At 38.2% G+C, this 72,089-nt stretch overlaps 2 protein-coding genes across 2 annotated transcripts in view; one reads left to right on the top strand and one right to left on the bottom strand.

The window, feature by feature from the left end:
- Window positions 1–14,772: 14,772 nt before the first annotated feature.
- LOC139728449 (phospholipid phosphatase 1-like) lies at window positions 14,773–50,552 on the top strand. Its single transcript, XM_071639390.1, has 5 exons — window positions 14,773–14,946; window positions 16,645–16,976; window positions 45,775–45,832; window positions 48,288–48,470; window positions 49,696–50,552. Exons 1-5 carry the CDS (start codon window positions 14,914–14,916, stop codon window positions 49,909–49,911), a joined length of 822 nt encoding a protein of 273 aa, XP_071495491.1. The 5' UTR covers window positions 14,773–14,913; the 3' UTR covers window positions 49,912–50,552.
- A 19,001-nt stretch (window positions 50,553–69,553) lies between these two features.
- LOC139728448 (intraflagellar transport protein 20 homolog) overlaps window positions 69,554–72,089 on the bottom strand; it is a 4,453-nt gene continuing 1,917 nt past the window's right edge. Inside the window, exons 3-4 of the mRNA XM_071639389.1 lie at window positions 71,865–71,968; window positions 69,554–69,705 (exon numbers count right to left, since the gene is read on the bottom strand). Coding sequence (XP_071495490.1) covers window positions 69,624–69,705; window positions 71,865–71,968 — 186 coding nt within the window. The 3' untranslated portion in view covers window positions 69,554–69,623. The remainder of the gene's footprint in view (window positions 69,706–71,864; window positions 71,969–72,089) is intronic.

Below are 72,089 nucleotides of genomic sequence, written 5' to 3'. Positions count from 1 at the left end.
TGCTATTTCATTTCCTATTCACATGAGCCCGAAAAAAATTAGCCCCAATTTTTTTCAAGCTAATTCGATAGCTGAACATGTGCAAACAGTGTAGGTTGAGCGTGTGCCTTCAAAAAATTACCTGCAATTTGTGTGCAGGTTGCCTCAATCAATTGGGTCACACACATAAGGCATGATGGAATGAATTGCGCTATTATATTGCAGAAATTTCCATAATTTTTGGTTGAGACATTTCTTCGAGCTTGGCTTTCAAATTAGCACACTAATGTGAATTCACATTATCAAATAGCGTGCTTTATAGGCATTGGGGTATGAAAATCAAAGCTGGAGATTCTGAAAATAGCACACTACTTCAAAAGATTGGGCTGAAAATGTGAAAATGCCCTGAAGTATGATGCTGAGGATTTTCTCAATTGCTAAAGAATTTGTCTGTAATAATGTTTTGATACAACACATTGTTGAATGTGTGAGGAGAACATTGGCAAAACATGGAGATGATGAAGGAAGTATCGCCAATAGCTCATTCTTCAAACGACATTCCATGCAGTATTACGATTCATTCCACATTCTGTCAATCAAACACGTACCTCTCAATATGCCTACAATTGAAAGAGTTCGTATCTACAATGTATGTATATGCACCCACTATTATGGCGGAAGTGAAAACAGCATCCAGCTGAGGTTCACCTTGTCAATCACATCTTTGTGGTCAAAGTATTCTGACTGCAAATGGCACAAAATTTGATTGGAAAAACAACTTCGGAACACTGATTGCGAGATATGGCCTAGAAAAAAATTTGGGAGACTTAGTTAAAGTTAAGTCTGTCTCAAACTAAAAAAAAAGAAAAGATTCAGATAGTATGAAATATAAATGCAAACATGTTTATAAATGAGTCCAATGCCAAACTAACAGCCCAAAGTGACTCTAAAGATTAGCATGAAACACATTTTTAAACATTTATCATATAAAATGAGTTGTTTGCCAATATGAAAGGGCTCTCTGTAACTTTTAGTCTGCTATGATGATGCTAATGTACAATGTTTGGTTTATATTTCATTAGATTTTTTGAAGGCATACAAATAGAAAATGCCATGAAAATGTACAAGCAGTACTATGTTGCTCTTTTTCTAAATAGTGTAATTACTCTGCGAGTTTGATAAGATGAGTTTGCAAAGTTTTGTTTGTATCTTTCCTGTTTGTAAATTTTGATAATGCTAGAATGAAAACAAACATTTTGCCCTTTGAAATTTCAGCCTCATTTACCAGCAAATGGATGGACTCGTGTAAGAAAAGTTCTGAAGTGCACATTCTTTGTTGATCGACATCACAGGGGGGTAGATTTATCACTCATTTCAAGAATCTCGTGTGTGGGGGGAAGTTGGCTTTTTGACAAAGGAATTGGTCTGTTATTCGCAGCTTGAAAGAGGGGGCGAATCACAATGGAGCAGACGGTGTTATGTGCAGCGCAATGAAAGGAAGATGAATGGGAGCCGTGAACTCTAAAATGGCACCATTATCCAGGCAGAGATTTTGATGGATGAAATCGAGCGGAGTGCTCTGTTACCCTGGGAGATTGAATTTGCCCACGTAATTGAGTCATTTGCCGAACTTGCCGATTAGGCCGTTGATCATTGTCACAAGTTCTTTGACTAGCTGCGGGAGACTAAACTTTGTTGGACAGGAAAAACAACAAACATGTAGTTTAAGTCTCTTGTTACCACTTGGCAACCTGCTCATGCGCTATAGCTGCAGTCACTCTGGCAAAAGATCGTGAAGTTTAAGATCGCTAAGTCTTCGCGATCTTTTTGTCATCCTTCCATACTGGCAGCCAAACTTCTCGATTTATAAGTTCTTAAAGTTTGGGTCTCTGGTGCATGTGCGCAAGCAAGGAGAAAGAGTACTCCATCTGATCATGGCTAGTGATTGTGACGTAACAGTGAACACCTGTACTTCACAATAGCCGCATGCTTCAGAGACACTGCCAGCAAACAAGTGGTGGACTGGTCTTGTGACAAACTTTGCGAAGTTTCAGTTGCTAGCATTCACACTGCCCAAAAATCAAGAAGATTGGCAGGTTCTGGGAAATATCCCTATTAAATTTTCACGAGAAGTTTTGCAGGAAGTTTGCAGTCACACTGACAAAAGTTTGAAATCTTAAAGACTGCGACCTTAAACTTTGTTATCTTTTGCCTGTGTGACCACAGCTTATAAATGTTTATGACATGTTGATATGTTGGCCTTGTGAGGGTTAGACATTATTATAAAAATGATGCACATCAGAGAGGACATTAGTAAGAGTTATCTACACAAAGTACCATCAAACAGTCTAACATGCCAGAAGCAATTGGAGTATTTGGACTGTTTCAAAGGTCCCAAGTGTGGGTAATTATACTAATAACCAAACAAAATGTGTTATTTGTTTCATAAAGCAGATCCTTGTTGTTTGATCAGTTCCATGTATTGTAAGAGCTCTTGCTTTTCTTCAATCAAAAAAAAAAAATTCAAATGTATGCATTTTAACTTCCGTGGCAGCCACATTTGTGAGTAAATAAAACCATGAAATCTCACCCAGTCACCATCGCGCCGTGAACATGTTATTGACCAGTCATTAGCAGAATTGCTTGTCTGGAAAAGTAAATGCCTGGTCATGTGAATGCTCTTCCAACCCATCATTTGATTAGGATCTGCTTCATCATCTTATAAATTTATCAGACATGTTATATCCCTTCAAGAAATACATTAAGGGTGGATCAGATTCACTTGGCAAGAATCTTTGTATGTGTGTGTGTGTTGTTGTTTTTTTCAAGGGAAACAGAAATTTTGCCATATTCTTTCGCTCTCCTGAACATTTGACATTTTTTAGATATTGAAGAGGTTTTATCGACCCAACAATGACATCACTGTCCTTACTGATGTACAGGAGGACCTACATTGGTGAACATTCTTCCTTTAAAGCATCTTTTGGAAATCTCTTGTTATATAAAGTTGAATTTATGGGTGCAAACAGCACGTTTGGCCCTGGAATCAAAAGTTGTGATATTTGATTGTCACCATTACAAGTTAACACAGACAAGATTCCCTCAAGACTGCTGGAATGCAGTGGAATGTTTTATTACTGTGTTTGGTTGTTTAGCAATGGCTTCCCACCTTTGTGTCACCTTTTAAGTGTCAAGTTCTACATTTCTATACTTTCATAGGTGGGTCATTATGTGTGATTTTTTTTTCCCCTCCAGAAGTTGATTGCCTCGAATATATGGCAGTGAAGATTAAGTATTTCGTTTATTCTGTCAAACATGACATTCATGACATCTCTCTGATCAGGAGTGGTGAATAATGGCAGGTCATTACACACAGCATTTACCTCGCATTGGAATGAATGAAAAGCTTGCATGTTGATACCTCATCAGCTATTAGTCATGTTGTCCCAGAATAAAGCACGGTGCCTGGGGCACATCTCCCTATGATGAGCTCCATCTTATGGCGAAATGTAGTTCCCGTAGCGTGACATTGTCGAGAAATGTTCGTGATTCACGATGCCATTTGTCAATCGGGAGCATGCCCGGATTAGGGCAGCGGGAGTGGTCTCGAGAAGTCGCCATCAATAAAAGGAGATGAGTGACAGTGATTGTGATGAAATTCTGGTTTTATTTGAACCATTACACACCGTAAGTTAATATCGCATGAGATTTCTTTGCAGGGGAAGACTTGTTAACATTGGCACGAATGTTCTTCAATACAATTATATGATTACACTCATTTCCATTATGCAGTATTCCATACAATAAAAAAGAAATGTGTTCTGTAGGTCAGTTCTGGTAAACCTAATTTTAGACATTTTTTCTGTTCAAATTTTGAGAAATTTTGTTTCAATATGGTCAACCATGGTCATATAGTATCATTTATTAAGCACAAATTTAGTTTACTTCAAAGAGGGCAACTGCCTCTATGACCCTCATGGTTGCTGTGGGTTGCAAACAATCAAATTTGAGAGAAAAAACAAACAAAACAAATAGAACTACAGGCTGTAATTGGCATGCATTCACAAAGAGTGAAGAGCTATTAAAGGATGCTGTCGTGGTTGATGCATAGTTTCACCAAAGGTTTCACTAACCCAATAGCACTTGTACATTGTACTCTTACTTGATGCTTATTCTGCAGATATAGATTGGATAGAGAGCTAGTGAGGGTACATGAAAAGATGGACCTCAGAGCGGAACGGCAGCAGAAACAGACTTGGGCTTGTAAATTCCTATGATGTAAAGCAAACTACTTATACCTCCGAATTTTTTAGAGCATCAAACTAATTCTTTTCACCCTGGCCAACTCTTTGCTGTATTATTTCCTTCCCCTATAATTGACTTCTCAAAAAAGAAAAAGTGTCAAGCGTGGTTGCAGTTTCACTGGTTCAACTCCACTTCCCTTTAATTCCCAGTCTCAATCTAAATCCACTCAGACTTAATCCCTCTTTTCAATGGGGAAAGGAAAACACAGTGTTCACTCTTGTCACCTTTGTGTGTGGTATATATTGAAGGTGCAGCTTTCACAATAGTAATGAAAGCTGCTTCATTTTTAAAAGTCTTGGAAGTGAACAAGAGAGAAAAATGCATTTGGCCCAGCCATCCGGGCGCGGAAGAGCCCCTGGACCGCTGAGGCAGAGTAAACCGGGCCAATCATACGGGTCAATTTCCATCTCACCTCGCTGAATTGTGTCGCAGCTCGGTCGGGCCTCGGAGATTTCTGCCAGACAATGGGCGACTCTCTAATGCATTATCGTCCCCTTAATAAGACTTCAACAAAAATCCCTTGGCCTTGAATGGGGGTGAAAGTGTCACAGGTGTGAGGTGGAGAAGAAGGAGGATTGGAAGTCTGCCCAATGACACGGTCTCACAGTCACTACCCAGTAGACCCAAAAACCGTCATGAGGCCTAGCTCTTAGCACTAAGTTTGTTCATAAGTACAGTATTGGTTGAGATGAGAATTGGGCTTTTAACTCTTTGTGAGATACCAAGAAACTACTTATGAAATAAGTACAGAGCATACCATTCTAAGAGGAATTCAAAGTTTATTTGATGAAAATCAGTTTTAGAATGGCTGAGACATCCAAAAACAAAGTAAATCAAAGCCATCATAATAAAATGTGGGTCCCACATTTTATTCGTATCGCTCTGTTTTGGGTATCTCAGCCATTTCAAAACAAATTTTCATCAAATAAACTTTGAATTCCTCATGGAATTACAGGCTCTTTCATACATGTATTTCAGGAGAGGTTTCTTATTATCTCACCAAAAATGTTAGAAACCTGAAGTTACAGTAGGTCTCAACCAAAACTATACGATCCCTTTAATCCCTTAAAAGTCACAGAGTATAGAACACAGAGTAAAACACAGAGTGGAATTTCATTGAAGTTTGGGATTGACTTTAGCTAAAAAAGTTCAATTACTGCTTTGTTTTGTTTGATTGGTTGGTTTTTTTTTTCTTAGCACGACCCACACATACAAAAAATGTGTCAGGAAGCCTCAAAGAAGTAGGCCTAAATGAAAAAAAAAAAATCCATTCAAATTGGCAAACGGGAGTTGGTTCAGCACAGTTAGTTGTTGCAATAAGCATGGCCATATGTAAATATTGCAAACAGATTCTATTGAATCATTTTCCATATTTTAATGTAGTATCCAGCAACTTTTGGTTTTCATTCTATCCATGGTCACCAAGGGAAGCCAAGAGATGATTTCTATTTTTATTACCTCCGCCAAGGGAGGAGGTTATGTTTTCGTTACCGTTGGTTTGTTCGTTAGTTAGTTCGTTAGTTAGTTTGTCCGTGTGCAAAATAACTCAAAAAGTAGGGAAAGGATTGGGTCGAAACTTGCAGGAAAAGTTTGGAATGACACAAGTAACCAACGATTAACTTTTGGCAGTGATCCGAGAAATTTTGGGGGATTTATGAAGGATTTTTGATATTTTGGCAGGTAGGGTCAATGAACTTGGGAGTTCAGGCTGCGCGCATTTGAGGTTTGCATGCGCGCACGAAAGTGCGTGCTGCTGCTCTAGTTTCTGCAAGGGTGAGGCGCGCCGTGCAGCTGAGGGTTTATGACGTAACAAAGGCTTCTATATTGGTAAATCAGGCAGTGTTTCAGCATGTAGACCTATGGGTGGAAATCACTGATCTCAGTGGAAGAGCCCAATGAGCTTTTTCCCAGTTGTAGAGAGGAGAAAAAAATTTCTTTGGGAAGAGCAAGATCATGGGTGGAAAGTAACTACTTGGCGGAGGTCTGCGCTCTTAGAGTGCTTTTCTAGTTTTCGTTTGCTAGAGTGTTAATGATTTATCTCTTAGTTATATCTTGGGTTTCCCTAAATTCCTATCATACCCATGAAGGAAGTAAACCATCATGTAATACAAACTGTGAAAATATTTCTTCAAACTTTGGACTTTGGATTTTATTTTTTTAGAACCGCAGAATACTTCCTGGAGGTCACTGTGTGGCAAACCACATAGATATTAATCATTACAGGACATCCTTATGACTGGCACACACTTAAGTCTCTATTACGTATGATCAAAACCCTTTTCAAAGGATCTATTGCTTTCGTTACCAATGACAATTGCGCAAGAAGTGAACGGAACAGCTGATATTGAGCACGTCAGTGCATGTAAATGAGTCTTGTAAATGAGATCTGCAAAGGCATGTGACGATTACTCATGAGCCGGGAGAAGACTTTAAACTCAGCAAGCATCCATGTCATCATTTTGCATTAAATGCATTAACTTCTTCTATTGATATTGGCAAATGAACACTCTGTTGCTCTCAGTTACAAATATAGATGTGCTGGCAAGCACCATTTACAAGAAATACAGGAATAATCATTGCATCAGAACTGTTTATATCAATGAATAAAGAACCAACATACCTGTTAGTGCAGTTACAAATGTAGATGTGCTGGCAAGCACCATTTACAAGAAATTCAGGAATAATCATTGCATCACAGATGCTTATCAGTGAATAAAAAACATGCTTGTTTTAATAGTACAAATGGCTTTTTTCTGCTCATGTACAAAGTGCGACTCCGACCAGGTTTATTACTAGAGTGAGAAGGCCTTTGACAAGGGGCTAGCACTCAAACACAAATCTTGCAATAATAAAATACTGAGACTGTCTATGATAATGACATAGACACCAACAGGTATGTGTGGAATGTCACAATGCATGAATTGGGAACACAATTAATTTTTCCAGCATGACTGATGCCATTGATAAATCGAAGTCAAATGAAGGTGTGTTTGTGGTTATTTAGGTATGACTTGACAAATATCATTGAAGGCTATTGTTGTTGTAATAGAGGATGTCGTTCTGAACTTTTCAAAGAATAAAGGGACCATGCCTACCTATTTTGCCATTTTATGCGCGTGCCATATTTGTCAATGTTTTTTTTTTCTCTCTCTCTGTCTCTCTCTAGCTGTGTTGATTGGGGAATGTGAATTTGGAAGTTGAAAATAAGATTTTTTCTTTTATTGAAGGAAGCCTTGAGGTTTATTTTATGTTTTCTCATAAAACCAAGATTTGATTAAAAATACACTACAATTATCATTATCAAAATGTAACCAGAGAGCAGGTAAATACTCTCTTATAAATCTGTGAGGGATCATGTACATAAGCAAGCCTTGAATAATCCATTGCTCCCAAAATTTATACGCACAAACTAAAGTACAGCTGTACATTCACATGTGATATGCTGCATATTTGCAGATTGTCAGCACTTGTGAAAGTCATAAAAACATTGTCTTTACTAATGAATGCTGAGAGTGCTTTCTGTTTATTCTTAACCTCACAAGTCATGCTGTGTTCTCAAAAAAAAAAATTCTGTATACAAGATGAGGCTGGGATTATTCGGAGTCCTTGATCTGTTTTCTGATATGTCGTCATGAAAAAAAAAAAATGGTGCTATTCCATGCATACAAATCAGTACTCCTCAGAAAATGGTGATAGCTATTTCTTGCTAAAGTTGGTGAACTTCACATGTTTTGTGTGGGGTGTTTCTGAGTATTGATTTTAATTATCAATTTACATATAAAGAGAAGAGTACGCAAGTGGTTTAAGGAGTAGTGAATATTTCAATATTGCTTAGAGTGAAATTAAATGATCTTTTTTTCATTAAAAAACCCATTGTATTTAATGTGTTTAGGAACCATGACAGTGGTAGTATTTTGTGCCCATGTTGTCAGTATACATACACACACACAAAAGTATGCTGCTCTTTCTTGAAACGTCATGAACATTTGAACTGTCTGAGTTTCAAGAAATATCATTGCTACATCTCCTGTCTGACACATTGAATGGTATCCCTCAGGATCACATGACTATAATATGTGGACAGCAAGGACAGATAAACAATAAACACTTACCATAAGTTGAATTGTGTTTGAAATATTTTGTGCATGTTCTGTCCTACCTGTCGTATTGCTGCTGGGTGATAGATTTCACTTCATTCATTCCTATTCCTAACTCATCCTCTCATTTCTGGCAAACATTAGCTATTCATACGGTGATCCTTAACCCGTTGAGGACGAGTCGCGAGTATACGCGGGCTGGGTCTATTGGAAATGTGTGTTGTAGCAAACTTAGCCCATCCTCAGCGGGTTAACCTCGAGGATAAGCTGTCTTGAAGGATAAGCTCTGGCCCATTAAAGATGTGCTTTCACGTGACAAAGCTTATCCTCGAAGGTAGCGTGTCCTCAAGGTATAAGCTCCTCCCCCCCCCCCCCCCCCGCCCCCAAACTATGAGCAAGTCCCACTCGATAAAACCTCCTAGAACTGAAACTTCACAATGCTCCAGTATGAGGGACACAGTTTCTAGACATTGTGCATGGAGGCTTCAGAACCCCCTTTTTGCTTAGTATAAATGGGGTACAAAGTCATGGAATGAAACTCACAGGGGAAAATTTTTTTTTTTTTAATCATAGGAGCTTCTATTAGGAAGCACTTAGGCCTACATGAATACCAGATACCGGAAATACAAGTGTCAAAGCATTATTATTTATGACCTGAAACTTGAGGGAGCCAGCATAGTTGAGGAAGCTCTGTAGGATCCTACATCCTTTATAGTTCCTATTATAATGAGATATTTTGATTAGACCAAAAATATTAAACCCACCCATGTCCTCCAATCTACGACCTCTGCACTTCATTCCTTGGTATGAAGTGTCCGTGAACATCCTGTTTAGACTGAAACTGGATTCACGCTGCATCCAGGATGGGATGGCATGCCTTAATACTTGCTGGCATTATGCTTTTCATTATGTGGCTTTTACTATACATCTATTTCCTGCGACATAATGAACTCTGAGCTCCGTACACTAAATCTGTGTTGCACAGAATAAACTCGATCACATACGGGCATCATTGACGTCTGTCTTCCGGCGGAATATGAAAGATGTTGACATTGGTCGGTTCCGCCAGCTTTTTTTGACACAAGGTGAAGTCGTGATACCAGCAAAAAATATGATATTCCAGGAAACAATTCATTTTTTGACATGTCCCAGAACCAAGGAGACTAGAGGTATCACGTTTTGCATGTCACTCCGTTTGTCTGTCTGTCTGGATGTCCATCTGTCCTGATCTCAGTTTTGTTTCTTTTTTTTTAAACGATATTTTCAGTAGATAAGGTGTACAGGAGCGCAGTATGAAAGGGCAGTTTGCTTCGTAGATTTTGGCATCAATCCAACTTATGTCAAATTTGTGATGAGTCTGTGGATCAAAGGTCAGGCTGTGCAATTCAGGAAATTTCAAACATTTTCATTGAAGTGATGCAAGGGTGTAGCACAAACAAGCAACTTACTGACGATATCTGTGGCAAAATAACAAGTTCAGTGAAAGGACATCAGTATTCTGTATTTTAGCTCCATCCTCTAACTTCATCCTGTTTAAGCAATGAGGAGAAATATATGTATTTAAAACAGAGAACAAAACCTGATATTTGAATATACATGAAGACACTCCCTCAATTAATTCCAGGTTAAATCCAGTGAAGATGACAGAATATCACAGAAAATATTTCCATTCAATTCTTTCTCATCCGTATTTCCACTTGTCATCTCTTCTTGCTCCCAATGAAATCATTTTCATGGAGCAACTTTGTTACACTTAATAGTTGGATGGCTTTTCCCTGAACTATGTGTGGATTGTACTTGTTCTTGCATGCTTACCATCCACCTTGGTTTTGAATGTTTTTGTACCCTCTTTTCTTTAGAAAGGAATATTTTCAACAGGTTTTCAACATTTCTGAGATACAGTTACACTTGCTTCCCCCTCTGCATTCTTAGTCCCTTCTCTTTACTTCGATGTCCTCAGTTCTCCCACAATCCCAAGATATTACCTGCCCCTTTCTTGGTTGCACAACAAAACAAGAAAAAGAAGACATTTTTTTTGCCATGGTATATCAAGTTCCATTCAGGCATGTAGCAGACAGGTCTGAAACCTAATCACCATGGGAACGCTTGAGCGGTGTTCTGCTGTTACGTCTCGAGAATGCAGTGCAGGGTGGATGGAGACACCGTGCACTTGTGGTGACTGATAGTTGGTCTTTGCATGGAATTAGACAACCCCTGTCACACCTGTCGAGCACTCCCTGTCTCAGTGAGATCCTAGCGGCCGACCGGAGGAAGATGCTCAGCATGTGTTCTCAACGACCATCCATCAGCCGATGTTTATTTCCTCAATTTGGTCCCAAGATTCTACAGACTCTTCCTATGGATATTTGAACTGTCATGTTGTTGATGTTGACATCGTAATCCTGTTGACAGTAGTTATAGAGAAACGCAGGTCATGACCTCACACGTGACTTGAAATGCTTCCATTTGATTCCATATGTGGCATCATAACGATACAAAGTGTTCTAAAATCATGTGTAAATGTAGAGTAGGAGACAAAGTTGGCATGGCCGCAGCAATAGCTGTCATAATCTTTGGCTGTTTTGTCCAGGAGCAGCTCTTTTTTTTTTCCTTTCTTTTTTGCATTGTATGAAATCATCATAACAAGAGAGCCGTAAAATGCTCAATGATGCTTCTTGGTGCTTATGGGAAGATGGAATAAAAAAACATAGAGAGGGAAAATTATGGCTTCCTTGATCTCCAGGTTACAATAAACTGCCCGTACATCTGCGCTGCATCGATTGTTACTGCAGTTGTCAGGACAGCGTGCCTATCTGAAGTGTTGCTCTCTCTCTCTCTTGGCCTTTCAACTTTGACCTCTGACATTTGCCTCTTAAGTTGCCAAAAACAGCCCTGCTCTCGGGCAGCCTTAGCACGCAGCTTCCATTAGTCAGTATTACCTGTAAATAAGGGGGACCCAGTGAAGTGTAACAGGTTAATTCGGCTGGCAGGGAATCTCAAAATTGAATCAACTCGGACTGTTTTGGATACACAATTTCGGATAGTCTGCAGAGCTATCGCGATCATCATTTTGAAGACATTCTGTGAATTGCTGCACCTATTCTCAAGGCGTCCATCTAATGGATAGAAACTTTTCCCGTGTTATCTTGAAATTGGGATGAGTTTAGTAAACACTGAACTTCATTGAAGTGATGACCACAAATTCTGCCATGCACACTAGAAATGAGAGGACGTGTTTGATGTGGGAAATTTTAGTTTGTTTGTTTCTTTTTTTTGTCAGTAACATTTCCCACGAACATCATGGATGGCATTTCAATTTATTGTAGAGTGTTACCTCTCCTCTCTATCTACACAAGTTTTAACATAGAAATCCATTTTGTTGTTCCATTTTGTGCATAGACCTATGTTCTATAGGTATTTTGTCTTTTCATATTTCATTTTGAATCGTAATTACAAATGCAGGCTTAGTAGACTTTAGCAAATCATTTTGAAACTATATCATATCTTGTTCCTGATGATGTCAAATGCCCTCCCACTGTAGTGATTGTAGTGATTTCAATAGAAGCAAAATTTTTGTCATGTGAGATGCATAGTCGACCTACCAGCAACTGGAAAGTACCCCAGCAAAAGGAGCTGTGGAGGCCATGCAGAATTTTTTATTTTGAGCCTGCTATTTATTTTTAACCAAATTTTACTGCCAGTGTTTGTGTGTGACAGTCATGACCAATCAGAAGAACCCTGTTCACAGATGCTAATGAATTGGCATTTTTCCACTGATGGCCAATGGACAAATCTAGGGACTTCGTTGGTCAAACTGCATTTACTGAATTATTCAGTAGGGATACAGTAGCACATAATGTGGGCTCCCCCCCCCCCCCCCCCCCCCCCCCCGCCAGCTCATGAATAATAGTTAAATTATGTTGAGATTCCTAGGCCTTTGCACTTTGCACTCAGCTCTAGCTGTCTTCAGTCACAACTGACAGTGCTAACAAAGGAGTGAGGACCTTTGAAAAATAAATAAACAAATATGTGTAACTTGAATGCAGAGAGCAAAGTCAGAAAGCCTTGGGCAAAGGCTAATGTTTGTTATTCTGCCCCCTTCTACCAGTGCACTGTGTAAGCACAGGTGAGCGTTCTACTCACACATGACAGATATCAGAACTGCCTGGGAGGTTCAAAAAGTACAATAACACCTGTGCATAGAATCATAAGTACCAACTCGAGAGGAATAGAGGGCGGCACATCTGGGTGCATGGAAGTGGAAACATTGAGGAAGTGCTACTGTGTTTGTGCCTCCTTTTCTGCTGTTGAAGTACCGGTCTAGAAATCTAAAATGCTTGAATATCTATGATTGTGTTTGTGTGGCACGTATCATCATCACACACATGGTGTGTGTTCTCTTTATTTGTTTGTGTGTGGGGGTGTGTGTTTGTGTGGATGTGTCTTTATATTTATGAGGAGGTTGTTATGACGATGAATGTACTTTTAATTATTTGTTCCTTCTTTGCATCCCCAGTTTTGTGCAGTCTTTAAAAGTGAGTGTGATTCATGTTACTGGTATGGCTCTCCATGTACATATTTTTAGAGGCGTGGAATTGTCATCTATGGCCAGAGCAGGTGCCATATGAAAAGTGTATCATCAACAGCACTTGGATAAAAGACAATAATGTTAAAAGGAAAAATTATCACAGGGGTACATATCTACTGTACTGTCAAAGTGGATATTTTCATGCGACTAATTTTTTGCACTCGGCCACGTAAGAAAAGTTTCACATGTTTTTAATCCCGCTGAGTCAAGACATCAATTACTGGAAAATATGACAAGCAAAAATATTGGCTTGCTTTTATTTTCACACCAGCTCCTGGTTGCGCAAAATGCGTGAAAATTTCAATACTGCGAAAATTTCCATTTTTACGGTATATTGATTTCGTTATAGTTCATGGTCATGAACTATAAATGTATACTATTTAATTCTTATTTGGAGAACCCCAAGAGGCCATACCTATGAGCCTAGACAAATCAGTGATGAATACACTTTATTTACCACAATAAATATAGTATACCTGCAAACAATCAAATTGATAGGTGCAAAAATATTGCCAAACATGCACGGAATAAGTCTCCAAATTGGAGGGGAAGATAAAAACAATTTCAGAAAAGAGCCAGTTCTCCCTCAGACAGAGTGTAGATGATGTTGCAAAAGAACCAGAGACAAAACTGAACAAAAGAAAAAAAGTATCACAGGGGTACACAAATAGTGATAGACAGGAAATTCCTGTGCATGCTTAGCTGGATGCCATCATCAAACCAGATGGGATCTGATTTTTTTTTTTTCTTCATGGACAGTCCCTCTCGAGCCTTTTGAAATGATGTATTTTTTTGCTGCCAAAAAATACTGCCAAAGTACATTTCAATGATTCATGCATTTGATCAGTAATGACAATCACTTGGAAATACAGTATGAATATTTTACATAGTGTAAAAGTGAAAGCCTGAGACTTGCTAAAATAGCATGCACCTTTAAGTTAGTGAACGGAAATCATATCATATAGTATTGCAATTCATACACTGAAATACCAAATTATCAAAGTTACCATCTATATAAAAGGAGCACGGAGAGAATAAAATATACTAAAACAGGCACAAGAATAAGATATGCTAAAACAGGCATGAAAACAAAATGATAAAAGTTACTGACAATATTAAAGGAGCATGGAGGGAATAAACATACCGAAACAGACACAAAAACAAAATAAAAAAACAAAGCAAGACAAGATATCGCATGAGACTACTTATGTGTTAACAGTACAATGTACAGTGCAGTTCTTAGTAATGTTTAATACAAAGAGATCAAGCAAATTCACATAACTTATTAGTCATTAGAGATCATGATTTAAGGATTTTAAGTCATTGCTAAATTATAAAGGACTCCTGATGGGAATAGACCTTTCAAACAACTTTTTGAAAATTTGTGCGTCTATTATTTCAAAAGTTGTTCTTGTGGACCAGAAATCTTTACCATTGGCTTGCCCAATATGGCAACAAAACTGTCATTCATGCTGGATACCATGCATTGGTAGCATTATTTTAAGGACTGGTGAAATAACAACTCATCACTGAGTTCTCAGGGAAATATGTCCATACATTTTACTGAATTCATGAGTTAACTGGCCTGTTAACCCATTGAGGACGAGTCCAGAGTATACTCGGGCAGGTTTCTGTGGAAAATGCCTGTTGTAGACTGACTTCCTTGACTCCCTGTCTGTTCTCCACCTGCCCTCTCATCTCTCGCCACCCCCCCCCCCCCATCTATCTATCTATCTATCTCTCATTACTAGCTACAGAGTACATTGATTAACCTAAATTCTCTCCTATTATTATTGTTTTTGTTCTCCTATAACAGTTTTGGTACCGTCACTGGTGCTGCTGATTCTAGAGAGTCCAGACCTACCGTTCCAGCGAGGGTTCTACTGTGATGACGAGACCTTACGATACCCATACAGACCGGACACCATCAGTGTTGGGGTCCTGATGTCTGTTGGACTTCTCGTGCCCATCACCACAGTAAGTTCTCGATTGGTTGGTTTTTGATACGTCATGATCAGAGCAGACTCTTTTTAAAACTCGCAAGGGTGCCTTGTTTGGGACTATAAAAAGTGTCTCTGCAAAATATCATAAGTTGCCTTGTCTTGTCCTCATTGTAAAGCATCCCATAGGCAGCTCCTAGGAGGGTTCCAGAAAGACATCCTCTTGCCACACTGAACTGTAAAACCAGAAATGTTTGCGGTGTGAAACTTTCGCGAATATGAGCCGACAGCCTTTTTCACGGCATGACACTTTCATGAATCGCCACTGACCTTCAGTGCACTGTGTGGACAAGAACTTCTGCATGGAACGTAGTCTCCTCACGAAAGTTTCATACACATGAACATTTCTGGTTTTACACTGCGTGTTCACATTGATCCCCTCGTCGCAGGGACAGTCACCATGACTAAATGTCCAGACTTATATCTCAACTGTCCCTGAGCTGTGGGGGCAATTGGGACTTGGGGCGAGCCCTGCCACTTGAAACCAGACTTCGTGCATGCACACATTTGATGAATACAATTGGGCGCTACAATGTACTGCCCCAGGTCACTCTCCCCTCCAAATTTCGTCCCTGGACCCGAGTTGCTTCACAGGGACGAGGGGACAAGTCCCAGTGAGCGTTCACATTATGGTTTTGGGAGTGGAAAGTCTTGTGGGATGGGACTTTCCCTGCGACGCAGGGACCAATGTGAACTTGGAGACAGTAATACAAGTATTTCAAGTTCATGTAGATTTTTCAGCTGGACCTTTTTTTCTGTTTCTTGTTTTTGTTTAATATGGGGGAGGGGCACTGATGTATCCCCCTGAGGAATTTGATGCTATTTATAGATACTGAGGCACTTCCACTCCAACCCACAACTGGTTCATTCTCTCTGTCAGTCTCAGGGTCGTGCTTTCCCTAGCAAACTGAATTTGTCATCAGATTATTGTGTCCCGCCTTGTCTGGACCAGATGGTTTTTTCAGACTCTGTTCAAATCCCAAGGTTCTCCTAGCTTTGCTAGGACTGTTTGTCCATCTGTCTGCCCAGCTGTATGTTTGTCTTTCTGTCTGTCTGTCTTCCCTGTCTGTCTGGGTATCCATCCATGCCGTTGGGACCAGGGCCTCATCAACAGCAGACAAGGAAACAAAAGAGAAAGAGGAAATATGGAATGAGTACTGATTTTCAAACTCGGCTGGACTTTTCACAACACAGCTCTCTCAATTCAAAGTGTTCTCAGCTGTGGCCACACATTAAAGAGTATCTCTAGCTGAGATCATGGAGCTATCGTTGTAGGTCCATGCTGAGTTGTAGGGCAGTCGGTGACCCTCTTTTGGAAGTCAGTCAAACCAAGTAGGTATGACACACCCAGTGATGCATCTATGGTCAAACTGTCATCAGTATTGTTGATTGTTGTCAAAACCACCATGAAGGTCAATCTTTCACTGACAGTGATATATCAGAATCTGATCGATACACAATGAAGAATATGCTAAAAGCCCATAGATCTATATCTACGATCACATGCAAGAATGAGACTTTCTAAACTTTTTCATGAAATTTGCCATTATGATTTAAAGTGAGAACAACAGTGTGTCATGTGTATGGTTGATTAATTTTGCAATATTTTATATGGTGGTATGTTTAAAGAGATGGCACCAAGTTGCGATGTTACTATGTTTCCTCAACCCCACAGATGTTTATTTGTGAGTGGATGCTGTACCGCCATTGGGCCGAGCAGGGGTCGTCGTGGCAGCCGTACAGCCGACAGAAGGTCTGCTGCTACAAGACCCATCCCTGGGCCACGGCACTCTACTCCACAATTGGACCCTTCCTGCTAGGGGGCGGGATCACGCTGCTCCTGACGGACGCCGGGAAGCACGTGATTGGTCGGCTACGGCCGCACTTCATGGCAGTCTGCGAGCCCGATTGGTCAGCCATCAACTGTACAAATGAGGATGATTTCTCAATATACGTCCAAGATATCCCATGTTTGGGAAACGATACAGATAAGCTCGCTAATGCCAGGTATGATATACATTCTTTAGTTCTTTTTCACTCATTGTATAATGTTGCAATGTAGCTTCAGACATAATCATTGTCATAGTTATTCTCTAACTCTTTGTCTGTTCATATCAATCCTTGTTCTTCAAATCAATGTCTCAAATCCTCTGTCGTGCAGACAGTGGAAGAAGCATGTTTGATATTAGCACTGATAATTTCCTTTTTCACTATGAATAGATGGCTAACAGCTTACTTTAGAGGGGGCCCTTAACAAGAAAGCAAGACTTTGTCACACTTTGTTATGCTTTTAAACAAAGGGATGGAAGGGACTGTTTGGATTGTGACAAAGTTGTTGAACCATGCCAAGCCGCTTTCCATGTGAGTAAGAAAAAAAGAACTGAAAAAAAAAATCAAATTGCTCAATCACAGAAAAGCTGTGCAGAAAACCAAAGATCAAATAGAATATGAAGATTTGCAGCCATTTTCACTGAATTGCTGATAAGAACATTGAGAAGATGGAAGTTATGGATAATAAAGCCATCTTGCTTTAGCCTTAGGAACACTTGTGGAGACAGATGGAAGCGGGTGACACAAACACAGTATACTAGCTATAAATTAGCTATATACTAGCTAAATACTCAGGATTAGGATTAGGATCAACTGATTAGTGTTGTGGCATTACAGTCACAGTAAGATAGGGGTGTGGTGATTTGTTAGATGTTTACCACTCACAACCATTGGCGACCACAGTAAAGATGGGATGTAGTGAAATTGTGGGATAAAAGAACCCTGCCAACATTATGTTTTGTAAAGCAAGGACACTGTTCTTTAATTCAGTATGTTCAAGATTACATTGCTTTCTCAGTTAGTTTAGATTTTTACGTAGCTTGAAGTTTGTATATTCTATAACCATTTTTATTTTTGTGGCATCTTGAATTCCATCGGTAGTAAAAACTCTTTAAAGAATAAAATAAAGAATTTCAGTTTTTCTTCTTAATGGGAGGACTTACAAAATTGTAATCTTTGTATGCAATGATAGCTATTACTCTCCTTCAAGTCAAATGTGTGCATCTCCATTATAAGAACTCTCTTATTCAGGGCAAATAGAGTTCACTATTCATGTGATGCCACACTGACAATTTGAGCTTTTTCTCCTCCAGAGAGCTTGTACATCACAATCAGTTGTGATGATGTTTGGAGAGCGTGTAATTCATGAACTTGACTAAAGCTGATCAGGCCACCCATCAAAGCTTAGTCAACATTTGAAGTGCGTGTTTGCTGGACTCTTTGTGCCTTTTGTCAACATTTCCATTCCTCTCGTTAGTCATTGATCTGTTGGTTTCTTTGCTCTGCTTGTCACACACTGCCTCGGTTGGCATTTTATATAATTCTCCAGCCTGTCAGCCTTTAATACATGTAATTAATCTTCAAGAGACCCTCCATGATGTATGGTACATTTTAGCCTAATCCTCAAATATGTGCTGTTGTGGTGATGAATGTGTGTGTATATTGTTTAGTTTTGAGCAATGTTTGCGCTTTGCTGCACTTGATTTCACATCCATTCTGAGCAAATTTCTTGTTTAAAAATAGAAAAGAATTAACCTGTTTATCAAAAATTCTGTCAACTGGATCACAACAACATGTCTGTTGTCAGAAAGGCTCTCTGCAAAATTTGATGTATGACAAACACAGAAAAAAAAGAAAAGAAAAACATAGAGGAACCCCGTGTGATATTGAAATAGATATTAAGCAGGGGGATGCAGTCACTTATAGGTGCATTTATGAACTCATTTCTGCAGTTCTTGTGCAGAATTAAGGTTTCCGAACAAATTTCGGAGAGTTTTGATTATGGAGCTAGAAACGAGTTTCTGAAAAGTACAAAAAGTGCAATCACAAACATGTTTAAGCCAGAAACGAGTTGAGTTGATAAATGCAGCGTTGTTGTGAAACACATTTATAGTATGGACCTGCCCACCCCAACCACTGCTGTCTAGGCCTATACATCTCCACTCCTTCAGGGCGCTTGTGCCGTGACAAGGCCTCCCAACTCCCGCGAGACAGATTTGATAAATGCAACAACTCAAAAGGTGTTTGAAATGCGTTTTGATAGTTGGTATTGAAATGCTTTTCAAACATGGTAAAGTTGATAAACCTCACCTACTAATAGTTCATTGATGGTCTTTGACCCTTATACATCCGCACTGTATTAGCAGTAGGTAGGGTCAAGCCCTGCTGAAAAGACAGTGACCTTGACACCATGGCAACCCCTACCCCCCCCCCCCACCCTCTTCCCCCATCCCCCACCCATCTCCCTTAGGATCTCAAACTTCATTGTACTCTGGTATTAACCTCTTCAACTTTTCTTGATCCAAAATGTGTTCTTGTCTCAAGAGTAAGACATTAAACTCGTCCTTGAATTTATGTGGAATATGATTTCTTTTGGCATTACGCTGCAGCTGTCCCTTCGTAAATAACTTAGTATTTCGTCAGTTGAAGGCAGGCATATGGAAGCTATATTTGAGAAGGCCACAGCAAAAAGTTACTTTTTTGCTACACAAGAGCTTGTAAACCACAACTACAAGTAATCCTTTATGCTGTGTAGGGCCCTACATCAGTTCTGGTATTCACACAAGTATGCTGTAAGAGTAATTTTTAGCATTTTGTGTGATTTTACTTGAATTATACATACCTTAACAAACAACACTATACAAGTATTGTGCAATTCATCTGTGTAATGTCGACTACAATTTTTTTTTTTCAGAATCACTCCAACTCTCTGAAGGATTGAAGGCATAAAATTGAATTTATATCATATAATTCCAAATTCTGTTAAAACTCCTCAAAAGCAAGAACCCTAAAAAAAAAAGAGCAGTCTTTGTATGATAATATAGTAAAAGAGGAGAGTCACAAACGGTAGGCCCTATAATTGCGAGCCATTTTAGCATCTATAATGAGAAGATTGTTGTAGACTAGCAACCAGGGGCAGGCTGTCACATTTAATCCCGTTTGAAATGCTGATTCCTAGGGTCTTCTAGTTCATCTTCATATGACACACGCAAACAAGCAAAATACAACAAAACAAACTAGATGCACCTGTTTTCAACTTTGGTAGCACTCTCCCATGACATATCATACAGAGAGGCTTCAAAACCTTTTTTTTTTTGCCCTTCAAGAAGTGGAAACTATCAGGAAGTTTGGGGAAGCAGTATTGTTTCCTTAGATTTCCTTCGTAAAATCCGCATCTGCCCACGATGTAGGTCATGTTTACACGCCTGAAAACAAGTGTCAGAATAGCCAGCCCACAGGCGGTCAAGGTCATTGATTTACTTACACACACACACAGACACACACACACACACACACACACACATACACACATACACACATACACACACACATGCACAGATTCTCCCTGACACGTCTACCAAAGGGGTTTCGGACTTACAGAAGATTTCGTTTGTAAATGTGTCAGAAACATATTTCACGCTAATGAAGTAAGATTTGTAAATCTGAAAGCAAATTTAATTCATATTTCTCCCAAACGTGTAACTTCTATCACTTCAGCAGTCAAGCAGTGTTTTCCAGTCTCAGGTTTTGCTCAATTCTGGGTACCGGCACACATTTATTGTCTGAATGACCTGATTTTCGTACGCAATTGTGGAGATGGCACTTAGCTCAACTCTTCTTCTTTTTTCTTTCTTTTTTGTGCTCTCATGATCTGTGCATTTACATACATAATTTTGTGTGCAAGTGTATCAAAATTTACATATTTAATTGACAGGCTGTAGTGTCTGTGATACTGCTGTTGTTTGAAATATTGCTTTTAGTTGGTGGTTGTGGCAAGAAGATGCATGTCAGTCCAAGAACTTGATGAGAAATGTGTTGTAGAACTGTGATTAGGAACTTGTTTTAGGAACACAATTGGAAGCACGTTTTAGGAACATCATTAGAAATATGGTTCAAAAACTTGATCAGAAACATGTTTGAGGAGTTCTAGGAAGGCAGTTAGAAACATGTTTGAGGAGTTCTAGGAAGGCAGTTAGAAACATGTCTCAGAAATGTTACATGAAACATGTTTCAGAAACAAGATTAGCAACACATTTGAAATACATGATCAGAAACACGTTCTAGGAACATGATTAGATGTAGGCCTAAATAGTTTTCTGTGGTCTGAAACCCCCCAGAAACTCCAGGTGACAACTCAGAGGGATTGACAGAAGCAGTCGTGCACAAATATGAAATACAGGAATCTAGAAAGTGGTTTTGCACTGCCATGCTGAGTGATGTACAGTAGTCTCATTTCAAGGATGGAAAACCTGTTATTGACTGAGTGGGGCAGCCATTTTTCAGTACATACAGGTGTACAGTTGCAGATCTTGCAGTGAATAAGTAGATTTTGCACAGGGGAGATTTATTGGAATAAATGTTCATTGTTGAAGAAAATGGCATTTAAAACCACAACCACAGAAATATCAAAATCTTGGGTAAACATAATGAATTAAAGGGATCGTAGACTTTCGGTTGAGACCTGATTTCAAGTTTCTAACATTTTTTGATGAGATAATAAGAAACTTCTAATGAAATATGAAAGAGCATGTAATTCCATGAGGAATTCAATGTTTATTTGATGAAAATTGGTTTTGAAATGGCTGAGATATTCAAAACAGAGCGATTCTAATAGAATGTGGGACCCACCTTTTATTACGATCGCTTTTGTTTTACTTTGTTTTTGGATGTTTCAGTCATTCCAAACCCGATTTTCACCAAATAAACTTTGAATTCCTCTTAAAATGGTATGCTCTGTACTATTTCATAAGTGTTTTCTTGGTATCTCGCAAAAAGTTAAAAGCCCAATTCTCATCTCCACCAATACTGTATCATCCCTTTAATGTGTAAAATGACCAACAGGTAGTGTTGGGCTTTGGAAAGAAGAATTCAGAGTCTTAAGATTTTGACAAATTTTAGCTCAGAATGGCCATTTGTTTTTATGGAACATGAGATCTAAATTTTGTATAACTGTGGTCGTGCTTTTAAAACAAATAAAAAGAGATAAAGCAAAGAAAGCTTTTTAGCCAGAAGGTAACTGTGATAGGGCCTCTTAAAACAAATAGAAAAATATGGCAAACAAAACTTTTTAGCCAGATTCTTTGTGCCAGAAAGGAGACAGGGACCTTAAAAGCAAGAAGATAGGCATCCCAAAATGTGGATTATTTTGTCTTCAAACATCACTGAACTCTTGCACAAAATTTGATCGTGTGGTGGTAACTACTTTCTTTTTCTTTTTTTTTTGGGGGGGGGGGGGCGGGGGGCTTTGTTCTGAGAGCTTTCTCTTTGCCCTCTTTCATTTTTTTTTCTTTCTTTTTTTTTTTTTTTTTTTTTGGGGGGGGGAACTTTATTCCAAGAGAAAGAGTAGGGCCAAGGCAGACAAGACACTTGATATTGGTGAGCAGACTGTGTGGAACCAGAGGTGTTCAGTATCTCCCCCTAGGGAATGACTATCCAAACATACCTGAAGACTCAAATGGTTTATCTAAGCTCATGATGGATACTGTTTTCTCTCTTTCGGTCACCTGATATTCAGAAACTTGTTTTCAACGATGCAGTGGCACAAAATAGATATTTTTATTTGCATTCAACTTACAGTTTCTTTACGAATGGAATTCCGCAACAAGTTGTTGAAGTTAGTGCACTTTCACCTGAGGAAAAAAAAAAAGATATGAAGGATCATATATCACAGATCTATATAATGTTTATAGAGGAATACCTGTCTCTACTGGCCATCTGTATTGGTGACACCAGAAGTTGACCTTTGTAGTCAGGTGGCCATATGCACAAGGTGACTTAATGTTTGTCAATGATGTAGAATATTATTAGGAGCAAGTCTTTGGTAGTCACTTGAAATAGGTTGCTGGTTGATTTATGCCATCAGAAACAGATGCACATGATTGCTTTATCAGAAGTGTGGTACATTTGAAAGTATTTGTTTCTTTGTGGTTGATGTGTTGATACTATCTGCAGGAAATCACAAAATCATATTTTATATAAACTTTTATTTAGAGTAAATTGTGTCTCACTCTCACTTTGTGAGATTTTACTCTCCCAAAACCTCCCCTTCCATTTCTGCGTAATACGATCAAATTTTTACTTTGAATAATCAAGGTTTCAGATTTAATTCAAAATTGGAAAACAAATTATGCATAGTTTCAAATTAGTAAAGGAATTGTATGGAATCTAGGCCTATAGTTCATGTTATATGCTGCAAGAGTATCATAATTTTTTTTTTTCACTCCAGAGCTCAAAGTTGTGCTTTACAGATTTTTATGACAAGCCATCCAGATGACACTGAGCGAATCTGTTTAAATCTTTCACTTGGACTTAACCTTGTCTTTTGCTGGTTTGACCAACGCATCTCTTGACGTGATGAGCCATGGTATTAAGGCTTTAGTTGCCATGACAACATAAGATCTCATTCCATAAGCCTGGCAAGCCTGACAGACCACACCATACCATACCTGCTGTCATATACACATCGCCCGGGGGTCTCCCACGTCATCTATTGTTTTCAAGTTTCAATATAGGCCTACCTGTCATTTGATCAATTTCTTCTCATGAGCTGAATCATTCTGGAAAGGATTCAAGATGCCTTTAGTTCTAAGGTCATACATCATTATGGATCTTAATGCCCTTTGAGCACTCAAAGAGAGTGGTAAGGAGCATTGCAAACACCTCTATTATTATCGTTATTAGTATTAATTATCATCATCATATGACAGTAACAATATGCCCCCACTGTTCCTCTTCCACTGATGACTTCTTTGAGTGATATTGAGAAAGTATTGATCCATAAAGCAGGGTGCTACATAACTTTATTTAACTACTTGCCCGGTCGGGCAAGCAGACTGTCAAATTTGCTGCAAAACACCTGCCTGAACAATAATTTTACTTTCCCCAAAAAGAAAGTTCAAAATATAAAAATTTTTTGCTTGCCCAATTTGGGCAAGCATTTGTTCTCATTGTTCTAAGACACTTGCCTGAATTTGATTTTCACTTGCCCCAGGCAATCGGGCAAATGCTTATGTAGCACCCTGCATAAAGTGAGTATGATGTGTTCTTCAGACATATCTGTGACTGTGCATGGCATTAAGAGGGCACTGCTAGTACTGTACTTCACTGCTTTTTCATGGGTAGTTCGTGCTGGAATTCCGACACATGTTTTTTCACTTCGCCAAACACCTGACTGCGGACATTTTCTTTAGCGGAAATGTGGAGGAGGGCCCTTTTGATGTCCTATGACCCAGCTGTCGGCCATGTGTGGTTTGGTGAACACACCCATCTTTCATGTAGGAGCTTTGCTCACTCCCTGCTGCCTCTTTCTTCTGCACACATACGTCCTTGTATGTCTGTGTCTCCAGGCATTATGTAATGCATCATGTCACCTCAAGGAACACTGTTCCTTTTTCGTTCTTCACTCTGGCTATTATATTGCACTTTCCTTTTTTTTCCCGGTTTTATGGCTTCATTCTTTTCTTCTTCGTTTTTCTGTTTGTCCTGTTTTTTCCCCCTATCTAATTATGTCTTATCACAATGCTCCCTTTTTTGCCATCATGTCGTCAGGTTTATTTGGTGAACTGTTTCCATGTGTTTAGGAAGTAACAGTCAGGTGATGCCCCTGAAATTGTCTCAGGGGAGCTGTTAGTCTCATGCTCCACAGCAAGCAAGGTCTTCATACTTTCTGCTTACTTAAAGGGAAAGTTGGGGTTTTTTTGCAACACTTACATGGATTCAGCAAATGCAGAGAGACCTGGAAAACACTTAGGCGCCTTTCAGGCATTTCAACTTCTCTCGTATGTTCTTACGTTCCACTTTCAAAGTGCCCACTGCCAAGACTGTTTGGAATTGCATGTTGAACCATCTTGAGCACAAATTTCTCCTAATTTCTCCTAAGATGGGTTTTCAGTGAGCAGACTTAACTCGGGTTTTAAGAGGATTGTCAGCATATTTTCTTCTCTCTCTCAGAGTGACAACACACCTGAGAGCTTGTTGCTATGCTGGCATCCATTACAGAAGGGCAGTGGGGTTAATACCAGGGTGTAAGAAGGATTTGTTCCAGTTAAGTATATTTGTAAGCATTCAGGGGGGTTTCATTGTTGGGGAGATGTGTATACTCACAAGCAGAATTTGAGGTAACAGGGGAATGGAGATGGGTGTATAATCCTGTGTGACTGGAAGAAGGGTGTTACAGGGTGTTCAGACACAAAAAATTTATACTAGAATGGTATAGCTATACCTAAACAGTATAGGCCTAGCTATATAATGAATTTATACATCTGAATGCTGTTTGACGAAACAACGTATAATGAAGCAACGTGTAACGAAACAACTGTCAGAGCATCGTTTCGAACTAGAACTCGATAACAAATCAGCATTCCATGGTGTCCATTTTGCGTCTGAATGTATAGCGACGACCATAGAACGGTGTAGGCCTAACTGAGCAGGGCTTAATGGGAGCTCGCACAAAAGATGACCCCGTAGTTGTCACTTATGATCATAACAGCATGCGCAGCGGGAAACTACACATAGACGTTTTCCAGAATGGTCAAGATTAGCGTCTGAACAGTCGGCTATATGATTATTTTTTATATGTTGTTTCTTTATCGAGTTTTGGTATTAGAAGGATATTATTGTTATCTACAAGAAGATTCTATGGACATTCAACTCAGATAGGAGGAAGAAACCTGGATTTGTGCATGTTTTGAATTTTCTGACACTTTGTTATAGAACAATTCCCTGAACAAACATGCTTGCCGCTAAAAGAAATACTCTTTGAATCATTTCATCCTGTTTTTCATACCAATACCAGAGCTGCAAAATATGAGCAAATGTGAAGGAATGATACAAAACCCACTCAACGTTTGGACCATTGACTTTTATTTGTCCCCATGCTAGTTTGTGAACTTTGGAAGGCTTTCTCGTTTGTTTGCTTCTGTGAGTCATAAATAACCATACTAGATGTACTGATATTTAGAATTTAACCCATACCCTGTGAGGTTCTGCTGCCCTCATTGACTTTTCACAAGATGTACCAGGTCCCGGTAGACTGTGGGTTCAGGCACATAATGACCTCCCCTATATGCGCATACACTCACACTGCCAGAAACCCTGTGCAGATTGACCTAATAAAATCTTACTGGCAGGACACAGGGGTAATAGGATTATGTAATCATGGGATCCTCCTCACCTTAATCCAATTATCTTGACTCATTAAATCCTCTTGGAGATCTCATCTCCAACAAAAGCTTGTTTGCCCAAGGTGTCTAATCAGTGTTCATCAGTCCTGCAGGGGATGATCTCTGTAACTCAGAGCGGAAGAGAGAAAGAAGGGGAGGGGGAGGTGGTGGTGTAGAACATCATGACCTCTTAGGAGCACCCAGTCAAAATGGCATGGACTTTGTATTTTTTTAAGATACCAGACATCGCAAAGAGTGGAGTTTTTTTTTATTCTCAATTTACCATCTTAGTATTCTCCATAAAGTTTAGCATTAGCCCTTAATGTTAAACAGCAATAATAAACTAAAAATTGTGTAATTCATTCAGATCAAATTAACCCCAAACAAAAAGGTTGTCATTTTTCAAAAAACAGTAGAGAATTCCCAAATTGAAAAGAACGAGGGTGTCAGGACAGTGGTGATCATGAATGTCAGTATTTCATCTGATGTAGCATCCTTTGAATCAGACAAAGTCCTTTTCCTGCTAGTATGATTTTAAATGTATTGTTTTAATTTTTAGAATGCCTTATGTGCTTTAAACATTTTTTTTTTCAAAACGTAATTTCACGGAAAGTATATGAAGGAAATATCATCAGTGTGTGAAGTAGATGTATGTCAATTTGAACTTGATGTCCTATAGGCCCTATAGTTGCCGCCGCAGATTCTTGGCAAAAAAAAAGAAAAAAAAAAGTACTAGATGCAAATGGTGTGTGTCTCAGGGTCATGACTGTGGTGACTGATTTGGGATGCTGATACAACCCAGACTTGAAACTTAACTTATACAACGAATGTAATGGATATTCAGATTGGTCAATGTCTAGCGTGAAATTGGTCTAATTCAGTTCCAAATTTCAAGGAAGTGTCACTTGTACTTTCCTACCTACATTCAAAACAGGTTTCTGTGTGGATTAGATTTTTCTATGCAGTGTGCGTTTGAGAAAATGTGAACTAGCACTTCTGCCTTACAAATGTCCTCCATTTGTAGCTTTGATACCGTGGAAAAGTGAGGAGGTTGGAAGAGTAAGCCTATTGTATGGCTCCATCACATGATCTCCAGCCCCATATACTCCTTCCCACTCCCCCCCCCCCCCCCCACCACTACTTCAAAACACTATGAGTTCCCTCCAACTCTCTACCCATTGTTATGTCAGCCCTCCAGGCCCTTCTTCTTCCTGGACTTTTAAGAAAAATCTTCCTTCTTTCAAATCGGAGAAAGAAAAAAGTTAGGTAAACTTTGCGACCACCGAAGTAAGTTCATCTCAATATTTGAAGTGTTAGGATTGCTTGCACCAGCCTTGAGAGTGTAAATGCTTTCACTTTCAGATGAAGAGTGCCCTGAGGGGTGCTCTCCCTAACTCAGAGTGAACCCATTCTGGAGGAAGTATGACAAAATATGCCCCTCTTTCAGGAGCAAGAGAGCTTTGAAAATGAAAGACACACCCCACACATGTTGAACATTGCTGTAGAGCTTTGAGAAGCGTTATGTGATCATGAAAGTGCAACTTCCACAATCACATGTTCAAGTTGAAATTAATGGCTGATTAAGTAAAAGCATATGGACAGATCAGTAGAAGCTTTCATAAGAAAAACTTGAATGGAATCTTAAGGTTCACACATTTTCACCTGATAGCAATATTGGTTGTCATTGGAGTTGCATATTAGATGAGGTGATCATGCCATATCCTCACAAGTCTCCCATTGAGTGATGCATAAATTTTCTTTAATTCCTCTGTCACTTGAACCCCCCCCCCCCACCAAAAAAAAAAAAAAAAGTGCATCCTCAGCATCAAATTTTGTCGAGTGGTTGTACATAGTAGAGCAATGGTGACTTACAGGAGATAGAGGGTGTTATGGTTGCTAAAAAAAATCTTTCAAAATTAATTTTATGATATAGGCCTATAATTTGCTTACAAATCAATGTCTTACATTGTGTTGATGACATTATCACTATGCTGATTTGCAAATGTGAATGTGAGCAGTTTCACAGTTTTGTGAAAACAGGTGAAAATTCCAAAATTTCTTGCTTTCTAGGTCAGATATTTTATCAACACTTTAACCACTTTCTATCAATGATTTTTGCTCTTGTGAGTTAGGCCTATATGAAAGTCAAGTTCTTCATGGTGTGACATCACACTTTAACTTTTTAACCCATTGAGGACGGACAGATTTTGCTACAGCACACATTTCCCGTAGACATTTGCCCGAGTATACTCGGGACTCGTCCTCGATGGGTTAACTGATATTACAGGGAGGCATTCATGCAGCCTGACATGAAAATTTGATGTTGATGTTGGCTCATTGCAGGCCAACTCAACTCAATGATACACACCAGTTGTGGCCAATTTGCATAATTAGGCTTATGCACACGGTGTCTTTAATTCCCTCTCAAGTTTGAATCAAAGCTAAGTCAACTTGGGGCACCCAATGTGTAAGCCCTGCCCAGCGATAATAAGAAACGCAAAATAGGTATCCATGAGCTTGCATTTTGGCCTGTGCTTTCTTATTCATGACAAATATATTTGAAAAAAATCTGGGATTTTTCTTTTCTTTTCCAAAGAGCATTGTAGAAATGTACCCTTTAAAATAGCATGCAGGAAAAGCATGAAAATTTTGCACATTGTAATCTTTTGATTGACAAATTGCCCCACATGACGACGTAAATAAGAGAATTTGTCAATCAGTTGCAAACACCTGGACGGAAGAATTTCATGAATTTGAATTGTAATCTTTTGTTGTAACATTTCATAAACAAGGTTAGTCCACAGTGTATGCCTTGTGCTAGTAGAAGAATTTCATGAATTTGAATTGTAATCTTTTGTTGTAACATTTCATAAACAAGGTTAGTCCACAGTGAATGCCTTGTGCTAGTAGTATGCTTATCCCCTGGAATTCCAGCCTAGGCAACAAATCAAGAGAAGAATGTTCGTTCTTTGTAAGGCTTCAGCCTCATGAATGTTTGGAGTGCTGATGTACACAGTTAGAAGCCGCTATATTCCTCGAAAATCTTTTAGCACAGCTGATTGCCTTTACTCTTGGTCTTAGTATGAGCGTTTTCAATAAACTTTGAATGCATTTCGTACGTACTCTCCAGCAGCCTGAAGCATGGTGCTTTTAGAATGCAACCTGCAGACTGCGGCAGGGAGAGAAAGTGATCAAACAATGACAAAGCCCATTGTCCGATTTGACAGGGGTTAACTTCCTGTAACCCCTAACTCTTCCCCCAAACCAGTTCTGTCTGTCACTCAGGTGCCAAAAGTGTCACCTACTACAAAGCCCCCTTTACTGTTAGTCTGGTCTTGTAATCTGCCCTGTCAACACCCGGGAGTGGATTTCAGAACCCCCTCTCAAGAGCATTATCCCCTTTGCCTGTTCACCACCCCGCCCCCTTCCTCTGAAATAATTGCTATAAAACTTTTACTGCTTGTGGACCTATATCATTGGTGGATGTCTTTCTTCGAGTTTTCGATTTGAGCACTTCCATGTTCTTAGCCTATATGCACAATACAGTAGCCCTTTCAGGCAGGCGAGAAAACTAATTTCGCAAACGTGCCTAGAAACACATTTCGTTTAGATTGAAATATGTTTGCATGTCTGAAAACAAACCTGGGTCATGCTTCTCTTATACACATATTTCATGTCATGCTTTACCCAAACTTGGAACTGGAGTCACTTTTCAGTAAGTTTTGCTTGTTTCTGGGACAGGGTGGACCCGCAAAGTTTGCTGTCAGGGATAATTTGTCAAATCATCTGTGACTCTATACACAAATCAGAAATGCATAGAATTCAGAAATACGACAACAAACAACAAAGTTGTGTGGTCTGAAAGCAGGTCATGTTGGACCATGATTTTTTTTTTTAAATCTGTAGGCATTTTGGTTATTAAAAGAATCAATATGATACATTGTGCCCGTACTCATCATATCATGTTGTAATGGGGTGCCAGAAATTCTTTCTCTGTTAAACTATGCTCTTTGCAGTAGCACTCTTAGTATGAGCGTTCTTTTCAATAAAATTTGAATGCATTTCGTAAATGCCCTCCACCATTTTAGAAATCTAACAAAATCGTTAGTATTGAAGTTTGGTAAAAGTCCAATATACAAGGTGAAGATTCCTCTTAAAATGATAATGGTTATAGATCTTTTTTTTTTTTTCATTAGGCCTATTTTCAATCAGCATTCAGGTTTAGTGTAAAACTTGACTTTTTGAATTGAAATTGCTCATAATACTCATGAATGACATTCGAGGATTGCATCTAAAACATGCTGTAAGCCCTTGGGAAGGCCCAAAGAAGACATTCCTTCTGCTACACTGTCTGTATACGTGATTGAACTGGAGCTAGGTATTACAGAGCCGAAAAATGATTTATAAACCTAAAAGATGACAATTTCAAAGAAATAGATTTAGAAATCTATAGGGCTTTTTACACTTGTGTTTCTTAACCCCGGACTTTCTCTGACCCAGGACTATCGTTAGTCCCGTACCAATTTTTTCAGCTTTTTACACTCGCCAATTAGTCCCGTACTATCTCTTGTCCGGGGCTAAGGAGAAAACTGACCTTTTTACACTCGTATTTCTTAGCCCCGGACTTTCCAAACCACATGAATTTTCATAATTACGCTGTGTACTGTACGTGTACACGCACGCACTGGCAGCACTTGATTACCTCGTTTCTGATTGGTCAGTGAGGGTCGGACTTCGTCTCCGTCGCTTAGCCCAGGATTATTTTTTTCGTTCTGTTTACACTCACTTGCTTGGCACCGCAATTGCGGTGCTAGCACCGCAATTGCGGTGCTAACCCCTGCTATTTTGCAGGGCCAGATAGTACCGTACTATCGGTGGGGCTAGCCCACTTTGGCAAAAACGAGTGTAAACAGAAAGTGGGCTAAGGATAGTCCCGTACCAACGGTGGGGCTAAGGCCCCCCCTTAGCCCCACCGTTGGTCCGGGGCTAAGCAACAATTTACAAGTGTAAAAAGCCCTTATGAAGTTTGGAGACCTCTCTGCTTTACTTTATCATAAAAAAAACTTTGCTTGTCAATATCACAAAGTTGTAGATACACAAAATATCATGGGTTGTTGTTGTTGTTGTTGTTGTTGTTGTTGTTGTTGTTGTTGTTGTTGTTGTTGGTGGTGGTGGTTTTTTTTTCTTCCCTGGAATAATGAAATATCAGAATCAGCTTGAAACTTCAGTTTTCAATGGAGATTGTTTGTGACACTCCCAGTGTTGTGAGTGGTATCTTTTGGCTTTGCATGGAAAGAGAAATTTTTCCACCTGCCATTTTCACAGGCTTCTCCTAGGCACATTGCACATCTTCTGGATATGCTATAAAGAGCTCATCTCATCAGAATAGCTGTCTCCTTTTTGATTATCTTAAAGGAAAATTACCCCAGGAAAGGCACATGCTTGTCTAAGTCATCTACTGGTGATCCAGAATCAGATTTTTTTTTTTAAAGTTTACTTGTACATTTTGTTACAAAGACATTATAAAGACAGTTTACTGCCAAATTATGTGTAAGGAGAAACTCATGTGTGATCGTCTTTTTTTTCAACTGTCTTGGGGCAGTGTTAATTGCAGTTTTGAAGGGGGTGACAGGCAATTATGAGAAAGTACCAAGAGTTATGATTAATAAGACTATTGTATCCAAACTGTTAAAGGTGATTTTACAGAAAGTGAAAATGTAGGACAGAAAGTGAAATCGGCAAAGAAACAATGAAACAGTTTGGCTTTAACTAGCTGTACCCTTGTCAACGCTGTAATCACAATTTGGGGAATTTTACGAAGAACAGCAGTACCCCCAGTAATTGGAGTGATAACCTTAATCTTTTGAACCCAGTGAAGTCATCATGATCTAACCAGAGGAGACTGCCCTCGTGTAGATTTGCCTTAATTAAGCGTTTCATCGTCTGTCTAAGTACCTGTCGTCATCCTCAGACATATGGAAAAGTGAGTGAGGAGTCTGGGGGGGCTACAGCCATCAACCATACCAGCTGATGCATCGAACACATTTTCGGTCCCAATCACTGTTCCAGCGATTTTGGGGTACACACACAAAGCTTTACACAGACCTGTCATATTAATATTTTTGGTGTGAAGAGGGGGGGGGGGGGACAGAAATATATTTTCTATCAACAAATACTGTCGCTGGTGGAAGCTTTGTTCCTAGATTCGGCTCCTGATTTCAGAAGAGCTAAGCTATCTGCTTTGGCAAAATCACAAAATAAGTTTTCTCATTACAAAAAAAAAAATCAAATGTTATGAAGAAATCAAGTGCATGTTTATGGAAGAGATATATGGCAGAAGAATTAGCGGGAGATTCACTGAATTTAGCAGATAAAGTTTTTCAATGGCGACAGCAACTCAGTGAAACACTGGATGCAAAATCACACATATTTTTGAAAATGGTTGAATTTATTTCTTACGTGTGTTGATGTAACAGAATATTGTTCACTTCTAAAACAAAATTTCAGTCATATTATTGTTTATAGAGAAAGGTTATAATAACTCTTAAATACCTGTACCCATGGAAACACTGCATCATATACATATTTCCGGCTAACATTTTTACTACTTTTGATAGAACTTTGGTAGTCAACAGAACATGTTCAATAATATAGGGGAATTCATGTATGAAGTCGTAAACCCAACCTTTTCTCTTAGAACTGTGCAGGAACTTCAGTAGATAATCAAAAGTTATTACCCCCCCCCCCCCCAAAAAAAAAAAAGAAAGAAAGAAAGAAAGAAAAAGTGATGAATATGGAAGAAGCCTATCATCACAAAGCAATCACTTTCAGGGAGAGCTTCATTTTGAATGGCCTTGGTGTGGCCTGCCTGGTTTTTGATACAAATTTTCGCTTGAAGAGCCCATGGCTTCGGCTCAATGAACCATCCATTTCATAGACTTTGCCGTGCGCAGGCAGCGTTGTGGAGCTGGCTCATAGTAAACAGACCGGAGTTTAATTTACTCCTACTATGAATCTAATGACTAATATGTAATCGAGCAGCGGGAAGTATGATGGGATCAACCAGCACTCTTGGCTGATGGGACATTGAGGAAAAATCCCCCCAACATAATTCAATCATGCCAGGAAGGCGAGGAAAAATGATCCGGTTTAACCCCCCTCGCTTTGTCTCCTTCCTGAGATCGTGGTCCCGAAAGTAAGCCTCAGCGATCAGAGAAAAATCTCATCAATGGGAGGCGAGCCTCGTTCAGGAGAAAGCCTTTCTCCTTACGTGTTTGCTCCCTGACTCGATGTAAAATGATTAACTCTTTGACAAAAGCCAATTTGCCTTTCGCTGGATTGGATGGATGGCGCCTATGAAAATGGGGGAGATTTTCTTTTCCTTCTTTATTTCATGGTTACTTTCTTCTTTTTTTTCCTCTTCCTCCTTACCATGTCCTCCCTACGATGAGAAGAGGGCAATTCTGTTATGGGGGAAAATGAGGAATGATGAATTAAACCAAGAAAAGATGAAAATTTGTCTGGCAAGGTTAGCTTCTTTGTTCATTGGCCATGGATGGGGGGGGGGGGGGATGGGGGTAGCTAGCAAATGAATGGAGGCTTCAAGATACCATGTTGCTTCCATGAATGGGGTGGTAGATTAATTGGTGATAGTCGTTATCTATCACAGGAGGGGGCTGGTGAGCTTCTGGCCCACACCTTTTGGTGCTTACCCCCTCCACCAGACTCACGTCAGTGACAAGAGGAAAGAAGGGGGTAATGTGAGTTTGCTTGCTTTGTGATAGAGAGGCAATTACTCAGGGAAACATGAAAATACAGAAAGTAGATTGCGCTGCACGTGTGCGTGATTACACTTGCGCACACATCTCTTGTTGGTAGCGACACTCTTGCCTTGGTGAGACTGCCACCTTTCCTCCATGTTTCTGAAGATGTTTTTCAGATGGTATCTGAATAGCAAACATCATATCTTGGGTCAAGCGTGAGGTCCTTGTAAGATGAAGAACTCACTTTCCTTCGATGCCCACTTTTTTTTTCAGAAATGCTTGTCTGATTTTGCTCAAAGGCATTGTTTACCATTTGCAGATGAAACAAAAACCCAGCTTTAGCTTAAAGTTCTGAAAATGAGTTGGGGATAGAAACAACCAGTGTAAAAAAGTCAATCAGTATAATCAGTGTTAAGTTTTGTTAGATATACAAAATGTGAACAATAGTTATAATAAAATTGTTTTGAGACTTAACTGTCTGCAGTTATCGTTTAGTAAGAAAAATACTGATATCTCATTATATTTTAGGCTTTATTGCTATAAATTGTTTATATGATAGGATGTTTTCTGATACAACTGACCAACACATATGCATCAAATGTGATATTAAACTCAAACATTTTCAAATCAATGCTCCCAATGGTAAACAGTACTTTCAACCTTTGGCTGATCTGTTAGTCTTTATAATCAACTTTTGTCCAATAGAACTTCATCTCTGAAATAAGTTCCCATTAAGTTAGTATTGTTGATGGTTTTCTATTGAAAGTGATACAAAATAATGACTTATCTCATACAGAGACACCATGATATCTGTCTCTGTCTTCTTAGTTAACTATCCACCGTAGAACTTGGCTCTTTCCTCTTTCTTTGCCCGTGCAGTGTTTCTTGTATTAATGGATGATTAAGTTTGATTCAAGTTCAACATTATGGTTTTTAAGCTAAGAATTGGAAATGTATGCGAAGAAAACACCATGTAAAACATTAAACATTGATTCTATTGTGACAGTATCAAGATTAACCTTGTTTGTTTTGTTTCTTCTGTTTAAGAAATAAGAGTATTTGCGTCAGGGTGAAGAAGGTGCAAATATGTCAAGGCAATAATATGTAGTAATGTTTGTAAGTTATTTTATTTATTTTTATTTTTGTATTGTACAAATGATGGTTTGTACCATGAGATAAACAGAAAGTGTATTGTTGAAGGAAATTCGCCGTTTTAAAAAAAATGCATTATTTCATTCATATCAAACACTGAGCTAAATGCTGTGGTAGATTACCCTTTGCTCCTCTGGTTCTCCCCCCTTAGTAAAATCTTTCTGAAAAGTTCATTTAACTATTACCACTCCCAATGAGTTAAAATCAACACATTATTTTTGGTCACGATCAGGATCATGACCCAAAATTTAAGCTAAGAATTGGAAATGTATGCAAAGAAAACACCATGTAAAACATTAAACATTGATTCTATTGTGACAGTATCAAGATTAACCTTGTTTGTTTTGTTTCTTCTGTTTAAGAAATAAGAGTATTTGCGTCAGGGTGAAGAAGGTGCAAATATGTCAAGGCAATAATATGTAGTAATGTTTGTAAGTTATTTTATTTATTTTTATTTTTGTATTGTACAAATGATGGTTTGTACCATGAGATAAACAGAAAGTGTATTGTTGAAGGAAATTCGCCGTTTAAAAAAAAATGCATTATTTCATTCATATCAAACACTGAGCTAAATGCTGTGGTAGATAATTACCCTTTGCTCCTCTGGTTCTCCCCCCTTAGTAAAATCTTTCTGAAAAGTTCATTTAACTATTACCATTCTCAATGAGTTAAAATCAACACATTATTTTTGGTCACGATCAGGATCATGACCCAAATTTAGAAATTGAGAACGGCACTAATGTATAGGCTGACAGAGACTAGAAGGTGGATGAAAATCTTTAAAAGACTGCTTCCATTTGACATGAGGGATGAATACATTTCCATTCATGGGAACTGATCGTACATCATGGTATGTTGCTGTGATATATTGCATGTCAAAGACCTCATGGGATAGTGAGGCCAGCGTGGGCTGCCATGACTTAATTCATGAGGTATCTCCTGTCGTTACGATCACAGAGCGTGTCAATGTAGTTGAGCAGTGTTTGCTTTGCTTGGAGATACCGAGGCGGTTATGTAAGGAAACATTTTTAGACAGCATTCGCATCGATAAGATAACCAGTGTGATTGGTCTTAATTAATCCAAGCGCTTCGTGGGCAAATGGGCAGATGTGTCATTAGGACTGGATAAGAGACAAGAAAGTCACTCTCTCACCCTGCCTAATACCCCTTTCATACTTGGCGATTTTCAGTCTGCGGGTGCACTTGATTTATTTTTTGGTGTGAAAGCTCCCCCTCTATTAGCTCTCACTGAAACAACTATGGCAGGTCAATGAAAATTTTGGCAGGAGTTACCCTCCTCATCCCCAGGATCACTCTTCAATGGCTCAACAGTGATTCAGTGGAAGACTGTGGTGTGAAAGACTCTCGCACGTTCAAACAGCGATGAATGAGGCGTCCACTCCCACACCGCACTTACCATTGTGGTTACACCAGGGAGGTGGGATCCCACCTTCCTGGTTACTTACACTTACCACAGAGTGAACAGATGTCAGGGATTTGTAAAATTTTTCCTCTTGAATCACACTCACAGCGGGTTCAGTGGATGAAGCTAGTGTGAAAGGGGTTGAAAGTGCAAATGCGTATCATGTTTAACTTCAGGTTAGCTTTAGTGTGGTGGAGGTGAAATCAGACAAACAGATTGGTAGAGGCTATAAATTACTCTGACAGCGAAGTTATGTCGTCCCATAATGACAGCGCTCAGTAGAGTTACATTTTGGCCTTCATGTATTTCAGCCTCGTTTTTTCAAACTTGAAAATTCTGTAATAATTCCTTTTTATAAGTTTTCCTGTAATCCGCTTTTTTAGAAATTGAAGTGACATCAATGCAGCCATTCAGAAAGCTGACCATCTCATCTGTGGAATCTACCAAACACAATTACAATGTTTGCAATCAATGCTTTTAGAGATATCTGGGCATTATGAAATCTGTTGAGTGGAGGATTGATATTTTTGCATCTTATTCAACTTATCTAGCAGATGCATGCAATGCAGAAATATGGAGTTTAGAGGAAGAGGGTGAAAAACTAGGAGATGCCCATTACTTTCAGATAAGATCTTTGAGATAACACAGGGTAAAACTAGGACCGTTTCCACACTGGTCGTGAAACGTAATTGCATTGCTACATGACGATACCGATTCAAATCTTCCATACACACGACCGAGGAAGGCTCTGCTGAATCTGCAGTTTCAGAGTGAGGAGGGGAGGTATGGCTTCTTTCCGAGTTCTCATCAATCAATCATGAGCGATAAGTAGTGCACGCTTTGACTGCAGTGCGAGCATTTGAGGAGTGCAGTTTTTCTACGGAAGTGTTTGAACGGTCACCGTAAGCTCCAGCCAAATTCCCCCAAAACACAATTTGGAAGTCAATCCTTGCACATGACTGTTTAGTTCCGTAATTCTGGCATATCTTGATTGAAAAACACCTCCAGACAGTCATTTTAAACCTGATTGAAATTATTCGCTCGGCAAAAATGCATATTGTGTATCATGATTCTAGTGATGCATCATTACAATTGTGTTTCAAATCACACACTCAGTAGGTGTGAAAGCACTCTAAGTCAAAGACCATCCATACAGTGTTTTACTTTTTCCCTTCCTTGTGGCATTTATGGCTAGATCTGTATCAACTTTCAAGGGAGATGAGCCTGACGTATAGCTTTTTGCAATATCCTTAGGGTCTACGTCAAATCTGTGACAGGAATTTACGTACCGACCGGTTGCTATTTTAGACCTGATGCAGAAGTTTAGGCATAGCCTGATAAACGTTGAGCCTACAGATCGTGAGCCTCTCTCGGAAGTAGAGAAAAGGCCAAACATCTTTATGGCGGTCAAAAAATAGCATTGGAAGTTCATGTTTGGTTCAAGGCCGGGTGAAATGTTCAGAAACTGTGAGAAAAATGTAGCAAAGTATTTGTTCTTATTTCAAGATGGCATTCGAGAAGACGTCATAGGAGAATCTTAAAGCATATTGTTAAAGCAGAAATGTTTTGTGTATGTATCGAAACAAAATGTTACTTGAAGACAGGAAGTGTGATTATCAAGTACCTGATAGAATAACTGACAGTTATAGAAACCGTTGCCACAGTTATTTTGGTCCTTGTAAATGAATAAAGATGCGCCATCCCTTTCAAAGTGGTTTCACTTCAACAGCATAACCTTGAGAGTTTAGCACAAGTATAATAAGCACTTTTCTTGTATTCCATACAATCAAAGCTTTAAGGAGAAAGTTATAGTAAAATAACCAATGAGGGTTAATGCCTTTGACCTGGCACTAATGATGTCATCAGCTTTTCCCCATTTTTTACTGATGCTATCTTCATCTGCTGCTCCATCTTTTCTTCTGTTCTCTCTTCATCTCTTGTCTTTCTCTTTCTTACATTTTTCCCTCTGTCCCTCACTGTTTCTAAGGCTGCATTTATCTAACTTGAGAGAGAGAATCACGTTTCAAAACGCGTTTGGAACGGTGTTTGCAAACGTGGTTTGAAACGCGATTCTCGGGGCGTCGAGTTTATCTAACCATCATACAATTGCGATTCGAATGGTGTCACTGCGCAGCTGCTTTGCGCCGTTTGACCCGGGAAGTAAAGGTCAACTGTATACCACCAAACGTGCCTCCTCAGTCACACACAAATAATGGGTAGAGAGCACAACCGGAAACAGCTGGGATTTGACCTTGAGATATAAACACGTTTCAAAACGGCATTGTGTTTATCTACTCACAGAACGGCGATCATGGTCTCAAACGTGTTTCAAAACGCCCTTTGAAAGGCGTTTCAAAACGCGTTTGAAAACACGGTTGCGTTTATCTCACCCCTGAAAATGCCTCAAACGCGTTTAGGATCGTGATTCTGCCTCAGAAAGTTTTCAGATAAACGCAGCCTTTCTCTTATGATGCCTTTTCTTTTTCTCTTGTCTATGTCCCCCCTGTCTTTCTGTCTTGCTTTCATCCTTCCTTTTCTCCCTTTTTCTTTCTCAAACATGTCAAAAGAAATTATATGCATTCAGACTTGTCTGACATTGGCAAACCCAGCTAGAAAGGTAATGATAACATGTGTTTTGATTGCTAACAGCCTTCTTGAACATGAGTTAACAAAAAAGCAGTAACGTTATCTGGCTTCATGAATTTCCTTCCCTTAGACTATTGTAAAAGTGGAAATTTTCGCGGTGTCGAAATTTCGCGCATTTTACACAACCAGAAACTAGCATGAAAATAAAAGCGTGCGAATATTTTTGCCTGCCATATGTTCCTGTGCGTGATGTCTTGATTCCGCTGAATTAAAAACACGCAAAACTCTCCTGACCCGGCCAAGCGCGAAAATATCCACTTTTACAGTATTGACTTCATCTATATGATAATCCGTGTGTTGTTTTTTTATGCCTCCGCAACGAAGTGGCCAGAGGCATTATGTTTTCGGGTCGTCCGTCCGTCCGTCCGTCCGTCCGTCCGTCCGTACGTCCGTCCGTCCCGTTTTGTTTTTGTCGATATCTCAAGAACCGTGTGGTGGTTTTACATCAAACTTGGTATGAGGGTATATCCTTGGGGGATAATACTTTGTGTGGATTTTAGGGTCACAGGGTCAAAGGTCAAAGGTCACAGGTTATTTTTTGAAAAAAAAATTTGAAATTTCATGTTTTTCTCCATATCTCGCAAATGGTTCAAGGGATCTTCATGGAACATGTACCGATGGGCAGTGATTATCTAGGGAAGTTGGGGGTCATGGGTCAAAGGTCGGGGTCAAAGGTCAAGGTCAACTCCTCAAAATATCACTACTTTCCTTAAAATGCAATATGCCTGAAGGGTTTTTTTTTTTTAACTTGATGTATGGCATGTATTACCCAATATATATTTCTGGGGAAGTTTCTTGCCAAAAGGTCAAAGGTCAAAAGGTAAAAGGTCAAGTGAAAGTGCTAAATTGCACTTTTTCCTCCATATCTCGAAAGTAACTCAAGGTATCATCATGAAACTTACATATTTATGCATGTTCAACCTAACAGTGATTTTCTTTGGAACTGTGAGGTCAAAGGTCAAAGGCCAGGTTTAGATAATGCTATTTTCCCATTTGATACTGAAATTATACTTTTTCTCAATACCTTGAAAATTACTCAATGCATAAACTTATAAAAGGGTCAAAAGTCAAGTAAAAATCATCAGTTCCCCAAATACCTGCACTCTGACATTTTAATCATTCATCCAATTGAACCTAGTTCTAGGAAAGTGAACATTCAGCACATTTGTGTCAAACCTGTCATTTTAATATTTTGCCAATTGTGTGAAACTGTCATCACACATTGTCAAGACATTGTACTATAGACCTATTAGGAGAACCATGCATTATGGCGGAGGCATAGCAGTCGCCATAGCGATATATCTAGTTCTGTCATTTGTCATGCAACCAAACAGAATACAGCTGTATTGACATATCCTTCCTGGTTGACTTCTCTCTGATCTTTTCCTTATATGGCGATGTTGGACCCACATTGAAGTCAATTCCTGTAAATATCCTGTTTCAGGGTATGGCGTGACATGTCTGTCTGTTGACTATTTTTTTTTTCTGTTAGGCTGAAGTAAACCAGCCTCTTGTCACGTAAAGGGCATTGTTGATTTTAAAAATACAAAAAATTATTATACATGAGGCAGATATGTATATACATGCACTCATATACAAATCTATGAATAGACAGATAATAGATAGACCAATCTTGTATGTATACATACATACATACATACATACGAACATAATATGCATACATACCTACAAACATACTTTCGTTATATGTAAGCCTACATATTTCATACACTACGTGATTTTAAGGGAGCAAAATAGAAATGTGCAGATGCCAGTTTTGAAGACGCTAATCATAAGTACAGTTGCCTTGAGATTAAACAGTTTTTTTGTTTTTTTATTTTGTCCTTAATATTGATTTCCATTGAAGCCAAATGTGGGTTTTTTTTTACTTTTCTTATATCAAATAATTTTCTTGATTTATGATTATCTTTTTTTTTTTTAAAATAAAACTGCCAGAATAGCAAAGTTTACATAGAACACTCAGAGCATGCATTTGATTTCACCTTGAGAACAATCCCCTTTCATGTTTTGTTTGAAATTTGCCTTTAATCCCCCCCCCCCCCCACACACACACACACATACACACGCACACATATATTTTCAGGTCCATGTGTGACAACAGTCAAAGAAATCCATGCGATAAAGTAAAATGCCACAGGAAAGAAAGGCTTTGATGTTTCCTCTATTCTTTCAGATAACTGTCTTTTCAAGTTTGCCGCAATTACAGACCTCCCTGCTTGATGCAGTTAAAGCTGATAGTCTGTTGCTAGGCAACAATTTGAAATAGCCTGCCTCCTCCCTCCCACTCAATCCAAGGATGTATGGATTTTCAGATTTTGCCAGTACAAGGTTTCTTCTTTCAGCTTATCTGGGATGGAGTTCACACTTGCGAAGAACTTATTTGCTATCACATTTTTTAAACCACACTTGAGGGCTTTTTACACTTGTAAATTTTTGCTTAGCCCCGGACCAACGGTGGGGCTAAGGGGGGGGCCTTAGCCCCACCGTTGGTACGGGACTATCCTTAGCCCACTTTCTGTTTACACTCGTTTTTGCCAAAGTGGGCTAGCCCCACCGATAGTACGGTACTATCTGGCCCTGCAAAATAGCAGGGGTTAGCACCGAAATTGCGGTGCTAGCACCGCAATTGCGGTGCCAAGCAAGTGAGTGTAAACAGAACGAAAAAATAATCCTGGGCTAAGCGACGGAGACGAAGTCCAACCCTCACTGACCAATCAGAAACGAGGTAATCAAGTGCTGCCGGTGCGTGCGTGTACGTGTACAGTACACAGCGTAATTATGAATATTCATGTGGTTTGGAAAGTCCGGGGCTAAGAAATACGATTGTAAAAAGGTCAGTTTTCTCCTTAGCCCCGGACAAGAGATAGTACGGGACTAATTGGCGAGGGTAAAAAGCTGAAAAAATTGGTACGGGACTAACAATAGTCCTGGGTCAGAGAAAGTCCGGGGTTAAGAAACACAAGTGTAAAAAGCCCTTTGGAAACTCTTAGTCAGTAATAGAATGCTTACAGGCAGGAATGAGTATCTTCAACAACCGCTACCACCGTGAAAAAAAATTCCACACGTCAGCTGTACGTGTCACAAACACCATGGTCTGCCGGTCAAACGTGCAACTTGTTATTTGCTTCCATGCATGAGTATGTAAGCACAGGCATGCTCCATGGCGGAGTGAATACAATGGCAAGCTAGCCACCAAGTAATTAGAGGTCAAACTACATTCATGTGGTTACAGATATGAATCCAGAATTGGGCAACACTGAAATTAGGAAAACAAAAATACAGGAAACAGCTTCAGACCATGATTGGTCCGAAGTAATTTGAGAAATTTGGTGCAAATCTGCATTCTGACCTCCTGTTGATTACCTGAGTAGCAAGATCATGTTTGTGAATATATTTACAAATGAGTTTTTTTTTTTTTTTTTAAGTTGTCAAGTGTGAAACCTTTGCGGTGTGGATATTTTATTTAAAAAACAACGACAAATCAGTTTGTGCCAATAACAGGGCTAATACATCTTTTATGTTGCTGATGATGTGACCACTCAATCTGAAGGGGAAAAATGATCTCCCAAACTTCTCGATGTGTACTGTAAAGAAAGATATTTTCGCGGCATGAAATTTTTGCGAAATGGCACTGACGGCCTTTTTCGTGACACAAAATTTTCACAAAATGCCGCTTGCATTCAATAGGCCTATAGTGTAGACAAGAACTTTCGCAGGCATTTTAATTTCGCAAATCTTGGCTCTCACGATGACATCATCCAGTCCTTTTTTACAGACTGTAAGTACCTGGTAGATGGGGGAGGGGATTGAATTTACACTTTATACATCATTGATATAAACTTGGGTAACAGAATGGTTTATTGTTGTATTGACATCGCACAACGTGTAATTTTTATGCCTACCATACAATGATTTTGTCTGAGAACATATGTGAGATTTTTTTTTTTTTAGCATTCAGAGGAATAGACAGGGCTGTCAGACAGTGCTTTCATTCCCCCCCCCCCCCCCCCCCCCTTGAAGTCAATCTACAGGTAGGACTGGAACTAATCTGATATTCAGCCATATGTGGATGATGTCATAAAGAATACCAGCAGACATGCATTTCAAGTCTGGTGCCTGAGAAATCATGCCCCAGTCAAAGTTGACTGTATTGAAATGCCCTGAACTAATAGAACAGTAGGAGTTTCACTGAAATCATTACCACCACTATTATCATATTCAACATTATCTCCAATTTATGCAATTTTAATACTTAGAAGTGACCAATATCACTGTTTGCATCAGATTACAGCATTCCATGTGGCTTGATATTTTTACTCAGATTTTCTTGAAACTTTTGCGGTTCTGTTTGTTTGATGAGTGTATTTGCATTTTTAAAGGTCAAATTTTGTACTCACTCTATAACATAATCATACTAACCATTATTACAAAACATTGCCAAAAAATAATAAACCTTTGGGAGAGAACATACACTAATTGTGACAAAAAAGTCAGGTGACTCAGAAGGCAAGTACGTCACAACACCCTGCTTTATGCAATAATGTGGTAATAAGATTTAATACATGCATGAGTCGCATTTCATGACTGACGGATTCCAAGAAAGTTGAATGAGATTATTGAAGGAACTGTGAGGATTAACTGAAGTTGAAGCCACCCAGTAGCACAGCTGAGCTTGGGTACATGGTGTTCTGACAGTGAATGCTGTTCTTCGACAGTTTTTGAAGAAGTTGAGTGAGCTTACCAAAGAGGGGTTTGTGAGATTCTGAAAACAGAAGTTATGATAGGTCTCAAATTTGTAGTCATTGCTGTACTCTAAATCATGACTCCATACAAAGTTTACACAGTAAGTCATGATTTCAAGGAATATTGATTGAATAAGCAAACCACTAATGCATGGTTTTAAAAAAAAAGTGTGTGAGAAAGAGAGAGGGGTGTAGACTTCATGATGATATATGGCAGACCCAGTCATTGTAAGCAATGGATTAAATTGAAGCACTGTACAGAAAACTACTAGTGAAATGTTTGAGAGACAAAACTTAACTATATCTCCACAATTTTGTTTTTCTTTTATTGATGATGAAATATGCAGCAGAGCAGATTATGGCTTTCTAGAGGTGTTGACACATCACAAAACTGAAGTCGTGGATCACAAAATGTGACTCCCATTGTGGGTCAAAATTGGTCAGGCCTTTCATTCAATTTCACCCCATTCATAATGCATCGCTCTTTAACCTCCCCACCACAGGGGCATTCAAATTCAAGCGTATGCACCCCATTATCGCCCCACACTAAGTCTTTTTCGGATCACCTGCAGCGTCATATTTTCATTTATCTGATGGATTTGCCATTCATTGCATACCTCATGCCAGAATAAGTTTTTCCACCCCTTTGTCACCTTCAAGTGTTATTCCTTCTTTTGATTAACACAGAAGATTATTCAAGTCACTTGAAGGATTCGGGGCATTGAGAAATTCACTTTACAATGAATTGGTTTTAGGACATGGTGCGGTTAATGCAATGCCATTGTACTCCATTGTGTATGTTATGACTGCAGTTATAGTGGAGAATGCATTTATTGATCGTTAAATAATTGATTCTTGAGAAATATGGTTCATATCTCGTCTGTCACAACTCGTAGCAGCTCTCTGTGTTGAGAGGCATGGCCTAGATGGGGGACTGATAATTGTATTGGAAACTCAATGCTCTGTGAATGATTAAACGGTAGCAGTTGATGGGAGTTTTGTGTTGAAGGGCTTGTGATGTGCATCTGTGGCGAATGATCAATATGGATTGATTCTCACATGGAAAAGCATGGCATTCTACAGTAATAACTCTTTCATTTCTTGACAGTGCTTATTGACTTATCATGCATAGTATAATAGTGGCTGTTTATTCATCTCAAGTATATCTAAAGCTGTTTATGATTGATTGGCTGATAAATTCTATTTCATCATTCATTCATCTATTCATTCTTTCCTGTTCTCATTCATTCAGTAACACTAATCATCCATCCATTCATTCACTCATCGCCCTTTGATTAGTTCATTCATGAATAGGAGATATAAATTATTGTAATGGGCTGGTTGTGATACAGAGTACAGCTTCTCAGGAAATCAATATGTATTTTCATTGTCACCGCTATCATTAATGGGTGAGGAAAAAAAAATGATATGACGTTGTGTAATGGAGCAGTGTCAGATGGAGATATTAAGTAACGTTCAGTGACATGAGAAATGTCTGGCTACTGTTTGTTGAAGAAACAATGCTGAAGGAGTTTGATGAGTCTTTCTTGGTTCTCTAGAGATTCATCAGCAGGGGTGTCTAGTCTACTTGAGGGAGCATCTATGATTGTATCTAACTTGTCAGTTTATTTAGGTTGTATTTGGTAGGCCACAGCAGAGGTATCATGTGGTTATACTCGTATCTAGCAAGTTGTGATTTGAAGTTATTTCAGCCCCTTCTCTGTTAACATCATCTTTTCTCTCTCCATCCCACCCCATAAAAACAACAAAGAAATGATGATTATTCTTACACAGAAGTAATTGATAATAAATCTCTCTGTATTTCTTTCTTCTTATTATTTTCTTCAGATTATCGTTTCCATCTGGACACTCTTCATCAGCATTCTATGTCTTTACGTACTGGATGGTAAGTCTTTCCTGACTTCATCAAAAGCAAAATGTGGCTTGGATGTACAATGATCTGCCCTGCATTGTATATAAGAATAAAATATAAAGGCCTACAAGTGAAAATTTACTCCATGTTACAGCTTCCCTGTAATAAATATTGTGAAACTAAAATCGAGTACATTGCTTTTTGGAAATTCTATTCAAATCAACCAAGAAATAATGAGAGTTACAGAAGATTTCACATGGTTTCCAAGAACAGTGAGTGATATCAGTAGCAGCCAGCTATGTAAATGACATATAAGGTGATTATGTCATGGCCTCAAAGCCCTTCCACCTGCTTCCTTCATTATTACTCAGTAGATTTCCTTGTTGAGATGAATTTAAGACAGAGTTCTGGAGTTGCAATGATAGAGCAATATGGACTTATTTGGAGGGATAACAGATTCTTGATATTGACAGTCATCTGTATTTGTATCTTTTATCTGTGTCCAAACCAATGGGTGCTTTGAGAGGCGATGGCATCAATACCTTGATAATTAATTTGCAAATGTGATGGTGATGGAAGGCACTGTTTTATAAAAACATGTTCAAGTTCCACATTTTATGACTTTCTTATCTGAAGTTCAATTAAATTGATTAAACTGTTACTATTATGTTTGTTTTATTCAACCCATTGAGGACGAGCTGATTTTGCTATAAGACAAATTTCCCATAGATACCTGCCTGAGTATACTCAAGTCTAGTCTTCAGTGGGTTTAATAACTTCTCTTATTAAAAGCAAAGTGAACATGGAGTTGAGTTTCCCTTTAATGGGACTGCAGTTGTTCATGTCAATACTGCTGTGAAGAATGATTACTCCCGTGATAGTCTCGGAAGTTGTTTTTTTTTTTCTTCTAAATTTCCATGTATGCAGTTGCAAGGTCATAGCAAATAGAATTTTTGGAGTCGTAATCTCATGAAGTGAGATTCAATTTTGTACCTGTGAAATTTGGCTAACCGTGTACTAGAAAGGGAAGCAATTTAAGGGGAATGTTTGCACAACCAGGAGAGTTACCCAATGTGAAGTGCCTTTATTTTCCCAAGCTGTCCTCCTATTCCACCAAACTGCTCTATTTAGAAACATGGTATGACGAGTAAGATAATGCTTGTTATTTCAATCAAATTGTCCATGATTATAATCAATAGAAATATTACAAATTACAAGTGTATTTACATGTTTACTGAATGGGCCTCAAAATGTATGCATTCTGATTGGCTGATCGCCATGTAAGAGTATTTTTATTAACTAATAAAGTGCTCTCATTTCATTTACATTATATTTTTTCCCATCTTGCCTCTGGTACAATTGAACCAGACATTTGTAGAGTTCTTCTAGGAAATATGTGAATGTCAGTTCATCAATAGGTACCCCCCCCCCCATGATATTTTTAAACTATATTAGCTGCATGACTCAATGTTAACTATTACATGATGGGAAAATACATTTTATTGAACCACTTTCCTACTTACTTACTGATTAACTTTGGAAAGAAAAACAAACAAACAAACACTCAGTTGTGCCTTGTGGATTGGAACTGTTCCAAAGATAACTCCAGTATTCAATTCTCACCCATCCACTCAAGCCTGTACATCACATGTATACCCTGAAATCCCTCTTAACTTTTTAAACGTTAATGCAGCTTCCAGACACGTTAAGATAAACTGAATGTTGCGACAATGCCAACTTCATGAGCTTTTTTTCTGAGCTAGGTTCCTATACTGTTTTGCAAGACAACCTCATTCCTGCATGAGGATTGTATTTCACAGATCAACGTGGTAGACAGTATTCTTTATTTGATTGGCTCTCAATTATTTCTAATGTTGGTAACATATATTTGTTGGTTTTGATTTGCTTTTAAAACAAAATGTGGTGAAGTATGTACCATTCAACACGAAGCGAGATTAATATTTGTATCATTTTTTCCCCCATAGTATTTCAAATTGTGTGGCACACTAGATACAACACATTAAAGGTATTGTTTACCATTGAGAACAGTGATAAAACAAAGAAACTATTTGAGTTATCACATTCGATGCACATATGTAGGTCAGTTGTATCATAAAACATCCTACTGTATAAAAATTTCATAATAAAGCCTAAAACATACGGAGATATCACTGTTTTTTCAATAATCCATAACTGTCGCCGGTTTATTCCAGAAACAGTTTAATTATATTGTTCACATTTTGTATATCTAACAGTACTTAACATTAATTATACTGATTAACATTTTTACATTGGTTGTTTCTATCCCTAACTCACATTTTAAAACTATTTTGAAGCACTAAAGCTGTGTTTCTGTTTGATCTGCAAATGGTAAATAATGCCTTAAAATGTATTCACACAGAATAACAAACAGTCCCAAACACAAAACAGTTTTCAAGACATCCGAGTCTGAAAAATACCTTCTTTTTTCTTTTCCTGTGGATATTAGATCTACATGCAGGCACGGATGATCCCCGAGGTGTTTGGTGACACGTTGCTCAGACCCTTCTTACAGATGGTGGGCTTCTTGATGGCCATGTTGGTCAGTCTGTCCAGGGTCTCGGACTACAAGCACCACTGGAGTGATGTCTTGGCCGGTAGCGTGCTGGGACTTGCGGTTGCATGGCTGGTGGTAGGTCTCCTGCACCAGAGTCCTGGTGCTATCAATTTTTCTCCCTTCCCCCCCACAAGAGAAACCCCACCCCAATGTTTGAAGAAGTAGGGAACTGACAGCAACAAGTTTTATTAACCCATTGAGGATGGACTGATTTTGCTACAATATGCATTTCCCATAGACACTGGCCCGAGTATACTTGGGACTAATCTTCAATGGGTTAAATTTTGAGGAGGAGTTACGGCACAGAATAATTCTTATTTAGAATGACAGTATATCATGTAATATACGTAGCATGGTAGAGACACTTTAACATGACTATCATTGTTTGTTTGCAATGTATCAATACTCTACGTATGTAGATTTCTGACACTTTAGTGTGGATAGCTTTCTTGTATTTTAATCAATTGTACTGGTAGGTGGTGTTTCCCAGAGGTTAAAATGAAACGGATTAAACAAGAAAGAAATAAGTCCATTTTATAGCACTGGTTTTCAAGGAATTACGGTACTTTATGTAGGCCTTGATTTTTATGTTTTAATTGTTTGTGTGCTTGTTTTCATGACACCATGTTTTCATACATTTAAAATCTAAGATAGACTGTTTATCACATAAATTATATTACTCGTTTTCGCTGAATTCGCTTCTTAGATGCTGGCATTAATGTATCATACATTGGTGTACCTTTGCTGGTTGATATCTAAATGCAGCAACCAGAGCCATGGATGAGAGTGTAGATTACCCCTTTTTCCATTAATCTCATTATCTCACAAAAAAAAATGTTAGAAACCTGAAATTAGGTGTCAACCAAAACTATACTATCCCTTTAATGGGGAATGAAACCCAAAATATGTAGATTAAGTTAATGCAGAATTTCAAAAGAACACATTTAGTGAATTTTGAGGAAAATTGGAAGAACAATTCAAAAATTATGAACGTATAAAGTTTCGGTACTGCCATTTCTAGACAACAATTTCTGATGTCATGGTAGGACAGCAAGATAAAGACAATATAAAGAGAATTCAACATATTTGTATTTTTCTAGCATAACAAAAGAGCACATGACTTACATGTACCTCTTTCAGATGGCTGAGGGAATCATATAACCCTCAACATTTTTACTTTCTAAAAAAAAAAAGGTAATTTTGTTGAATTCTCCTAATATTTGGGTTTCATTCCTTTCCCATCCTTTTCCATCACTCTTCCATCAACCTCATCTCCCCCGACGTTTTCTCGTCCCTTCAGGCCGTCTATGTCAGCGATCTCTTCCGGAACCCCGTCAGCAGCCAGGGGCGCCTGGAGCGGGGCGAGACGCTGGCCCTCTACGGGTCCGGCTCGGCCATGAGCTTCCAGAGCAGCAGCGACGGCAAGGACCAGTCCTCCAAATCAGGTAGCCACGCCCAGGTCGTGAAGGCAAAGGAGCAGACAGACACCATAATCACCTCACCAGCTCTGGCATGACTCAGAGTTTGATTTAACTTCTTCTTACACTAGCACATGTGTTAAAAGGCAGTTTTGTTTTGAGCTAATTTATTTGTTTTTTTTAATCATTATTTTGTGGCACCATTTTGTGCACATACACCTCAACTGAGCTGAGAGAGATTGTTTCAGAACAGGAAAGACATCATGTCAGATCCCATGGGGGCGTTTTGATAATGGAATAGTGTGTTTCCATAGTGAAACTGATTTATAAGTGTTCAGACCTTTTTCCCGTTTTTGGACGTTGATTGTATTGTGGCTGTAAGTCCATATATGACCTCCGTTTGGGTGGACTTGCAAGGGTAAAGGCAGGCGAAAAAAAAAAATCACAAGATTATTGTTGCTACAAAATCCTTACATGAATGTAGTCATGGATGCATTTCCAAACCCAGTCCTTGGAATACAAGGCAAAGTATTTCATGTGGGTGCTACGCAGCACTCCATTGTCTTTACCTTGTGAGCTGTTCTACTCTTTATTTCTAGTTTGTTTCCTTTGCATTGTCCATCATATTTGCACATACCGTACAAAGTTCTGGTCTTGTGAAAATGTCATAAAATAACTACATTAAACATGTCTCTAGATCAATAACTACCTATCTGTGTGCAATCCCTACTAGCATCATCATCAGCTTTGTGGGTTGTGACTGTTTGGGTGCGATTGGGGTTTACTTATCTCCATTGCCTTACTACATTTGTGACCCGCGACAACGGTTTCAGGCAAAAGTCGCAAGAGCAAATTCCCTTCTAGGCGGGTTACAAAGATTTTGACTATTATTTTTGTCGATTTAGGTTTTTTGCAGAAATCGAGTCTTTGATATGTTTTCTACATCTACACTAAATTTCATAGCATAAGACTAAGTTTTTCCTATCGAAAATGGAATTTTAAGCACCCTATGTTGGATCGCACTCGTCAGTTTCGAGCTTCTTTCGAACGCCGCGCCAATATCCCAGTGATGCTACGGCGCATGGTCTCGCATGCGATTGGCTGGTGCATCGCATACATTTACATAATTCGGCTTTCGGAGACACCAGTTGCAGCGTGTGGGGAATGCTTTGTCCACGCGTGCACGATTACATGCTCCATTGTTCTTGCTATAGTGGTTTATACGCTCGCTCTGTAGTGCGTGCTCTTCGTTTGGCTTCCTGTCCAAACTATTATAGCGCAATGTTCGACAACGGAAGTGAAACAAAAATCGTGTAGCATGACATAATCGTGTGAAAAGAAAACTAAATATTCTCAAATTTGTCTACTTGTACATGTAGTAAAGATTATGACAGCAGACTGACTCAATGGAAGGCATGCAGATGAGAGGAAAGGTGCGGTCACATGTGACCAATTATATTCAAATACTACACATCAAAATCGCACCAAACTAACGAGTCGTGTTTGTTTTTTTTGTTTTTGTTTTTTTTTTTAAATCTAAGCAAAAGGGTCGCCAATGATAAAGACAAATCAACCACAATGAAAACGCGATTTGTAAATGTGTGGATTCGCCACCGCTCCTGTTACATATGCACACAGTCATGGCGTGTGGATGCCATTGCGTAATACGTGCACCATACACGTCATGTACATGTACACCATACGTGCAATTATCGTATTCGCCATCTTGAAAGACAACTGGTAAACAAAACCGAGCGAAACGCATTGTTTTTCGGCTCCATACGCTGAGCTCCGAGGAAGGTGCCCGGGAAATTTGACTCTCTCAGTGAGCCAATCAGAAGGCGATGTGGTTGCTAGAGGCGGGGCTTAACATCGATTGGCACCATCGTACGGATGGGTGATTCTCCCCTCGCATCGCCGCTCGGACATTGTCTTTGAGAAAGAGGTGAATCTTCAAAGCCTGTTTTCTCGCAATTTTGTCAGGCTAACAACTTAAACAGTGCATTTTATTTCTCTTTGTATGCCCACTTATGGTGGCGAAGAATACAAGTGTTTTATATCAATGAAAAGCTTAGGAAATGGGCAATGTGATTCAGTGAAAAAATGAATTTTCAAAATTCCCGACTTTTGCCTGAAACCGTTGTCGCCGGTCACATTTATTCTTTGATAAACTACAACCTTTGATGATCTTCATTAATGCAGTCCTTTCTCTTATCTTCTTTTGTCTCTTAATCTACTTTCCCACTCCAATTCTCTTGTCTCTCCATCTTATGATCTTCTATCTCTCTCTCCTTCTTTCTCTTTCTCTTTCTATGATAAAGCTTCAGTGTAGCACTTCTATTTTCTTCTATTTCATTCGAGCTGTCTGCATTGGAGCTTTGATTTTTTCGTTAATTTCATTTTGAGCTTAGATTGCTAAAATCCTCTCTTCTTGCTTCCAAGAATCATATCTGGTCCCTGTTGTCATTATATACTTTAATAATTTTTGTGTTCTCAGTTTTCTTTATGTCCCGGCCTCACTGTTTTGTTATGTTCATGCCATGAACAAATATTCTGTGAAACACAGCTAATCAAGTGTAAGGCATTGATGCACTGTGTCTAACAGCCTGCATGTCTTTGAATTGTCAGCAACACTTGAGTTCATTATTCAAACATTTCGATGTGTTTGGGGTTGTTTTTTTTTTTTGGGGGGGGGGGGGGGTGGGGGGATTACAAAAATGTGAAATGTGTCAACTTGTGAATCGTAAAGTTTTGTGTTGATTACCATTCAGTCCTCAGATGTGCTGATTTTCTTTCTACTAGTTTCCAAGCCGTCACTTATCTACACTTTGTGAAATCTAAGGGCACATTTCCCCATTTTGTTACCCTCCGTATACTGCGTTTCAACTATAAAACTGATTGCTATGATTTTCAACTCATGTGTTTGGTTGTCTCATCACAGCTCTTTATTCACTGTTTGTCAGTATTTAAGTAAAACGAGAAATGAATGTGATATTATTATTAGTCACTGCAGACGTTATTCACAATTTATATGCGACTCAGAATAGCATGCATTTGAAATTGTACATATTTAAATGTGTTTAATTTGCTTACCTTGCACAGTTGTCTGTACAGTGCCAACTTAGTTTGCAAGAATTTTGACTTAAAGGAAGGGAGGAGAATGTATATTTGCATTGTTTTTGTTTTGAAATACTGTGAATTCAGTATAAATGTACAAAATATGTTTTCAAAGCACTAGTATGCAACAAATCCAGTCAACACGAAGTAAGGTATATATAGTGTTTGCTGTGGGTGTTAATAGTTGTATGTTTGTATTAGTTTTTATCATTATCAACAAAGCAAATTTCAACTCTATTTATGAATTTATTTATGCCAGAATGAATTACATATTTACATGTGAGATGCTTGTAGTATTGAGCACACTAATATTGCTGAGTGCAACAAGATCTAAGATAGCCTTTGTGGAAAGAAAGGTGAAAATCCCAGTGACAATGCCAAATTTGCCCCTTTTCCACAATGATTTATACAAGGGTATGCACACAGTAGAAATATGTTGATATTGGGTGGTACAGGATTTTATTGCTGTAGTCCCAACTCAAGCATTTTTATGATATGATTTCTTTGTATATGTTGTACTGACCTTTGTGTTTTGTGGTCATCTCAGTGAAATATGTGTGGAATTTGCTTTATATTCTAAAGCAGTTATGTAGGTACATGTACTTATATAGGTTTTTGTTTTTCAGTGCTTCTGTAAGTGATATTTCAAACTGGTGATTGGCTGGGTCTAATCTTTCTGTAACTTAGTCAAGTGGCACCATTTGTGCATCCCCATTTTTCTAATACCAAACCAAAGATAGCTAAGTATATGCACAAGAGTGCCTAGAATTTTATCAGGAACTTCCTAGATGGTGCTTACCTATTGCATGACTGTGGACTCGCTTGAAAAAAAAAATTGTGTTGGTGTATATAAGAGAAAGGCATATTGGCAACAGTAACCTTAAAAAAAATGTATTTGTCTGTGTAAAATCCTTTCAAAGGATCGTGAATTGCACTGATATTAAATTAATTTTGCAACTAACACCTGCATGATTATGTTTTTTTTTTTACTTATTTTGGTCTGATTATAGAATTTAAATTGTAAAATTATTGGATACTGGGAGAGCTTATTGGAACTTACTATGACCCCAAAACTCGAGGCGTGGATATGTTTTTAATGTCTGTGTTACTCCAAGCTTCGCTTATGTGCATCATGTGATTTGCAACCATATTTGGCATGAGTAACAACACCCCCCCCCCCACACACACACACACACACATCTACCACTACACACATACACAAAAGAAGGGAAATCCTTAAAACAATTTGTTTTATTGATTTTACACCATAATGTGCAGCAAGAAAGACATTGACATCAATGCATCCACTGCATAACCCTGCATAAAGTGTGGGAGTAGTCACCCATAATCAGAGATCTAATTCATGAAAATGATAAAAAAGAATATAAATTGTAAATGATTCAGCCCCATATTTATCTTCACAAATTCAAGCATAAAATTACAGAGATGATTGGTATTAATGAGAAATGCAATCTAGTGTCTTCAAGGATATTATTTTGCTGTGTTCAACCAAAAATCACATTGAAGTTGCATGGCAAGAAGCTGTAAACCATGACTTAATCACTTTTCTCCTTTCTCTCTCTCTTATTGTCATTAATAACCAAGAAACCAGGCCACCATTAATCACTGAATATTGCCACAATAACATTCACTTCCATTTTGCACAGTAGAGGTAACAAGTCTTAACATGGATGAGATTTTTTTCCCCTTTGAGACATAATACCACACCTAGACACTGCACCCCACTGTGTACTTTCTTACAATATGAGGATATTAAACCAGAGCAGAAGTAAGACCACTCACATATTATCGAGAGGTACCATGTATATAAGTTTGTACAGAAATACTCTCAGATGTGAACTTACGAGCAAGTGAATTTCACTAGCATTGCAGAGACTCCAACCCAAAGTACCTTCTGATCTGGAGATTCTCCCGCCTGAAACCCCTAGCAAACGGGAGACTCAAAGTTGATGTGTGCGAAGCGCGAAATTCCCAGGGTTCTAGATGCGCTCTGGTGCTATCTTATAAGGCTTATTTTTTCAACATACGATAGAAATATGTAAGAAATCCTTTCCAACGGGAGACAAAGAGCCAGGGCGGGAGAAATTAAATCTCAAACGGGAGAACGGGAGATTTTGCAAAAATGGGTTTTCGGCGGGAGATCTCCCGTCGAAAATGGGAGAGTTGGAGTCTCTGGCATTGGCCTAACTCAACAACAACAACAGCAACAACAACCAAAAAAAAAATAATCATGCAAAAAGTTTCAATTTTTACAGTAAGTGTGAAACATTCATCAGCACAGATAACCCTTTCAGGCTTTGTGTACTGTGAGCCTTGATTGGCACAGAAAATCCCACAGCATTAAATACACACTGTCCAAAGTCCCTGCCACACCAAGAGTTAACAATGTGTATACATGATCATATTTTTTTTTTGCTTTGTTTGTTTGTTTGTTTGTTTTTTAATGTGTTTTGTTTGTTTGTTGTTTGCACATATGTGTGAATCCCTGCTTGACAATTGCTATGGAATGATATTTACTTTGCAGTTTCATTTTTCTTTCTGTACCTGTGCTGCTTCTGCTTCAGATTTACAGCATACTTGCCAGCATCTATTTTGCTTTATCTTCATTTGTTGCTTGAATGTTTGTAAGCTTACAGCAACAACGCACTCGTGCTCCAAATCCAAATGTCTTGCCATTGCCCAGACATTTAATACAACATTTGCTACATGAATGATAATGACTTACTCACTGCAGTTACTAGCTACTCTAAATCCCATCTGGACTCCCGATCTTATAAAACTATCATAAAACTTTGTGAGGGATTTTAACTTGCAATTAATTGCAATTGCGATCAATTCATATCAGTGAGTGGTATTGATTCTGTAACACTTACACAAATAGTGTACCTTATTTTGGTATCCTGATAGCAAGAATGTAAATTCCCAGTGGCCGTGAAATTACTTTTAGGGTAACGAGTCATATTTCCTCTTTCTTATGATGCCCTATTCATAATTTTGATGTCTAACAAACAAATGAAAAATCACCTTTTCTGGTATATCGCCATGAATTATTTTGGGAGTTATAGTTATATTTTCAGTTATTAAACAGCAAGGAAATGTATCAATACAATTCAGTGATGTGCATCTTTTCTTTATCTTTGAAGCATAACTACCATGCCTCATCGGTATTAAAACTCCCCCTCCCCCTTCATGATAAAAACAGGTAAAGAAAAGGAAAGAAAAGACAGTTACAAAATGCCAAAGGTTCTTGTTCTTAAATTCATTCCTCATCACAAAGACATGCAAGGAGAAACATGAGGACCACTAAGACATCCAGCTTCTTCCTTTCATTCTTTAAGATCTTAAAATGGAACTTGACTCTGTCTGTATTTGCGCGCTGACAGTAACATACGTCGCCCTTCACAATATTGGATGATTTGCCTTTCTGAGATATCGGGTCGCCCAGTGCGACAAACAACTGCATCAGTCAGGAATAGTTTTCATGTTACCAATGCTCACAAGCTGGATGAGTGAATGGGGAGAACGAGGTAGCGTGATATGGGGGTATCCATGACGACGGAGGTTGGTTTCCTTTGTGAGCCCCACCAATTTGCGAGAAGACAAGAGTTTAATTGGGAAGGGGGGAAGAGTGGTGATGGAAATGGTGGTAGGAATACATCATGACATCATGGGGTACATAGCTGGAGCTATCATATCAGTAAGTCACTGAGTGATTTCTCTATTCTCCCTCTACACCGTGACATTTCGGCAAGGAACATAATACCCACGTGGTAGGGAGTAGATAAGAGACAGTACAGTCGTTCCTGTGTAACTGGGATCCATCGGTATTTGAACCGAACCTTGTTGATAATGATAACGGTAGTTGTCATTTCAAATATTTCGCGATGGATGGGGGAAAATCAAAAATTTGTTTTGCCAAGGCAGTTCCAAAGATCATATCTGTTGGTTAAATCTTATTGTGTATCAAAGTTTGCAGAAGTAAATCTAAATGATTCAAGACCAAGTACTGTATTAGAGATGTGTGATCGCGTAGGCATCCCAGTTTATAGTGCTCTGAGGAGTGTATTCTTAAGTCGATGCTTTGTACCAGCTTTGCTATATCGATCCCCATCACAGATGCTGTCCTGCTAAAGAGGAGGCAACTGTGCGATTCCTTCAGTTATGTTCTCCTGTTGTCAAGCAAGCAGACCATAACTGATATCCACTTACACTTATAGCTTACTAGGAGCAGTAGGAGGAGTATACTGTTATCCAAACTGAACCGCGGTGTAGACGCAAGACTGAAGAGGAGTCATGATGAAGTCTTTCATCACAAGTGTTTAATTCTGGTTCCCTGGGAGCGTAATCTATACTTACAGCGACACACACAATGCTTTTCTGACTCTCTCTCTCCTTGACTGTCACTTCATGTTCTCAAAGAACTTTTCATAAAGAAAGAAAGTGAAAGTTCAGTGTATTTTATAATTCTGCTTTGTAACAATGGAGCAGAAATGAGTAATTCAAAACCACTTTTTAGGTTCATAATGCAAAAAGACAAAACAAAACAAAACAAAACATTGACAGTTGATATTATGTTAAAGACACAAAATGTATACCCAGCAATACCAGAGGTATACAGACCCACATAAGGTTTGTATACACACCCATGTCTCAGCTTTAAGAAACTGGATAGTAGTTTCTACTTTCAGCCAAAAGGAAACGACTATGGCTGGGAATTTGAAGGGAAACAAACCGTCATGTGTCTTTTGTGTGCTGTCACCGACACAGACAGCTTACTTAGTCATATATAGGCCACATTGCTGAGACCCTTGACAATGACTTATCATAGGCTTTACTTTCTCCTCTAGCTATCAGTGACAAATACTCATGGCAGCCGTTTTGTGCGTGCAATTTCCTGTTTGATGAGAGCAAACGCTCACTTCAATCTCTCCCGAAGAACATAGAACTTTTGAGCACAACTGACTTGTCATGAGCAGGTATTGCCGCTCAAGACTGTTCAGTACCTAGTTTGTTACTCCTTGTAGACTCCCCTCCTCCTCCTCCTCCTCCTCTTCTTCCTTACCGAAGGCCTCCAACAGGCACATTTCTTTTCTTTTTTTTTAACGAAGCTTAGAGGAAAATGTAGCACAAAATCAGTCAGCATGAATGTGAAAGGGGACGCCACATGATAATAGGACATGTGTGCTCTGTAGCCTGTCTGTTATTTCAAGGTGAAAAAATCCAGTCTGTCTGTTCTCATCAAGCCCCACATCTCAATCAATGTTCATCAGTTCTGAAACTTCTCATTCAACCCCCTCCCCTGCCCCCCTACCTTCCCTTACCTCATGTCCCAGTCCTTGAAAAGCCAGCCATTTTAAAGGGATGGTAAAGTTGAGATGGGGATCCAGATTTTAACCTTTTGGAAGATAATTAGAAACCACATACAAAATATGAAGGAGCATACAATTCTAAGAGGTAATTCAAAGTTTATTTGATGAAAATCAGTTTTGCATTGGCTGAGATATTTAAAAAAAAAGGAAAACAAAGTGGTCCTAATAAATGGTGGGTCCCACCTTTTATTAGGACCTCTTTGTTTTTGGATATCTCAGCCATTTTAAAACTGATTTTCATCAAATAAACTTTGAATGTTTTAGAATTGCATGCTCTCTCATATTTCATATGAGGTTCTCATTATTTCACACAAAAAAGTTGGAAACCTGAAGCCTCATCTCGACCAAAATTATCTCTTTAAGCTCCAGCAACCTGCCAATTTCTTGTTTCTGTCCCCTCTGTCATAAGATGGCGCTGTATGCTTGTCTACAATTTTCACTATCTAAATCACTGCATTTTTAATTTTTTTCTTGAAGCATGTATGTCTTTTGATTTTCCTTCTACTGGATTTCTTTCGAGTTGTTTTCTTCTTCCTCCTTCCCGTAGCTTCCTTTCTAACATTAAGAAAAAAATAATGAAACAAAGAATGGAGAAAATTTGGCCTGTGTTTTAGAGCTTGTTTTGTGATGCATCCCCTCTGCTTTCTCTTTGCATTTTGCCTTTTATCCAGGAAATGGCGTCGCAGCCAAGAATTCCCGCTCAAATGGTAGGACAGAGCTGCAGCGTGGAGCGTATCAAGCTGTATAAAGCTTAGAGCTATCCTCAAGAAGTTTGAGATCATCCCTACGTGTGAAGAGAAATGAACATACGGGGGCGTACATATACTAATAGAGTGCATAGACATACTAGTGTGTATGTGTGCATGCATACATGTATGTATGTATGTATGTACGTGAATGTTTGTGTGAATGTATGCATGATTGAATTAAGGTATGTATGTATGTATGTATGTATGTATGCATGACATAGTCAAGTTATTTGATGCACATCATGAATATGCATGAAGGGCTGAATTTGTGGCAAAGTGGATGCATTAACATGTGACAGTTGCCGTGTCAGTATTGTCGAGGTCAGGTTTTGGGTGGGTCACCAATAGTTCTCAGTTTCTTTCTGTGAGGGCTGCCTTGCTTAATTTGAATTAGTTCAAACTTGAAATCAGAGTTTTTGTAGTGTCACAGCCTCATCAAACAGACATGACGTCCATTTCTTGAAAGTCTTGTGAGAGACTTTTTGCTCATTACACAGACTTAATGAGAAACTTCATGAAATGGATATGAAAGTCTCATATAGCTACGAGTGACTTTGGCCATTCGGAGATTTATGTAAAGACTTTTATGTGATGACTTCATGAAACAGACCCATGGAGTCAAAACTTTGACAGTGTGAATGTACTTTTCATACAAGCTTTTTCTGTTTTTGTTTTTGTTTTTAATTCCTTCCTGTCTGTATCTCTCTTGGCAGAGTATAACTAATTTCCATTGTATTCAGTATATAATCATCTGTATTAAAAAAAAAAAAAGAGAAAAAGATGTAAGAAATGATATTGCTGAGTGTTGTTGTTGTTTTTTTTTTCACATGAATGTCTTATTGCAGCGGTACAAAGAATCATACATGTTTCAAATCCAGCCCCAGTTATACTTTCCCACAGATGATGTAGTATCTCAGACAAACTCATTGTAAAGCACAGTTTTCATAAATGAATGTTGATGTGGGATATTTCTCCTCTGTATTACGATGAATGCAGTTTTTGCAAATGGTTGTACGTCAGTGACCCGTTACATATTGAGCAACTATTTCAAAGTTGCAATTTAGTTTTCAGTTTTTCAACTTTATAAATACTGGCAGCAGATTGGTTGGTATCTGGCTGTTGCCATGGTAACCCATATTACTGCAGTCGACAATAATTGGACTCTGGTGATGAAACATGTCCTAGGACAGTTTGATTACGTAACTGTCATCTGATATCTGAATGACTGATGTCCACCGCTATGATTTTAGTCATGGTTTATATCAAAACATGATGATATGGTGGTGGCAACTCTAAATGCACATTTTCACCAATTTGTATCAAAGGTTTGAAAGATTAATTTCCTTGAAGTGACAGAAAACATGTTGAGCCATAGTATCAATAATATCACATGTTTGTACCTTAGCACACAGTGTCTCCTTTAATGTTATTCGGAATGAGAATGACCCGTCATCTAAAGATCAAAAGTTTTATACCATCCTACGCTGCTTTTGCTCTTTCTTTAAACAAGGTTGGAGTATAATCAATATTTTGATCATCTTCTTGGAAACTAGAAAAAGAAAGTTTCCAGATATCCCTATTTTCTCCTTTCTTTCTTTCTTTCTTTCTTTCTTTCATTCTGTCTTTCTTTTTTTTTCTGGTGAAAAAGCAGATGATCAGTGAAGTCAAAGTTGAATTCTGGAATCAGAATGCTGCCTCTTGTTTACGTCATGGAAATTGAGAATTCTTTTATTTATGTACATACTGTCCATGTGTTTGATGCGCTAATTGCAAGCATTATATCTTGCAGTTTGATTTATGCAGAAATGGAATAGTGCTGCCGGTAGTGGCTGTATGCTGTTGTGTGCTTTGTGAAGCAGGAAGGTTAATAGGGAGAGACTTCCATGATGAAAGTTTACGTTTTGTGTACAGATACTGCCATTCAAAGCAATAAATGACATGGTATGGTCCTAATTCCGACTAGTGCTGAAAGTGTCAGCATTGTTATGAGTTTTGATTGCAACATATTGCTTTTTAATTGCTGATAAGTGATAGCTAAATTTACTGCGCTATGTATGTCCTTGTACATCGCATGATCACATTTTATCCAAAGGTAATTGGTACAGCATGCTAGATGCAAAGCAAACTTCTCATTGACAATGTATGAGTCCCTTTCAATTCTTGATTAGGTTTCAAACCTTGTATTGATGAGTGTAAACCCTCTTAGCTGTCAATGCTGTAGAGAGTCACTTAATTAGGCATTTGATATTAAAGGGATGGTATTGTTTTGGTTTAGATGGTGCTTCAGGTTTCCAACTTTTTTGCGAGATAATGAGAAACGTCTTGTGAAATATTAAAGAGCATACAATTCTAAGAGGAGTTCAAAGTTTGTTTGATGAAAATCAGTTTTGATATGGCTGAGATATCTGAAAGCAAAGAAGTCCTAATAAAAGGTGTGTGTCACCTTTTATTATTAGGACCACTTTGTTTTACTTTGGTTTTAGATGTCTTGGCTATTTCAAAACTGATTTTCATGAAATAAACTTTGAATTCTTCATAGGATTGTATGCTCTGTAATATTTCGTAAGTGGTTTCCAATTATCTCTCAAAAAGTTAAAATCTGAATCCCCCATCTCAACCAAAACCATACCATTCCTTTAATGTTTGTGCACTATGATAAGTCCATGTTATCTTCTTCTTTATCTTTAATATCACAGAGATGAATGTGTGTATTTGTGTAGCTGGAGCCCCAATCTGACAATTCATCTTCCAATGGATAGGGCAAGTAGCGGTACCCCATCAAAGGGGCTGTTATACCACTACTGGTACAAGCTCAACAGCATAGTCGAAATCAGTGTCACTAAATGATGCGATCATCTATGTCATCTATCTACTCGTTCACACTTTTATAGTCATTAAATGGAAATTAGCCACTTCCACAAGAGATTCTGAAAGCCCAATAGAATTTGGGCATGCGACTCGCCCTGTACCCATCAGCAATGGGCTAACAACAGAAGTGGAAATCAAATGAGTGTACCGTATGATTTGATACCATGGTACCATATTTTAAATAGTGGAACAATGTTAATACAGTGCTACCATTTAAATAGTATAACAATAATAGTACAGTGCTACCATTTAAAATAATGTAACAATTTCAATACAGTTGTGCTCTTGTAAATAGAGGAACAATTTTAGATTGGTTCTATTCCCAAACAGTGGTGCCACTTAAAATAGTGATCAAATTCTGGATTCATTGGCACCATTTCAAATAATTTCGTATCTGTGGGACATGCTTTGCAATGAGTGTTGTATGTGTGTATGTGTCTGTCTTCCTGTCTGTCCTGTGGGTTCTTCAAAACTTGGCTCTGCTACAAGAACAGTGTGTGTCCATTACTGATAACACCTGATTTTACATGTATTTGATATGAAAACTTTAACCTAAAAAAGGAAAAAATAGAAGTACCGAAAGGGGGAAAAAACAGGTAAATTGGATGCGGTGATAGTCGCCTGATGGGCAAAACAGATGGTTGACAGATGTGATGGTTGCATTGAACAATATACGATTGCCAGTTTTCCTGACATGATATGAAACTGTGCGCTGACATCATGTGTAAAGGTCTAGCAGTGGTAATGGCTAAACAACACTAGTCAAGCCATTGTGGCTCTATCCAATGTCTATATCTTTTGTGCTTCCACTTATTAATAAGATTGATAATATATTTTTGGCCATGAAACATGTGATTCTGTGCCAAATTTGTAAGTGTTCTTTGCTAGTCCTCTGTGTGGGAACTGTCTGAACTAATTCGCATCTGATCAACTTAGATAGATTCTCTACTGGTCAATCGAAAACCATTGCTTCTGTATAATGTATAGATGGGCATTTTTGTATACATATCCATCCATCCTCTTTCACCTGCTGGTTGCAGAATGATAGTCTGGTATCATAATTTGTGAGAAATTCTGTAGTCATGGAGTTTTTTTTTAAATTCTACAATTATAAAGCTGGCCATTGGTTTTCATTCGATTGAAATATCTCTATAAGCAATACGAGTCCTGGGTTGACTATGCAGTAGCATGAAATGCGGTAGATATGAAAAAGCAAAGATGTCATTTGTACTCAAGTATAGATGGCTGTGCTTATCTATCACTCAAGAACTGTGAGTGATGAGAATCCAAATAGCAATAAATCTGAAACCATTTTTTCAGTTTTTGTTTGGATTTCATTGTAACAACTCACAAGATATGCTTCAATATGTTGCACATGATTGCTTGATATGGTTTGCAGTTATATTCAACGTGGACTAGTATATTTGTTAAATGATCGTGATCAAGTCAAGAGCATTACTTTCAATCCTTTCTGTGCCACAGACTTTGGACAGTGTGTACAATGCTATGGGATTTTCTGTGCCAACCAGCACTTAATAGCCCACAAATAGTTGAGATAAAAAAGTTGTTGTTTTTTTTCCACCGCAGCTCCTGGTATTAAGTAGAAGACATATAAAGAAATTTGTACATTTGTATTTCAAAATACTTCGTGACTGCATGTGTCTATGAATTGATATGAACTGCTAAGATGTGAGTCTAATAAAGGTTGTAAAAAGACAAGTATTACTAATTGTGATGCCATTGTAATATAGTCTGAATTGTAATATCAAAAGTTCTCAGTTGAAAATGTGTATTATATTTCTATGTATTGTTTCTATAAAAGGGACCAATAAACACATGCCTATTTAAAACATAAGTACTGGCAACTGTGTCAATTTGTTAATGTGTTTTGTAACTTTGTCAATTTGTTAATGTGTTTGACCATCCATTTTACTTTCTGACAGATGACGCATTGATCGCAATCACTGAAGATGACTTAGGTTTTCTTCCACTGATTATAAACATGTGATATATTAACGCAAAGTTACATTGATACTCCTTTATTGTTTGTTTACATTTATTGTTTACATTTATTGTTTACATTTATTGTTTGTTTACATCAAAGTTACATTGATACTCCTTTATTGTTTGTTTTTGTTTGTTTTTTTTAAACCAATATGCTGTACCTTCTATTAAATACATGTCCTTAGAAAACAAAGGTCTAGGAGGAAATCTACTTTTTTTTCCTTCTAAAATATAGCTCTCTGCTTATAACATATTTTCTGTAAATCTACACTCATGATAAACAGTATGTGTATATAGATATACAACTGTATGTACATGTATTTCACGCAATTTCCAGCCATAAGGGGAAATGTGGAATGATAGTTTGGAGGGATTTTGCTAAAAAGCATGAAAATATTCAGAAAAAATGCAAATATTGCCCTTCTTCAAAATTATGTATTAAAGGACAAGTCCACCTTCATATCCATAGGATTGAGAGAATGCAGCAATATTAGTAGAACACATCAGTGAAAATTTGAGGAAAATTGGACAATCCGTTCAAAAGTTACGAATATTTTAAGTATCTGCACAGTAACTGCTGGAAGAGAAGACTACTACAGTATATAATGTCACATGCGTACAACTATATAAGGAAAATAAAAAGAGAATTTCACAAAACTTTACTTTTTGAATAAAGTGCACAGTTCTTCGACTTAGCTACTGACGTATGTTAAGGGTAATATTATTCCCCCTGCCTTCTGAAAGAGAGAAGTCAAGTGTTCTTTTGTTATGGGAGAAAAATGGAAATATGTTAAATTTTCTTTATTCTTTCTTTATATCGTTGTACTCATGTGACATCACAAGCTATAGTAGTCTTTTCATCCAGCCGTGACTGAGCAGAAACTTCAAAAATTCATAACTTTGTAACGGATTGTCCGATTTTGCTCAAACTCTCACTGTTGTGTTCTACTAATATTGCTGCATTCACTCAACCCACATGTCTATGAAGGTGAACTTGTCCTTTAATATAGGCTCAATGCAGCATTGAACTACCAAGAGCACAAAATGCATCTTATACCACCAAATTCTGTATGTTAATGAGAATATACAACTTTTTTGGAGAAAAAGCAGATATACCTAAATTCCCCGAATAACCCGTTTTCTATGCACATCCAATATATATACCCATTTTTTTAAAATCTCTGCCAATTTCCCCTAAAATTGTATTGATGGAACAATCCTCATCTATACACACTATGCCATCTGTGCCTTACTATGGAGTAGTCCTGAGGCCCCAGATCAATGATAAGGCATTGAAAAAACATTGTGAAAACCGCAAGGGGAATCAAATATCCCCCTTTGGAACAAATTCCCCTTAAGATACCTCGTTTTCAGACGTACAATATATTCACCCTATGGACGCTTTTATACTTTATATATATGTGATAAAAACCTAAAATGGCATTAGATTTTTATCATATATGATATATATTATATATAAAGTATAGATATATATATATCAGTAAATGATATATATATATATATATATATATATATATATATATATATATATATATATATATATATATATATATATATATATAGTGTGTGTGTGTGTGTGTGTGTAGGACTGGATGAAATTACTTTCATGTACCAAATCAGAATATCATGTGTTTACCTACCATAAAATTCTTCACCTTTATAACCTTAAAATGCAATTTTTTAGGTGAAGTTAGCATTTTGCGTATCTGATCATAAGGCTCTAAACTACTGAACACTGTCAACATTTCTTTTCTTCTCTCAACTTCAACTGAAAATATGAGAGAATTACAAGATATATCGTCCAGAGGATGTTTTCCCAGTCAAGTAAACTGCCTATTGATAATAGTCTCCTCCACTTACAGTACGAAAAAAAAAAGTGCTTTATGTATACACCTAATTACATGAATACTGTATCTACTTCATTTAATTCAAGTACTATTTAAAATTGAATGAGAACATTGTTGATATATACCATAATGATTCAATTTGTGCAAGTATAGAAACAAAACAAGCTGAAACTGAAACTGAAATATACACCAAACACACACACACACACACACACACACACACAAATGCACTCATAAATTATATAGTATGACTCACTAGAAGCTATATTGTCTGTCTTGCCCTCCACGGTAAAATATTGAAAATGTACAAGGCTGAAATTATTTGTGTGTGTGTGTGTGATTGTTCTTTCTGTTAAAAATATGACACAATTACAAGATATTATATCGTCCAGAGGAAGTTATCCCAGTCAAGCAACAGAGGAAGTTATCCTAGTCAAGCAAACTGCCTATTGATAATGGTCTCCTCCACTTACAATACGATAGAATGTGCACTCATGTATGCACCTAATTATATCTATTTCTTTGAAGTACTCTTTAAGTGCCATTTAAAATTAGATGTGAACATTGTTGATTTGTCATAATTATTTTATTTGTGCAAGTACAGAAATAAAATAAACTGAAACTCAAATATGCACCCATGAACATACACACACAACACCCACAAACCACACACACACACACACACATTTATAAAGTATGACTCACTAGAAGTTGACATTGCTCTTTTGTTACATTACGCTTTTGTTAGCTCCCAACTCCTGAACACTGTATCTCATCGCTTTTCTTCTCTTCTCCTCTCTTCTCTCTGCTCTTCCTCTTCGGGTGCCTCCTTATTCTTGTCCTTTACTCTTGGTTTTTTTGTGTTTGTTTGTTTTTTTTTTTCATCTTTTTACATTCCACCTTGTGTTGTCCTTTTGGTCAAATGACATTTAGAATACTTTAAAGATTTATGTTATTTGTTCTACGTGTGTGTCTTCCATTCCTTTAGTTAAAAAATTGTTACAAGGCATAATGTTCAGAGGCTGTTGTCCAAATCAAGCGATTTGCTTATTGATAACGGTCTCCCCCTCCTGTACACTTAAAGATTTGTAATGAAATTTATGCATTATTTCACACGCTTATATACTTGTTAATGTGAACTCTTGTTTGTATTTTCATGACTTGTGAAAAATATGTTTGATACTGTTATACTAATTTTCTTTTATATACAGGTGGAGAAATAAAACTTACTGAAACTGAAACATTACTCCATAATACATGTACAGGTACCATTTAGAGCTTTTAGCAATATCAACCAATCATGAAAATAAATTCATTTTCTGACATTTGCTAAATACATCGCACAGTGTGTTTATTTCAAAGTGACCATAATGTATCGATGCATTGTACACAGTCTATATACAGAAATTACATCAGTAATTACATTGATGACTTTACAGTTGGACAAAACAATCTTTGAAAGTATCGAAAAAAATTATAACATATCATGCAGCTTCAATCATGCTTTTTAAAGCACATCTACAAGCATTTTGCACTGTAGTGTAGTTTGGGCTGTGATTTATTTGTAGGCTATTTTGAGTGTTTTCTTCTTTTTTTTTTTCTTCTTTTAACAGATCACACTTGGCTTTGAATTGGTGACGATGCAAAACTGATAAATGCTTACATAAAAGATTGCATGATCAACTATTATGCAACAAATAAAAAAAAAAAAAAATCTGTGCTCTGAGCAGTGTTCTTCAAGCTACTGGTAAAGATTTGGGACATTCCCTACATTTCTTCTATTTCCTTGTTCTATTTTGTTGTTGTTGTAAAACCTTCAGTTATTCAGCTGGGAGTAACACTTCCAAAGCGATGATCCTTTGGATTTATTTTTCTAAACTACACATCTTATATGGTCTCTGTTTAAGAAAATGAGGTCACAAAGAAGGTCGTCTACATCCATTTATTTCCTTTTTTGAGGGGGAGGGGGAAGATGTTTCCTCAACCCTATACTAAAACACTTAAAGGGGAAGGCTCCCCAGCATTGTCTAATCATCCATTCATGAATTTTCAATTATCAAGTTTTGTCAATTCCCATCTAGGGAGGGCACTGCATGAAATTCAGAAAAACTTTGAAATTCATAACTTTTAAACAGATTGTGCAAATATAACACTGTACTGCTATATTACCGGTATTTAGATACATAGCCTGCTACAAGAATGAGTACATCTTTTCATCTGAATGTTCGAGCCATTCTTTCACATATCAAATATTTCATGAACTTTTACTCTCGGATTTGTGAACATTTGTGTATTTGAAGAACACATTTGTTGTCCTTTTGGGTTGAATCATGGACAAATAAACCCTTTTTTAAAAACAGAAATGAAGAAAAATAGTGATACGATATATTCACAAATTAATATATACATATCTGTACATTGACTACAAGAGGTATACGTGTACTGATCATTTTCGGTGCCGCATTACAATAACAAATCAAGGTGAAACGTGTTGACTTAAGTTCTTCCTGCAATCCCATAGTGAAATGGAGTAATTTTACAAATGTTTTTGTTTTGATGTTAGACAAACATTCAGCCACGTTATGCGCAAATCATACAAAAACAGGAGTGTCTTTTTTGTTGAGGAACAAAACAGAAACATATGTCTTTAAAACTGACAGCTATGCACATTAATGTTCTTATGCACTGCAGTGAATGCTTACAGGATATGTTGAAAACTTGTGTACTCTCCAAATCCAGTCAACTACCTATTCATATCCTCATCAACTTTTTTCAGTGCAATAGCTGATCATTACTAAATGAACAACAGGTGACAGGCAGATGAGATTTTCTCTAAACACAATTGTGTATGCCTGACAATACAAACTGCTGTTTTCAGGGCACGAACTTCAACTGCAGGCACTTGGGTTCACAATTAAAAATCATCCAGAGCTCTATAAGAACAAGGTAGGGGACTGACTAAACTTGTTGTCTTGAGTGCTAATACCCATAGGAGAATTCCGTTCCACAAGGGTGCTGTCAATGAAATATTTTCAAACTACATTCTTGTCACATAAAAATCTCATTAACTGCAGTGGGGCATGCAGTGCTTCTCCAGATTAAGTGTAATACCATGTAATCACATAATGGAAGTTTTTACACACACCAGTGTGCAATCAGAGGAGAACAAAGGTTGTGCCTGGGTGCAGCAAGCATACATGTATCACTAACAAGGACTGCAACATTTATAAAGATCCATTTGCCAGAGAAAAAGTTTCTTTGACATATCAGATGCAGCTGCAATCACATGCCAGCACATTCTTGAATACTGACTTCATTTGGGAAGTTAACTTTTGAGACGGCAACATAAATGGAGAAGTGACATAAATTCCTGGTATGAACAACATATTTGAGGACAACATAATTGTGATATTGTAGACAAAATTGAAACAAAGTGAGTCACAGCTAGTCAGGTGAGAATTGTATCCCTATCTGTGCCAACACACTATCATTCTAGAAAGGATATGGTTCAGGCAGAGAGATAAATCATTGTCTTGGAAAGAAAGATAATCTTTTTCTTTGTTTATGGTATTCTCTTTGTTTCATTTCTTCTTCTGAAGATGGGGTGGAGAGGTCTGACAGAAGCTCCCACTTAACTTTTGGTTTTAATGTCAAACTACCCAGTGGTATGTGATAATCAATATCCTATGTGCAGTTCATACAATGAATGAATGGCATAAAAGGCTTTCATGCAAATGACTCCATTTCATGGTTGAATGACCACGGTAGTTTTCAAAATCATAAATAATATTACAGCATTTCTACTTATAATTTACTACTTATTCAAAATAAACTGTTCGATGAAGTCATTCTGTTCAGCCTCTTCTTTCTGTAATGCAGCGTACTGGATTCGATATCTGAAAAGGAAACAATAAACGCACATGTAGTCAGTCCCTTCAAGTCCTAGGGCTACAGGATACACACAGACACTACAAGCACATTCCCCAGTTTGGAAAGAATACACACAATTTTTTGTTTTCCTTATTTTAACATTTGCTGGCTGAACGAGATTGAGGAACCAGAATGAAGTCACTCTGAAGAAATTTCATCTGTTTGAAAGATGAAACAGGAATAATAATAACCGTGAAATACATGAATAACAGAAAAAAAAAAAAAAAAACCATAACCAGAGGGCTTGGAATAACACAGCTAGCTACCATGACATCACTTTGTGAAGAGAGGTATGTCAACAAGAGGGGGCGCTCTTACACTTTATGAGAGTGAGAAAACACAAGTCTCTATGGACATCTGTTTGTAGATGGCGCACTTCATACAATCATGATGGTCACAGGGCAATGGGTGAATGCCCGTTGAGTAGCAGGGATAAAATGACGGAAGCAAACTTTTCTAATACTAATATGTCACGGTCATACTCCATCACAGTTACAGATGGGCCAGAATTTTATCTCATGTTTCGATCATTTAATTGACATACAATGTTTGTGTGAAAAAAAAATAAAGAAATTTACAGCTTTGCAGCATTATTAGTATTGACAAATATTGCACGCATAAATTTTGTCCTCCTTGAAAGTGTGCAGAACAGCAGGAAGAGAGAGAACAATGCATGCACAAAAAGTCAAACATACTCAACAGTACAAGGCATGGCAAAATTTATCAAAAGCATTAATCTCAGTCTTGTATGACAACAATGTCTTCTCTATCCTTGCCTTTTGTTCTCAAGTTTTGGATTAATTACTAAAGTAGCTTGTAGATTTTGTCTTCTTTGGGATATTTGTAATTGTGGTGAAGGCACATAATTTTGGTCTCCATTATTTTTCTTTTTTTAATTTTACTTCTGAACTTGATTTCATGAGAGGGAGAGCTTGCGTCCTCTCTTACATGTATTATTCCATAACTTGTAAGAACCAAACTTTCTCTGATGAGTTGTTCCATATTAATCATGGACAACAGCCACATTTACACCTACTAACAGCGCGATTTTTAAAATCGCGATATTTGTTCCACCGTTTACACTTGCGCAAGAGCATGCGAAGTTTGAGCCTCACGAAACATCACAATTTTTTGGTCGGTAGTGCGCATGTGTATTTCCTCTTTTCAACAGACGGTAGCCGAGTGGAAGCGCGCGCTATTCTGTTCGGTGTTCACTGCAGTGCAGTATATTTTGTTCACAGCTAGCTGGTTGGAACGTTGAGCCAGGGCTTTTCAGTACAATGCCCACATAAATTTGTGTTTCTCGAGAGTGTAAACTTACGGTAAAACTATATAGCTTGCTATATTAGATCACATACGTAGTAGGTGTGTAAAACTTCATCTAAGTATGGGAAAGTTGACGAAAGCGGCATTCAGGAGGATCATGAAATTTCGCCGATATTATGACGAAAGTGAAAAGCAGGCTCGTTTTTTTAGGATTGGTATTTTATCAGGCGACAGCAAGAATTCACCATTGTTTTACCGACACCGTACGTACTCCTGAATTCCACAAACAACATATTCCGAGAGCAGTATGGGCACTCCCAAAATCAACGCATTTCTGGGAGAACATTATTTTGTTAAGACGTCATGGGGTGATGATACATGGTTGGAGAACTTCAGGTTTGCTACTAGTTTTCATGTACTAGTTCCATCAGGGAGAGGGAGGTGAGAGACCATGAGCCGATCAAGGATCGGCCGTTTAGACCTGTGCAATCCAATACCGAAAGTCACATGATGAAAAATCGCGATATTTCTGCAGCTTGGGTTTAAACTCGCTAACTTCGCCTCAAACATCGCGATGTTTCAAAACATCGCACTCCGGCTGGCGATTTTTCTGGTGATGTTTTGAGGGCGTTTGGGCGTAGTTGCTTAGCAACTTGCACCCAAATGTCGCGATTTTTCCAAGCAAGTGTAAATGGGCCTAACTTTGAACATTTGTTTGCTGTTTTGTATGTTGTTTGTTTATTTGTTTTGGTGGGGGGGGGGGGGTATGGATAGGGATTGCTTGTAATTGTGATGATAATGGTCAAGATTATTATAAAAGTAAAACATATTTCCTGGATAGGGATGATCAGAATTATACCTTTCTAGTTGTGTTTTCTTCTCTGCTATCAAAGCTTGTAATTGCTGCTGTTGGGCTTCCCTCTGCTTGGAAATAGATTTCAGCAAGTTCCGTGATCCGATGGCCTAGCAGAATTTGACATTTAGACATGGGGAAAACAAATGTCAGGCAACCATTTGAAGGAGGTATAAATGTATCATTTTAATTGGCTGAAACAGGTATTTTGTATAATTAACTAAAAACAAA

The sequence above is a fragment of the Diadema antillarum genome, unplaced genomic scaffold (genome assembly GCF_040938485.1).
Source record: "Diadema antillarum isolate AM-2024a unplaced genomic scaffold, OU_Dant_1.0 seq00000180_RagTag, whole genome shotgun sequence".
NCBI classification, from domain to species: domain Eukaryota; kingdom Metazoa; phylum Echinodermata; class Echinoidea; order Diadematoida; family Diadematidae; genus Diadema; species Diadema antillarum.
The sequence above is the reverse complement of the archived record's forward strand: the minus strand, read 5'-3'. Positions and strand labels throughout refer to the sequence as shown.

Coding starts and splice junctions, on each gene's coding strand:
- LOC139728449 (XM_071639390.1), top strand. CDS start 14,914: ATGTCTGTTGGACTTCTCGTGCCCATCACCACA. Junction 14,947..16,644: donor TTCTCGTGCCCATCACCACA/GTAAGTTCTCGA, acceptor TCAACCCCACAG/ATGTTTATTTGTGAGTGGAT. Junction 48,471..49,695: donor TTGCGGTTGCATGGCTGGTG/GTAGGTCTCCTG, acceptor TCGTCCCTTCAG/GCCGTCTATGTCAGCGATCT.